This window comes from Schistocerca serialis, chromosome 4, assembly GCF_023864345.2.
Source record: "Schistocerca serialis cubense isolate TAMUIC-IGC-003099 chromosome 4, iqSchSeri2.2, whole genome shotgun sequence".
Classification (NCBI taxonomy): Eukaryota; Metazoa; Arthropoda; class Insecta; order Orthoptera; family Acrididae; genus Schistocerca; species Schistocerca serialis.
In genome coordinates, this window is record NC_064641.1 from 14,383,303 (window position 1) to 14,455,391 (window position 72,089).

Genomic DNA, 72,089 nt, shown 5'->3' on the forward strand with positions numbered 1-72,089 from the left:
GATCCGTAGAACGCCAGTTTTCTTTCTCCTGATAGTATAATGATAGTTAAAAAAACTACTTCTTATTTAAAATACGACTCAGCTGCTAAATTAATTATTGAAATGGTAAAGGAGTGCTGAATCTATAACTTCTGAATGTAAGCAATGTGAATAGATAACATTTTTAAGCGCGTCTCAATAATGAACTAACTGACCCAAACTAATAAATAAAAATACTACTAAAACTTTTCCGTCATCCAAACACATCATAAACTATGCTAGCAAACAGTGTAGCAAGTACCTGAAAATCTTCACTTCTCAAAATAATCTTAACGATAACATGTTTCCAAAACTCCACATCCTCCGTAACTTTATCTGTGTGTTCTCCAAGCTTTTCCAGACCGCTAAGTAGTGTGACCAACACCCGAATCATGCGACAGATTCTTTTGTAATGCTACAGCAACGACAATGTTACTAGCTGCCAAAGATGACATTGCTTGCACTCAGAACTTCTGTGACGTTGCATATCGACTAGTTTGAAAAATATCCAATATTCATATATGAAGTACAACACATCGAATCAAAATGGAACTTACATCACTTATGTAGAATACCAAAAATAGCCTAGAAACCATACAGAGGGCGTGATATTTTTATTCCTAGTGAGATGCACCGAAAATAAAAAATATAGAAACAGTGTTTTTGCTAAGTTGTACGATGGGCGCAAGCAGCTTCCTTAAAGTAACGACTAAGGCTGCTGTATTTAAAGATTTATTTTGCGGAAGACGAACACATTGTAGAAATTAACAAGTTTCTATGCGTGGCCGTTATCCGTTACAAGTATATAATTTTTTTTTATGAAGTGGAACGCCTTTTTCTTGCTGTAACCTATAATTATGTTCCAGATGATTTTCGCCTTCTACTTCAAGGCATCTTCGGTGTAATTAATCTGAAATATTACAGATTTGTTTTTATATTTGGTACTTACAGATTAAAAAAGAGGTGACGTCATAATTGTTACGGTAAGTTACAAAACAAGGATAATGCAATATGTTCGAATTAAATCGGGCGATGCTGAGGGAATTAGATTAGGAAACGAAACACTAAAAACGTAGTAGATAATTTTCGCTATTTGGGCAGTAAAATATTTTATTAAGGCCGAAGTAGAGAGAATATAACACCTAAAGTGACAATGCCAAGAAGAGAAATTTGTTAACATCGAATTTAAATTTAAGTGTTAGGAAGTCTTTTCTGAAGGCATTTATCTGGAGTGTATTGAAGTGAAAGGTGGACAAATAACAGTTCAGACAAGAAGATATAGGAAGATTTTCAAATGCTATAATGCTGAATCGATACAGAAATACGTATACTCCTATATTAACCTTGTATTATTCAAACTACCGTTAGCATTTAAAAAAACGTTCGTTTTACATTACCACAATTTTAAAAAGTTAAATGTGTAGCCTCCATCACGATCTAAGCTAAGAAAAAGAATCTTTGCTACAATATAGATCGTAGCAGTACAAGTATGCCACTACTGAACCATATTGTTCTTTGATACAACCAGTGAAATCAGCACTTGACCTGACGTCAGATGCAAGAATGTCTGCCCGTTATCGCGTCTTCCGCCAAGCTCATATTGAGCATACTCCATATAACTGATGCAGATCCCTATGCTTTAATGTATAAAGAAAGGCCTTTTCGTAAGTAATTAACATGTAAAAGACCTCGTATGTACTGTAAAAGCAGTAACGTCTCCTAGCAAAATACGTATTATATGTGGTAAAAAAGGAGAAAAGAATAATTGAACTGGATGATTGTAATTGCGTGGACAACGATTGTGTGAACTTTACGTAATAAAGAGAAACCATTATGTGCCATATTTTATACTTGTATAGAATAATGTACCGATTTTTTATAAGGATAATATCTGTGTCGGCGAGTACTGAAACCGCTACAGACGATACATATCAAACAAAGATGAGAATATGTCACAACGAGTAGAAATAGTAGTAACCGAGCATTAATTTCTCTGTCGTCTTCTTGGAGTTACGTGAGTAGGAAGAGCCTGTGACGCTATATTGTATGCTTGCGTAGCATTCTTTTGTCAAGATTGAGAGAAGGACGCCATTAGGTACTGATTTGTAAAGGTGTGTAATAATTTAATCTGTCTAAATGGTTTGAATAGAGTTACTTAGTGAAAACTTACTTTACGATTTGTAATGAGCTTGCCTGGTATTTTATCCCATCATTTTAAGACATTTTCAGCTATTTAAATATTATTCGTGGTGTAGAGCTGCGCTACGAACGAACTAGCCGCTGCCGCGGCGCATTCAAACTGCGTTAAATGAAACCAATCATACCGCAAAGAAGCGGACAGGTAATAGTGAACTAAAATTATTTCTTTCAGCTTTCGGGATTGCAGGGCAGAGTAGCAGATTTTATGATGTGTTTTACTGGTCGACGCGGGCTGCAATTACCAGTGCAAAAAGATAATTTACCTTCATGACATAAAAGAAATCTTGCTGTGCGCAGTTCTGGTCTGGCAAACATTATAGTAAAAACATCTCTTTCTCTGATAATAGTCTCATGCTCTCGTGTTAGTCGTGGTACTTATTGGTGTTTTACTGTTAACAAAAATCCTCTGCAAAATTTTGATGTTGAACAAACATTGGTTACTGTAACATCAGTATTGATAACGAAATAATTTTCAGTAACCTTTCCAGTAACTGTAAAGTAAGGGAGATAGTTGAACTTTATAGCGAGTTACAGTAACGAAACAACGTTCCTTTAATAAAAGCCAGATCCAGAATAATAAGAACATAATATATTTTGTTTTGTTCAAAATTAATGATCCAAAGAAAATCACAGCACAGCATCCCTAAAAAGTATTTCAGGGCTCTTTTCGTAGCAACATATTATATCACCAGAATGAGATTTTGACTCTGCAGCGGAGTGTGCGCTGATACAAAACTTCCTGGCAGATTAAAACTGTGTGCCCGACCGAGACTCGAACTCGGGACCTTTGCCTTTCGCGGGCAATTGCTCTACCACTTGCCCGCGAAAGGCAAAGGTCCCGAGTTCGAGTCTCGGTCGGGCACACAGTTTTAATCTGCCAGGAAGTTTCATATTATATCTCATATATTAGTTGTTACGCGAGGAGTAACAAAGGAGAGACAGCGAAAAAGCCTTTGAAAACGTGAAAATCATGATTATTCCGCTATGTTATACACATAATTGTGAAATGTATAGAAGAAATTCTCGCTGCCGCCTGACGATGGGCTCAAGCACAAAACTAGGTATGATGAAATAAAAAAATATATAAAAAAGAACGTGAATCTGGTTGCCCTTTGTTCTCAAACCATCATGGATAAAACAATAGACTTCCAGTTATTTAAGAATGTACACAAAGCTTACAAACATTGAAGCATTTCCCCCTTTAAGACAGATTACATTTCGTACGCTGGACAGCAGCACTGCGGCTAACGCACTCCTATCTCTGCTTGCAGGTAATACGCCAGCCAGGCGACAGGGCATGTTGGCAGCCCTGACACCGGGGCCGGAAGCCGCCGCCTTCTCGAGAGTGGCTTGTCACGGCTCGGAAGGGCCGCTGAGGTGGTGGCGCTATCGGAGCCGCCATGTTTGTCCCCGTGACACGGCAAACAGCTCCGCCACACACCGCTCCACTCCTGATGATAAGAGCCTCCGCGTCCACTCCGCTGCCTTAATGGACCGCTCTCACTCCACTATTGCCAGGTTTTAAGCTTCAGACGTGTACACTTAAGTTATACATTTGACACATTCAGGTTGGCAGGATGTAACATGAAGGAACGGCCAGACCTTCAAAATACGATCCTCTTCAACTCTTCATATTATACTAACCATGACAAATCGCACAGGAACAGATCGTACCAACATAACATATAAAACTCTTTCTTAAATGAAATGTTCAGAATGTTCTGCATTGCCGTTGATGAATGCATAAACCTGCCGTCACATCGGTTAGGAAATGAGAAACCATGAAGAAATTTACCGAGTGTACACAGAGATACCTGGCCGGTGTGGCCGAGCGGTTCTAGGCGCGAATTTGATAACTGGGTTGCGTACCTGCAGGTGCGAACTAATTCGGTGTGACAAAACGGCGACAATGGTTAACAGTGGTACTTGACAACAGCACGAGCTACAGGTCCAACCTGTAACTATAGGAATGCCGCAAATCATTAATAGGCTTCCCTTTACCAGCTGGACATTGATACTTGACAATAAAAAGCAACAAATTCCAGTAGGTTCTCTGATAACCTATCGTGAGGAACAAACGGTTAAAGGTAGTTTTGCATGTCTTCGGCCTGCCTCCTAGGGTATGTCTAGGGTGGGTGTAGCCTCGGGTGTTGCTGCAGTTATCCGGAAACCAGGCTGATCAGTATATTAAAACACGGACTCTTAAATTCGCAACATCTGTATTTCTTTTAATATTGACGCTAATCGGATGTCTTTAATATGATGTACCCTTCGTCGTGCACTGTACAGTGTTTCGCGGAGTGTAGATGCAGACGCAGGACCCGTGGGTCCCATTGCGAGTCGGCCACGTCGTGTGCGCGGAGTGTTGCTTTGCTCGGCTCGGCTCGGCTCGGCGCTGCGCGGCAAACAGGTGGGTGACGCGGTCTCCGTGCCAGCCTCCGCCTGGTACGGGCAGGGCGTGGTCGCCGCCTCTTAGCCAGCCAGCAGCAGCAGCAGAGCACCGCCGCGCACCTCTCCGCTTTCCGGAAAGGCCACTCCACGCCGTTTACGTAAACAGCCAGGCAGCCGGCCGGCGCAGGGATCGTCGTGACATTTTATTCCGCCTCTCCTGAGTTATGAGCCCCACCGGAGAACAGTGGCGACTTTACTCCTCCGAGTTAAATGTTCCTCTGCCGGGCGCAGCTTTTTCGCCTCCTGGGCGACACGTGTAGGGAATTAAATCCCCCGCATCGGGCACAAACTGGCCCTGTTCCGCGAACCCGTGCCAGGCGGTGCTCTTCGTGAGACGCTCTGCAACTGCCTGCTTTTGTCCTAGTGTCGGCAGGATTTTGCGATTACACCTTCTAACAGCCCTACCACAACAAAGGTCAAAATTTAATAACGATTGTGGTGTTGCTCACGCTGCTAAATACTGCATTTTCGGGCAACAACAAAGTTATTATGTGGAAGGTGTCATTAGAGCACAGTTAATAAAGTCACTTCATGTAATAATGAATAAACTAGGCACTCGTCTTTTCGTGTTTCCCACGCTGGTCTCGTTGTAAAATCATGGCTCAATCGTCGAAAATCTAGGTGGTGACGATTCCAAGCTCGGATGCAAAGAGGCCTAGGTTTTATTCTGCTATATTCAAAAGTTTTGTAGATGTGCTTCACAAACCATTCTTGAAGATTACACTTTTGCAGGACAATGGTGATGTAAAGAAAGTAATCAGCACTCCGAATTTAAGTTACACTTTTTTTTTATTGCTTTTGTTGCAATATCACTTAACACACAAAACATCACTTCACAATACAAAACATACTTGAAAACATCTTCCTCACTGTTGAAGTTCACATTTTATAAGCTGACTACGTTATGCCTCTTTCCAACATGACGTCCAAGACTTGACTTTCTCTTGTTCCGACTCTAACTAACTAATAATTGCTTACGCGCCCAAAAATCAACAATTACAAGAACGTCAAAGATGGTAGTGACAAAAGAAAGAATACACACAAGAATAATATCATTGCAATATAAACATATCGATGAATCAAAGTACTTCTACATTAATGAAATCAAATCTGAATGTTGTCTCAGAAATATGTTAACTACTTTACAGAAACACAGTAGAATATTGCTGGTATCGAGAGGTTCAGGTGAGGTGCCGTAATGGTTGCGTAATTCAAGTACCATTACAACCTGTACGTACAACGTGCATCTCGAATGCACCGTAAACGTACGTCGAATACATTAATACAGGGTGTTGCCGAAATATTCAGTTGATTTCAGAACAGTATATCTACTACATGTATGAAGATAGGGTAATGGTTCTTTACTTACGTGACCATTACGGCACTCCAATCCCAGTTGTCGATACCAGTAATATCGTACTGCTTTTCTGCGAAGTAACAGACATATTTTTGTGACAATATTCACATTCGGTTTTATTAATGTATAGATACTCCGATGTATCGATATATTGCAGTGATACGGTTCTAGTGTGTATTCCTTTCTGTGAGACTGTCATAATCTTTGACTTACTTGTAACCGTTTTGGCGCGAATGCGCACGGAGCAGTCTTTGTTTCACTTTGAAGATGTTGTTATTATGCTTTGTAAAAGAACAGTCATTGTGTTTGGTTAAAGTGGAAATTAAATATATGAAGATTGATACAAAAGTGTTTTCATAATGATGTGACAATTAAGAAGAAGTATACGTGAATTTACAAGAAGTTTAATAAAAATGTGGATTGTGAACACCAAGTCACAAATTATTTCTTCCATACCATTGTTCTGATCTGGGATTGTTTGATCATTAAGAATTTCTTAAAAAACGCATCTGTTAGGTCTTCAAATATTGCTAAAATACAGATCTGTACCTTCTAGCAGTCAAAGTGGAATCACCCTAGAATCAACAAGATGAGCCATAACAACTTTGACGAAATCTACGTGGGAATCCATTCAAGATAAGTGCCAAAATTAATGACTTTTTTTTACAGTGACTTCATTACTTACATTCTGACGATACCATCCACAGTCAATAACTTTGTTGTTGCCCGATAAAGCGAACGTATGCTGCGCGAGCAACATTATTAATCTAACCTACTTTGCAAGTGGCCGTAATGTTAGAATAGGAACTCAGAGAGAATTTTAACACGTGCATAGAAATACCAGCTCTTGTACGTTCAACAAAACCATCCGATTTTACAAGGCTGTGTCTTTCACACGTATGTGCATCCTCTCTTGAATTACGTTTTTACGAGTATGTTCAAGCTCAAAGTTTCCGTTTGTTGTTACGGCCTTCATTTTGTCCTACACTCCGAAGCTCTCCACGCTATTCAATGATGTGCAAGCCTCTTCATCTCGGAGTAACTACTGCAACCTACATCCTTCTGAACCTGCTTACTGTATTCGTCTCTTAGATTTCCTCTACAATTTTTACCCTCTACTCCAATACCAAATTGACAGGCACTTGGTGTCTCACAATGTATCCGATCAACCAGTCCCTCAAAATTATTCAAGCTATGCCAGAAAATTCTTTTTTTTTTGCCCCAATACGATTCAGTGCCTCGTCATTAGGTACTCGATCTGTCCACCTAATCTTCAACGTTCTTCTATAGCAGTGGCTCGCAACCTTTCTTAGCCCATTACCCGGTGATTGCAATCATATATTAGCTAGTACCCCGCCATACTACAGCGCCACTCCGCCCCACTCACCCGGCCATGTCCCCCCCCCCCCCCCCCCCCTCTCTCCACCATCATCAACTGTAGCGTCTAGCGCGTAACTAAGTTTTGGAATGAAAAAGAATTTATTGAATACTTTTATTTTTGAAATGATGAAAGATATTAATTTTTGTGGGTGTTTTTTGAAACCACAAACTAAAGAGTGAATGAGAGTACTAGTACTGCTTATATTAAACAATCTTTTTATATGAAACTTCCTGGCGGATTAAAACTGTGTGCCGGACCGAGGCTCGAACTCGGGACCTTTGCCTTTCGCGGGCAAGTGCTGGAAACGTCCCCCAGGCTGTGGCTAAGCCATGTCTCCACAATATCCTTTCTTTCACGAGTGCTAGTTCTGCAAGGTTCGCAGGAGAGCTTCTGTTAAGTTTGGAAGGTAGGAGACGAGGTACTGGCAGAAGTAAAACTATGAGGACAGGTCGAGAGTCGTGCTTGGGTAGCTCAGGTGGTAGAGCACTTGCCCGCGAAAGGCAAAGGTCCCGAGTTCGAGTCTCGGTCCGGCACACAGTTTTAATCTGCCAGGAAGTTTCATATCAGCGCACACTCCGCTGCAGAGTGAAAATCTTATTCTGTGGCTAAGCCATGTCTCCGTAATATCCTTTGTTTCAGGAGTGCTAGTACTGCAAGGTTCGCAGGAGAGCTGTAAAGTTTGGAAGGTAGGAGACGAGGTACTGGCAGAAGTAAAGCTATGAGGACGGGGCGAGAGTCGTGCTTGGGTAGCTCAGGTGGTAGACCACTTGCCCGCGAAAGGCAAAGGTCCCGAGTTCGAGTCTCGGTCCGGCACACAGTTTTAATCTGCCAGGGAGTTTCATATCAGCGCACACTCCTCTGCAGAGTGAAAATCTTATTCTGGAATCTTTTTATATTTTAGTTCTTCTCAATCTGTGCGCATCATAAATCATGCTTCTAACCCATTCAGTTCCTTGTTTATATTTTCGTTCCTGTTGTAGTCGAAAAAATGCTTTCACCACTACAAATCTTGAGTATCACGTTTTTTCTCCATCGATTACCCGATAAGTCAAACAAATCTGAGGGCTGTAAATTCAAGTAAATACTTAGGGATTACGATTACAAATAACCTAAATTGGAACGATCACATAGGCACTGTTGCGGGTAGAGCAAACCAAAGACTGCGATTCATTGGCAGAACAGTTAGAAGGTGCAACAGGTCTACCGAAGAGACTGCTTACACTACGCTTGACCACCTTATTCTGGAGAATTGCTGTGCGGTGTGGGATCCGCATCAGGTGGGACTGACGGATGACATCGAAAAAGTACAAAGAACGGCAGCTCGTTTTGTATTATCGCGAAATAGGGGAGATAGTGTCACAGACATGATACGTGAATTGGAGTGGTAATCACTAAAACAAAGACGTTTTTCGTTACGACGGGATCTTCTCATGAAATTTCAATCACCAGTTTTCTCCTCCGATTGCGAAAACATTCTGTTGGCACCCACCTACATAGGGAGAAATTACCATCACGATAAAATAAGAGAAATTAGGGCTCGCACGGAAAAATTTAAGTGCTCGTTTTTCCGCGTGCCGTTCGAGAGTGGAACGGTAGAGAGATAGCTTGAAGGTGGTCCATTGAACCCTCTGCCAGGCACTTTATTGTGAATAGCAGAGTAATGACGTAGATGTAGATGTAGATATAATGTACGGTTTCGTGTGTGTGTGTGTGTGTGTGTGTGTGTATGTGTGCGCGCTTGTGTTTGAGTGATTAAGCGATTCCCGGTGCATCGTGAGCGCAACCTTCAACTCTTCTCTGATAAGAAAGGCAACTATCCAGTGCGACGGTAAACACTTATTGCAAAACGTGGTTCCCCTGCTGTACACCTCTTCCTAGCGGCGTTTGCTTCACCTGCTGCATGCACCTCGTTCTAAAATCGTCGAATTTAAAGCTTCTGCACTGTCCTCTCCGTTGGTAAACCACTTGATTGTTGGACACTCTACTTCTGAACTGGCAGGAATTGGATGTCGTCAAGCTGCCAGTACTTTGTATCTGACCACTTGTAATGTCTCTTGCAGCGGTCTCTCCGCGATATATTCAGAAATTTTATAAATTATATAACTTAGTACATATCTCGAAATATCTCTTCTTATCTTACCGATTATCAATGCAAAGTAGTTTCAAGCCCAATTATTCCTTGGAGCGTCCACTTACTCCATGGAATAGCTTCTCTGCTATGTTTCCTCTTATGAAAAGAATGAAGGACTTCTTGCCGATTAGCCGTGAAAGAAGGAGGATGTATATGTATGTATTGTTGAGCTAGTCGCCGTCTTGATGAGATTCTGTATGAGAAGGAATTTAATACATGAACTAAACTAAAGTAAGTGTGTTCGCGTATTATTTAACTGATTGTTATTGACAGTGTCTGCTTACTACGCCGTGTTGCACGGGATCAGTGGGGAACGTCCGATTTACACTGGACGAACCTGCCGTTTTGTACGCTCAAGATATCCAGTTACTTCAAATAAATAGGCTAACACGGTCTTACCAGCAGATCTCCGGTCTTCCCCATGTGATCACCGAAAGTTAATAATTATTACAAATGTTTCCAGGAGATCGACTGACAATTTTCGTCGCACCGAGACTTCAAAATTGCTTCACTGCCTTACGGAATTTAAGTTAAGCTCAATTTAATCAGGATAGAACAGTATTGAACTGTGTGAATGTGATAAGCCTGCTTAGTGAATGAAAATTCCCTTAACATACGCATGTTTTTCACTATCCTGATCAGCGAAGCTAAATCAGGCCGGTGTGAGAGAGGTTTTTAAATTTAAGATCCCACAAAAAAATATTAAACACTGTCACAACAATAACAATGATAATAATACTGTGTCAGCACTATAGCAGCCTTTACGTGCTTACTTTTTTGTCGTGCTGTCAGTTCATATATCTGCTTCCAAGTGAGTAATAAGGCAACTTCTTGTCTATGGCTGGGAAATGGCTCTGAGCACTATGGGACTTAACATCTATGGTCATCAGTCCCCTAGAACTTAGAACTACTTAAACCTAACTAACCTAAGGACATCACACAACACCCAGTCATCACGAGGCAGAGAAAATCCCTGACCCCGCCGGGAATCGAACCCGGGAACCCGGGCGTGGGAAGCGACTATGGCTGGGACCTGAGGAAGAATTTTCATGAGATGTTTAGCTTTTGTTACACGTATGTCTCACTTTTACCGTCATCGATGTGTGGTTCAAAACACACAGTATGTGTGTCGTGTGTGGACTATGTCAGGGAGATGATCATCCATTCGTTTGGTAAGCTGTATCCTAGACTACACAGCGTCACTCACTGAGTCGGTATTAGAATCTTACAAAATTATGTAATAGTAGACGTGGTATGGTATTCTGCCTTACGGCGGCTCTTGTCGTGGGTTAAGCCTCTTCCAAAGACGTCCATCCCACGAACGTCTAAGGAAGTAATTTCATTGGTGGTTTCCCGTTTCCATCCACTGTCCTCCACATCCTGTAGGCTCGCTCACCCTGCTGCTATGGTCCCAGGTTCGAAACCTGCCTCGAGCATGGATGTGTGTGTGCTGTCCTTAGGTTAGTTAGCTTTAAGTAGTTCTAAGTCTAGGGGACTGATGACCGCAGATGTTAAGTCCCATAGTGCTTAGAGCCATTTTTGGCTCGGTGATCAAGTTTCCCGCAGGGATTGGTAACCCAACCTTCCACTGGTTTGGGTAATGACCTTTTAAAAATAATTTAGTTTTATGACTGAAACACGAATCAAACCGTTTTGGTTTTTGCTACTGAAAAAATTTCATTTTACCTCTCCGCTGTACCCCCAGGTTGGGAACCGCTGTCCTATAGCATCAGATGTCAAACGCTTCTATTCTCATCTTCCCTTAAGTACATTTCGTCCGCGTGTACCTTCCTGACACATAAGTTTAACTTCGCTTTTTCAGAAATGCTTTCTTTGCTGCAGCCAGTCTGTATTTTATATCCAGTTTACTTCCGCCATCGTCGGCTATTTTGTTGCCCAAATAGCGAAACTCATATATTTCTTTTACTGTATCTCATTCCCTAGCCTCGCCTAATTTAATTCTCCTACATTCCGTTATTGTTGTTTTACTTTGGTTTATGTTTCAACCTACAACGTTTTTTCAAGACGCTATCCACTGCATTCAACAGCTCTTCCAAATCTCTTGCAATCTCCGACAGGATTAACAATGTCATCGACAAACCTCAAAGTTTTTATTTCTTCTCCTTGAACTTTAATTTGGTCTACAAATTTTTCTTTGGTTTCCTTTACTGCTTGCTGAATGTACGTATCGAATAAGATCGGAATACGCTACAAGCCATTCTCACTCCCCTCTCAACTACCAAACCGCTTCCCTATTATGTTCAAAAAATGGCTCTGAGCACTATGGGACTTAACATCTGAGGTCATCAGTCCCCTAGAACTTAGAACTACTTAAACCTAACTAACCTAAGGACACCACACACATCCATGCCCGAGGCAGGATTCGAACCTGCCAACGTAGCGGTCGCGCGGTTCCAGACTGTAGCGCCTAGAACCGGCCGGCCCCTATTATGTCTTTCGACTCTTACAACCTCAGTCTAGTGTCTGTAACACAATCTTTCGGTTCCTCTGTTTTATCCCTGCTACCTTCAGAATTTCAAAGAGTGTATTCCAATCAACACTGTCAGAAGCTGTCCCTAAGTCTACACACTTTCACATATGGTCAGTGTGCTCCCTATCTGACACACGACAAGCATGCAGGCGATGCTCACATTCGTCGCACACTTTTGCGAGCGTGTTGATGGCGGAATGGGAGGCACATACGCGGAGTATTTCACAAACTGAAAATTTAATGTAAATTAAATGATGTACCTGAGATGAGGCCAGTTAAGCAATGCGAGAACCGTACTCTTTCTACGGCCGTACAGCCATCGTTGGGACAACACATTGTTACATCCAAGTGCCAGTACGATGGTGCTCCATCCAGTTGGAAATTGACATTTTCGGCATGTTCGGAACCGCGCGAAAAGGTAGATCTCCAGCGTGGTTCCAGTAAAAGTAAAACGCATGAAGCTTGTGAGAGTCTCTCTGCTTCACTGTGATATGTGGCTACTGTGTTCCCCGTGTCGTGACGCTTAGGCACTTCACTTTTCCACTTAAAGTGTTGAGGCTACATTCTATTTAACATTAAATGTGAAATGAAATTTTCATCTTCCATCTCCACGGCCGGAATAAATCACAGAACTCTACCGATGTTCTCATCATCATGAAGGGCTTGTAGCAACTGAATCTTGAACGGTTTGAAATATAGGCAGCGTCACAAAACACGCCACACAGAGAATGTAGAGACATTACTGTCGTGGAAAATGACACAATCGAGCACCGATTGCACAGTGATTTAAACCAACTGTCACGTCATGTCTCGGAAGACCGAGCGTCACTTTTGAATGTGGCTTGAAAAACAAACCCATAAACATGTAGTCAGTGTTTTATTCTTATTTTTAATGCAGTTGTGTAGATAAGTAGCGGAACATGCATGATGTGTCGATATTTATAATTATTTTTTCCTGTGATAACAGTAGTTCTCACTTTCTGAATCATCATCGTAGATTTGTTATTATTATTTACTTTAATTCAGATCATAAAACACATTAATGTGGCTCTGAAACTGACTGTCCCTGTGAACCTGAAAATGAGAGGCTGTTAAGGAATTTAGCTTCGTTACGCAACAGCGATTCCGAGGAACTGCGACTTGTTTCATTATATAACATTAAATCCAAGGAAAGGACGGCTGTCTCAGTATCCACTCTGTCAGCTACTTGGATGCCGGAGGTAGTGAAGCTGCCAACGTGTCGACCGCAAAGAAAGCGTTCTCTCCCGGACAACAGAACGGCGGCTAATAAAACTTTACAATAATAACAATAATAGTAATAATCGTCGCAATTGCGCCATACATAACACACACTAGGAAAAAACAGAATTTCAGAATTTCATCTTCAATCTCCATAATCATGTCATTCATTTTTAGTTGCAGAAAAAAAAAAAACACTGTTCATCGAATGTTTGCCACGAGTTCAAATGGCACTGAGCACTATGGTACTTAACATCTGTGGTCATCAGTCCCCTAGAACTTAGAACTACTTAAACCTAACTAACCTAAGAACATCACACACATCCATGCCCGAGGCAGGATTCGAACCTGCGACCGTAGCAGTCGCGCGGTTCTAGACTGAGCGCCTAGAACCGCTAGACCACCGCGGCCGGCTTGCCACGAGTACAGTACTATCAATTTTGATGTCTCGTGTGAGACATCGCAAAAGGAACCGTAGTGCTCCTGTAACAAACTACGAGAAAGATTGTGGCTAGCAATTTACTAACCGCACGTCTTTCACTGGTTTCCAGAGTCGACAGTGAAGCTGTAAAGAGTCTATTGCTACGGCGCCGTAGGGCCCTTCGCCAGTTTGGTGAGCATAGGGAATGGAGTCGCAATGGCCATGGTTATAAGCCATGTCCCTCATTCGCTGCAACTGATTTCAGGCTTAAGTCGCTGACATCAGTCTCTTGTAGAATTTGGGAAAACGGTTTATGCTGCCGGCCGCTGTGGCCGAGCGGTTGTAGGCGCTTCAGTCTGGAACCGCGCTGCTGCGACGGTCACAGGTTCGAATCCATGGCTGTGTGTGATGTCCTTAGGTTAGTTAGGTTTAGGTATTTCTAAGTTCTAGGGGACTGATGACCTCAGATGTTAAGTCCCGTTGTGCTTACAGCCATTTGAACCGTTTTATGCCAGAAAATCTCCTGTAAAGGAATCAAAGTGCCTTCCGGTAACAACGATCCTGTGAAACCCAGTTCGCTGTGTTCGTCTACGTGATTCAGATGGCACTAGATAGAGGCGTGCATGTTGATGCCACGTTCCTTAAAATCCTAATGAACGCACGCAATATCCCACCAGTTTTGTGACTGGAGTAAAGAGTTTCTTGCAAATAGAACACAGTATATCATTCTTGACGGCGTAAAACCTTCAGCCATAAATGTAAATTTGGACCTACGCTAACGGCTTGTAGAACCATTGCTTTTGACATTATGCAGGGTGATTCCGTGATAATGTTACAAACTTTCAGGGATGATAGTGAAGGGTAGATGTATCAATTCGAGATACGGGACTATGGTTCGTAAAGACTGAGTCGATAGCTATAAACGAACATTGATCTTATACCTCTAACAGTGGCATACATGTGCAGCTACTGTTGTTGCTAAGACTAGGGTAGGCAACTCTCAGAAATGGAAGTATGGACCAAAACAGGCAAAAAAAAAAAAAAAAAAATTTCTAGTAAACATGGTTCTAAAATGGATGTCGTAGAGGTAAGAGCACTTATTCCTCTTCGCTTCTATGAAAAACACCTCTTATACTGTACTGCCCACAGTTCTTAAGGTCTGCCGGCCGGAGTGGCCGTGCGGTTCTAGGCGCTACAGTCTGGAGCCGAACGGCCGCTACGGTGGCAGGTTCGAGTCCTGCCTCGGGCATGGCTGTGTGTGATGTCCTTAGGTTAGTTAGGTTTAATTAGTTCTAAGTTCTAGGCGACTGATGACCTCAGAAGTTAAGTCGCATAGTGCTCAGAGCCATTTGAACCATCTTAAGGTCTGTATTTTAGAGCTCATATTTACTGGACATTGTTTCCTTGCTTTCTTTGATACTAACTCCTCTAAAAGTATGGAAACCAAAGAGATTACAATAAAAGGGATTTGTTCCACAGTATCAAAGATGAAGAAGTACCCACAGCCCTTAAGGAATGCATTTTAGAACCCATGTGTACTAGACGCTTGACGTTTATCCCTTGTTTTGGTCCATACTACAACCTTTGAGAGTTGCCTGTCCATAATCTTAGCAACGACACTACCGGTGCGCGTATTTCACCGTCGGAGGTATTACAAGGATTTTCGCTTATAAATTTCGACTAGGTCGTTTCCGGGCCCGAGTCCCTTACTTCAAACTGATACATTTGCGCTATTTCATCATCCGTGACAGTTTCCAGCGTCATCACGGAATCACCCTGTGTACAACTGATCCAGAGGATAGCCTTGGAACATCCATTAGCCTGTTCTCGGATAATGATATTGTATACAGAGAAGTCGGAACAGTAGAAGACTGCAGCGAAACACAGTATGTTCTGCAGAGGGCCGACACTTGGAGCAGGGATCGATATCTGACTCTCCACGTAAACAAATGTAACGTATTGCGCATAAATAGGCAGAAATTTCCATTAATGTATAATTGCACGATTGCGCCTCAGTTGCTGGTAGCAGTCACGTCCATCAAATATCTAGGAGTGTGAATGAAGATCGAATTAGAGTGGAATGACCAGATACGACTGATCGCGGAAATGCAGATGTGAGACTGGGATTCATTGGACGAATCGTCAGGAAGTATAGTCAACCCACGAAGAAGATAGCTTACAAAACCTTCGTTCGACCGATCTGGAATATTTCTTTTCAATCTGCGACCCGTACCAGATAGGATTGAAAAATTAATCTACAGGATCCAAAGAAGAGCAACGCGCTTCGCCTAGGTCTGTTTAATAAGAGCGAAAGCCGCCTTGGAGGTGAACGTCAAACACCAGCGGCACACGCTGCCCAAGACTGGTTTACTGTTTACATTGCGACAGCATACGTTCCCAGGAGAGCCAACAGACAAATTACCATCTGGTGAGCAAGATGTATGAGACAGGCAAAATGCCCGCAGACTTCAAAAAGAATATAATAATTCCAATCCCGAAGAAAGCAGGGGTTGACAGATGTGAAAATTAACGAACTATCTGTTCAATAAGTCACGGCTGCAAAATACTAACGCGAATTCTTCACAGACGAATGGAAAAACTGGTAGAATCCGACCTCCGGGAAGATCATTTTCGATTCCGTAGAAATGTTCGAACACGTGAGGCAATACTAACCTTACGACTTATCTTAGAAGCTAGATTAAGAAAAGGCAAACCTACGTTCCTAGCATTTGTAGACTTAGAGAAAGCTCCTGGCAATGTTGACTCGAGTACTCTCTTTCAAATTCTGAAGGTGGCAGGGGTAAAATACAGGGAGCGAAAAGCTATTTACAAATTGTACAGAAACCAGATGGCAGTTACAAAAGTCGAGGGACATGAAAGGGAATCAGTGGTTGGGAAGGGAGTGAGACAGGGTTGTAGCCTCTCCCCGATGTTGTTCAATATGTATATTGACCAAGCAGTAAAAGGAACAAAAGAAAAATTCGGAGTAGGTATTAAAATCCATGAGAAGAAATAAAAACTTTGAGGTTCGCCAATGACATTGTAATACTGTCAGAGACAGCGAAGGACTTGGAAGAGCAGTTGAACGGAATGGACAGTGTCTTGAACGGAGGATATAAGATGAACATCAACAAAAGCAAAACGAGGATAACGGAATGTAGCCGAATTGAGTCGGGTGATGCTGAGGGTATTAGATTAGGAAATGAGACGCTTAAAGTAGTAAAGGAGAGTTGCTATTTCGGGAGCAAAATAGCTGATGATGGTCGAAGTAGAGAGGATATAAAATGTAGACTGGCAATGGCAAGGAAAGCGTTTCTGAAGAAGAGAAATTTGTTAACATCGAGTATGGATTTAAGAGTCAGGAAGTCATTTTTGAAAGTATTTGTATTGAGTGTAGCCGTGTATGGAAGTGAAACGTGGACGATAAATAGTTTAGACAAGAAGAGAATAGAAGCTTTCGAAATGTGGTGCTACAGAAGAATGCTGAAGATTAGATGGGTAGATCACATAACTAATGAGGAGGTATTGAAGAGAATAGGGGAGAAGAGGAGCTTGTGGCACAACTTGACAAGAAGAAGGGATCGGTTGGTAGGACATGTTCTGAGGCATCAAGGGATCACCCATTTAGTATTGGAGGGACGGGTGGATGGTAAAAATCGTAGAGGGAGACCAAAAGATGAATACACTAAGCATATTGAAAAGGATGTAGGTTGCAGTAGGTACTGGGAGATGAAGGAGCTTGCACAGGATAGAGTAGCATGGAGAGCTGCATCAAACCAGTCTCAGGACTGAAGACCACAACAACAATATGGCGAAACGACGGGTGCAGCGGTATGAGCCAATGCCAGGTACGACACATGAAACCAGGTGGATACAGCAGGACGCCATTCACGCCTTAGACGCGCCAATGCCATTACGCAGGGACAGGTTATCAGGGCGCGTGACGCACCCTGTGCCTGCTAGGCAACAGGACGCATGCTGACCAGAGGTGACTGAAAAGCTAATCATGTCTGGAGAACATACTAATGTACTTGTCCAGTGAATATCTACGTCCAATCTCTAGTCGTCCAAGGTGTTCCGTTTTTTCTCTGAACATGAGTGTAAATGTGGATGGAGGGAAACTACGAAACACCTAAGCTAGGATGTCCGGTCAGCGATATGAATCCCTGCTTCGCCGTTCCAACATTCAGTTCACCAACACGCTCGGTTATTTACTGTGCGTGTTAGATTGCAAGTTGCAAGTTGTAGGAAGGTATATTCTTGTCACAGTGCTGGGTAGTAATTCGTAGACGTATTAGTTCTACTGCCGAGGTCGTAATGGCGATGGCCGAGCGCACAATTCTCGTAGCCGTTCTCCCGTTTCGCACCAGTTCAGTGCGCCGGAGTTTGTAAGGAACGCGAAATTTACGGCGTTCATTCGGGAAGTAAAGAAAGACCCGCGCAGCTGTTCCGCTGCAGATGGCCGTTGGTTCCACGTGTTGAGGGAGGTTTAGGTGTAGGTACGGCAGCTGTGTATTGCAGTCCTTTTTCATTTTCCATCGGAGGCCAGTTTCACAGAGCTATTCGGACTATTTACATCTTTTTTTGTTTACTTTGTTGATGGTATGACCACTTAGGATCGTGTTTCAACTTCATTCTGTCCTCTCTGTCCGGATTTTACTCTGTTTCCAGCATTTCTTCATGCGGTCACTACCCTGCTACTTTAGTTCTTGTGTCCACGTTCTTTCGCTCTTTGTAGTTCCTCTTTCGCCTTGAAATCCTTTCAGACTTCGTATTGTTTCGAAATACGCCCCGCTTTACTATGAAGACTTCCGGGCTGTTGGACCTGTCGAGTTCTTTCGAGCTTTTTTAATCCGCATCGTGGTGGTCTCCTTGTTCCAGATGTAACCAAATATTTGTCTGGACAGTCTATTTTTGTGTGTTCTCTATAAGTTTGTAAGATATATGAGCCCCCTTTTTCTCTTGGTTTCAGAGATCCTCTCCATATTCTGTAGATCTCCTTGTCCCTCTAAGTTTCCCAAGATTCCATCCATGACTGCATAGGATTTTCCTTTCCCAAGTCTCCAACATCTCAAGCTTTTAGTTCATCAGGAGACATTTACTCTCGCCCAGACATTCTATTTCGTTCACAGTATTCTAACACCTTATTTTGACATTCTAGGGGATTGTAATGTCAACGCCAATGTTTTGTGTCGCCAGTGTGACTTATGAAGTGATGAATATCTTCCCAGAAATGACTTTTAAGCCTATACGTGAGAACTGAGAAAAGACTTGTTACTGTATTGTGAAAGACAAATAATTTCAAACAACAATATGTTTTGTTATTTTTATACCCAGTTCTCTACAAAGAATAATCATGTAACAAAAGACAATATCACTAAAAGAATGTATTCGCATTGTTTTGTCTGTGAAATTCTTTTTTCTTCTATTCTTATCTACGACAAACGTGTGGTTCCTCAAGAGGGGCAGCAGCCTTTTCAGTAGTTGCAGGGGCAACAATCTGGATGATTGACTGATCTGGCCCTGTAACACCAACCAAAACGGCCTTGCTGTTATGGTACTGCGAACGGCTGAAAGCAAGGGGAAACTACAGCCGTAATTTTTCCCGAGGGCATGCAGTTTTACTGTAAGAGAGCTGCATCAAACCAGTCTCAGGACTGAAGACCACAACAACAACAACGTTCTCTATGATGTATGAAGAGGCTGAGATCGAAGATAAGTTGAGGTCTGTTCTTTTAAATATTGTAAAAAGTGGTCGTAAGTGACCAATAGAAAAATATGACGTAGAATTTGCTGAATGGAATTCTAGCCTACGTTCTTTTATTTTTAACTTGACAACCTACTGTAAACGTTTTAAGTTTTGTGTCAAAAAGGAAAGAATACCCAGTCCAGACTGTGTTTTGTCTGCCACCATTACGTGAGCGCATGGAGCGGGGCAATTTAAAACTGCAGAAATAATCAGACATTAATTCTTTCGATTGATATTACAATATTTGAACTCGGAGGACAAGAACCCACAGGAATTTACTATTTTTCTATTCTAACAGTGAAAATAACATTCAGTAGAACAATATTAGATTTTTACGTAAATGAAATAATTTTTGTGGCTGGTGCGAAAGATAATTTTTCTCAGAGTAATTTACCACTGACTTCAAATAAAAATATTAACGACACCAGTGTTGTTCTGGGGAGAGGTTGTGGTGTGATGTATTAATAATTTGGTGCATACATTTTAATGTCACTTACTTAATTAGTGAAACAGCATTTCAACATTTATTTGTAGTGATAGTAGTAGTATTCTGCCTTACGGAAGGTCTTGTCATGGGTTAAGCCTCTTCCACTTTTGTCCGTCCATAGCCAGTCTTCATTTCTGAATATTTGTCTCCTTTGATATAGCCCAGCATTTGATATCTTCTTTTTCCTCTTCCCCTTTTCCCTCCACCACTTCTTGTATTCCTTCCTTCAGTAAACAGTCCCCCCCCCCCCCCTCAAACAATGTTCAATCCAGTTCCGTTTTCTCTTTCTGATGACTTTCAGCATGTTTCTTTCTTCTTCAACTCTTCTTAATACTTCTTCATTCCTTACTCGGTCTTTCCATTTCACTTTTTCCATTCTTCTCCATATCCACATCTCTAGTGCCTCCAGTCTTCTTTCATATTCCTTCTTCAATGTCCAGGTCTCCGCACCATGCAGTAGAACGCTCCAGATGTAACATTTGGCAAGTCTTTTCCTCAGATCTTTGTTTAGTGGTCCGCAAAGTAATTTCTGTCCCCTTCTTGAATCCTTCTTTTGCCATTGCAATTCTTTTCCTAATTTCTGTTGAGCAATATGTCTCATACATTATTACACTTCCTAAGCAACTGAAGTTATTCACTTGCTCTATTTCGCCCTATTTTCATACTGCTTTTCCTCCCCTTTCCTCCAATTACCATGCTTTTCGTTTTCTTCTTGTTAATCTTCATTCCGTATTCTTCTAATTTTGTGTTTAGATCATCTAACATTTGTTCCATCTCTTTTGCACTCTCTGCCATCACAGCCACGTCGTCTGGAAATCTTTTACACTGCAGTCTCCGACCCCCTATACAAACTCCTTTTGACTGTGTCAGACGGGACAAACTGATGGAAGTCCTAACGAAACATGGAGTTGACTGGAGAGATAGACTTTCCTTGCCATTGCCAGTCTACATTTTATATCCCCTCTATTTCTACCATCATCAGTTATTTTGCTCCCCAAATAGCAAAACTCCTTTACTACTTTAAGTGTCTCATTTCCTATTCTAATTCCCGCAGCATCACCCGACTTAATTCGACTACATTCCATGATCCTCGTTTTGCTTTTGTTGATGTTCATCTTATACCCTCCTTTCAAGACACTGTCCATTCTGTTCAACTGCTCTTCCAAGTCCTTTGCTGTCTGTGACAGAATTACAAGAATTATATCTGGTGTTAAATCTAGAAGTTCCCTACAGAGAGCTTTCCAAAAACCAGGATATTTTGAAAACTACTTTACAGTATATATTCATTAACGTCTTTCGTTATTACCACTATTTGTCTTTTTACAGAAGATAGTGAAAAGTATTAATTAAGACTAGAAAGAACCTCTATAAAGACTTCAGCGGTTTCGCATTAGTAAAGAAAGGAGTCAGATGCAGTGATACAAGTATATTCAACAACCTACCAAAACACATTGAACGTCATGTAGATAACGTGGTGGAGTTTAAGGCTGATTTAAAGAACTTTCTGTTCGGCAATCCCTTCTCCTCAATTGAAGTGTTTCTTCACACAAACTCTTAAATTTGTTGTTTCCGTTTAATTCGTGATTAGAATTACCACTGTAATACAATAATGTAAGGTTATTTCGCTGTATTGAACTTAAATTATATGTACGCCCTTGACTTCTTTCCACATCCCAGAGGTGACTAACCGTGGGAACTGTTACTGTGCCAGATCATAATTTTCCACAAACCTGTGCGCCGCACAGCGAAATCCCTTTGCGGGGATCGCCCTACTTCCAGCGGTTGCTACAGCAGCCGCGGGGGATCCCCGCAACCTGGAGATCTCTTTCCCCCCCCCCCCTCCCCCCCCCCCCCCAACTACTACGCAAGGCTCTCTCCTTCCCACCCCTCCACCCTTTCTTCCTCTCAGGCGAGAGCGCGGGGTAAAAGTCTGCGCCCGGGTATCACGGCGAAGCGCTCTCCGGGCCAGATAAAATTCTCGCGGCTCATTTCAACGCTGGTTCTGCGAGAGACCAAATTGCGCTCCCTTATTCCTGGCCCTCGGCGCAGAGGCGCGCCCTCAATAGACGCTCTCGGATATCAGAACCTGGGCGGCGGCAGCGGGATCCCCGCCAGTAATGAGCGGAACAGATACCCTCTGCCACGTACCGGCTATCGAGGCCGCCCCGGCGGCAGGGTGCGTACACTACACTACAAAACGCCTGCTACTACGTCAGTATTGTTCTTCAAGGAACAGTTCCCAGTGCAGTTACTGTATCACAGCGAACGTAAAACCTTTTCCAATCTGTGCCCAGAATGTTTCTTTTCCTGCCTGTCGGCTTTCAGGGTTCGTCTGCAGCGGTATCGAAACTGATATTTCTAGCTACAGCGAGACCGAACGAGACATCATTTGCAGCTAGGGCAGGCAACAAAAACTGATGCGAGGGGATTAAACAGTCACATACGTTTTCGCTGTCCACGCGTAATAGCAACATTCTTTCCTGCTTTTAACCATGTGTGCATCAGGTTTCTGCGTGTTGTGGAAATTACATTGTGTGATCTATACAGGGTGGTCCATTGATCGTGACCGGGCCAAATATCTCACGAAATAAGCGTCAAACGAAAAAACTACAAAGAACGAAACTCGTCTAGCTTGAAGGGGGAAACCAGATGGGGCTATGCTTGGCCCGCTAGATGGCGCTGCCATAGGTCAAACGGATATCAACTGCGTTTTTTTAAAAATAGGAACCCCTATTTTTATTATATATTCGTGTAGTACGTAAAGAAATATGAATGTTTTAGTTGGACCACATGTGATAGTCACAAACATATGGCTCACAATTTTAGACGAACAGTTGGTAACAGGTAGGTTTTTTAAATTAAAATACAGAACGTAGGTACGTTTGAACGTTTTATGTCGGTTGTTCCAATGTGATACATGTACCTTTATGAAATTATCATTTTTGAGAACGCATGCTGTTACAGTGTGATTACCTGTAAATATCACATTAATGCAATAAACGCTCAAAATGATGTCCGTCAGCCTCAATGCATTTGGCAATATGTGTAACGACATTCCTCTCAACAGCGAGTAGTTCGCCTTCCGTAATGTTCGCACATGCATTGGCAATGCGATGACGCATGTTGTCAGGCGTTGTCGGTGGATCACGATAGCAAATATCCCTCAACTTTCCCCACAAAAAGAAATCCGGGTACGTCAGATCCGGTGAACGTGCGTGCCATGGTATGGTGCTTCGACAACCAATCCACCTGTCATGAAATATGCTATTCAGTACCGCTTCAACCGCACGAGAGCTATGTGCCCGACATCCATCATGTTGGAAGTACATCGTCACTCTGTCATGCAGTGAAACAACTTTTAATAACATCGGTAGAACATTACGTAGGAAATCAGCAAACATTGCACCATTTAGATTGTCATCCATAAAATGGCGCTCATTATCCTTCCTCCCATAATGCAGCACCATACATTAACCCGCCAAGGTCGCTGATGTTCCACTTGTCGCTGCCATCGTGGATTTTCCGTTGCCCAATAGTGCATATTATGCCGGTTTACGTTACCGCTGTTGGTGAATGACGCTCCGTCGCTAAATAGAACGCGTGCAAAAAATCTGTCATCGTCCCGTAATTTCTCTTTTGCCCAGTGGCAGAACTGTACACGACGTTCAAAGTCGTCGCCATGCAATTCCTGGTGCATAGAAATATGGTACGGGTGCAATCGATGTTGATGTAGCATTCTCAACACCGACGTTTTTGAGATTTCCGATTCTCGCGCAGTTTGTCTGCTACTGATGTGCGGATTAGTCGCAACAGCAGCTAAACACCTACTTGGGCATCATCATTTGTTGCAGGTCGTGGTTGATGTATCACACGTGGCTGAACACTTCCTGTTTCCTTAAATAACGTAACTATCCGGACACTTGGATGATGTCGTCCAGGATACCGAGCAGCATACATAGAACATGCCCGTTGAGCATTTTGATCACAGTAGCCATACATCAACACGATGTCGACCTTTTCCGCAATTGGTAAACGGTTCATTTTAAGACGGGTAATGTATCACAAAGCAAATACCGTCCGCACTGGCGGAATGTTACTTTTTTTTCTTTATTGTTATTTTTAAACCTGTTACAGGCAGGCCATCAGCGGCATAATACGCTGCTCTTTGGCCACAGAGAACACAAAAGAGACATAGAAGACAACTAGAGAAAAAATACGGTGTACATAGAAACGGAGACATACACTTTTAAAATACACGGAGCCGTTCACGGGCGTAGAGTCCAAGATAAAAGTTGTTCAGACACTTGGACACACACAGAGCCGAAAATTGTCACACGCGGACGTAGTAGCACAAAACGAATAACACTAAACCACTTGAGCACAAACGACGGCACACACAGAAACACGAGGCGTTGCGGAATGTTACGCGATACCACGTACTTATACGTTTGCGACTATTAAGCGCCATCTGTCACAAACGGAGAAAAGTGATCCATCTAAAACATTCATATTTCTTTACGTACTACACGAATATGTAGTAAAAAATGGGGGTTTCTATTTAAAAAAAAAACGGAGTTGATATCCGTTTGACCTATGGCAACTCCATCTAGCGGGCCAACCATAGCGCCATCTGGTTTCCCCCTTCAAGTTAGACGAGTTTCGTTCTTTGTAGTTTTTTCGTTTGACGCTTATTTCGTGAGATATTTGGCCCGGTCGCTATCAATGGACCACCCTGTATATGAAGTTTATCGCAGAACGCTATGAGTTACCATACAGGGAGGAGATACACACCCGAACCGAATCCACGTATCATGTTAACAAACGTGTCTGAAAACCGAGATGTGTTGGGTTCGAACAGTATACCCTCGCTACTCCAAAACTTTCAAGACTGCATTAATAAAAAAGTAAAGAAAAGCTAAGATGGTGGTTTTAATGATCCATGTGTTCTACACAGTCTCGCTTCACTTGACAACGACGCCCAGAAAGTTCACACAAACATGTCAAACTGTTAGAAAAGTCCTCCTTTGGGATGTTGTTCAACTCAAGCGTCATGTTCGAACCATCTTCACTTTAGATGAAACAGCAGAGACCAATACTGCTCTTTGTCGTTTTGTGGTAGCTTCGTGTTGGTAACGCCATGTCTCGTCACTCATTATTTTTTTTTTTTTTTTCAGAAAAGAGAAGCTGCCTTTTGCATTTAATGAAGTCACGGTAGGCGCCCACACATCGTTGTTTTTGTTCGGAGTCATGGTCTGCGTAGCAAACTCTGCGTACACTTTTATCTTCTCCAAAACATTCTGGAAGAACACTTGACACTGTGGAAAAATACGTGATTTAGCGATATTGCGACATTGTGATTCGTGACACAAAATCCCTGATATAGTGCGGTCGCACGTTCACTACTGCACACTGGCTGGTCACAAGTGACTGGGCGAACGCACATCTGTTGTTTACAGATGTTAGTTCAAGCTGCCATCTTAGTTAGTGCGCTAACGTCGCAGATACGTCAGAAATAAAATTAGTCTCCGATCTGTTTGGACGGACGGTGCATTAGCATAACCTAAAGAAAACGCCCTGCAAGAAGAACTTAGAAAGAATGTATGATTTCCTAAAGAAGTGTATTATACAAAATGTACACTGCTACAGTCTGCCTTGAATGAAAAAAAATTAAATAAAGTCCCATGCTTCTTTACGGAGCGTTGGGGAACGATGCGGGAGACCCGCACCGCCTTACTAGGCAAGGTCGTAGTGCAGGTGGTTTGCCGTTGCCTTCCTCCGACCATAATGGGTATGAATGATGATAATGAAGACGACACAACAACCCCCAATAATGTCGAGGCAGGTGAAAATCCCTGACCCCGCCGGGAGTCGAACCCGGGACCCCGTGCTCGGGAAGCGAGAACGCTACCGCGAGACCACGAGCGGCGGACACAGTCTGCCTTATTGTTGTTATTATTATTATTATTATTTATTATTATTATTATTAATTCCTTTCTTGACGTAAATAATTTGAAGGATCAACATTTCTAAAACTTCGTAATTTTTTCTATTTGAGTAGCACGAACGTTTTTACTTTAAAAAATATTCCTGTCGGACTGCTGATTTTTTCCGTCTCTTTGTCTTCACCCCTCTATGGTGGCAATATTCGCTACGAAGGGCGCTTGGCTCGGATTCCACGTTAAACTACAGGTCACCTTTCCCCACTGAGGTGTGTCCGAAATGACGTCAAACTGAAAGACTTGTCACACAGAATTCCTGTTTACACATGCGAGCAGTGCATTTTAGGCAGTTTTTTTACAGTCGTCTAAGTCAGTGCTACTGTGGATCCTCATTTACACCTGAGAAATAGGATGTAATAACAGTCAAAATACGAACTCACACAGAACGAAGCTTACACTGTACACATAAACATATTGCGCAAGGCATTCCTCCGTTGGGCTAACTCAAGATTTGTGGTGGTAGGGGGCGGACGTACGGCCACAGAATTAAAAATAAAGTAATTGCCTACATTGTTTGGAGAGTACGAGAGAAGTACTGGCGGAAATGAAGCTGTGACAACGGGACTAATGTGAATCGTGCCTGATATACCTCAGTCACGTTGCTTTTCACCACTCTGTCAAACTAAAGTACGCCGAGTTAAATACAGACCACAGCTTAAAGACGAGAGTCGTTTGCTCAACATTCAATTTTTGCACATTTTTACGTAAACTGCATGCAATTGCCTCGGACTGGCCTGTAACAGGATTTACGGTATGAACAGGAGAGAACAAATGTGGCCATGAGTTCGCTTTAGTACTCATTGGTGCCTCGATCTCGTTCGGTGAAACGTTGTGCGCTGTGGCGAGCTGAGGGCGTTAGCGTATGCAGAACAGGCTCGAAGTAGCTTCCGGTTCCACGTACCTCTAGAGGGAGGAGGGCAATTTTGGGCCGCAGGTATAAACTTAAACGTGCTGCTCGCAGATGCTGTTTTGTAGCTACCGTGTGCATACTGGACGGAGCAGCGAAGAGGTCACGCAACAATATGTGAGCCGCTGCGCGCGCGCGCGTGTGTGTGTGTGTGTGTGTGTGTGAGAGAGAGAGAGAGAGAGAGAGAGAGAGAGAAAGCGATCAGTTTACCGCAAGGTAGAGCTTTCGCTCCGCGAACACCTTTATGCAAACTCAGCAACTCCTGTTGAAACATTTGTGTGCGTTGATGAGCTGTATGCAGATCAGAGAAGCACATTGCGAAATCGATCTGGCTGCAGGAGTGGCTTTAATGCATGGTCGTGCTTCCCTCACGTCTAGACACCAATTCCCTAACCCACAAGTTTCAATTCACGTACCAGACCAACTGCAAACAGCGCCTGCATAAGTATCGCAAGTAGCAATTAATGCTGATACTGCTGGATTAAACAGTTCATCTAGGATAAGCGGATGTAGGGTTTGGAGAGAGGTACAGTTGCTTAGTACGTACTCATGTAATGACGACGTGTGTTCTGAAGTTCTCTCAGTCACTTCGACGTCCAATGACATCCAAATTTCGATCTCTCTGCTCAAGAAAGCTAGCGTCAAATTAGTTGTAGTGAACAGGTGCAATAAAGCTAGTGCACAGTTTCGACTATTACGAGCTATGTATTCAGCTGCAGTGGCCATTGTAAGAATAGTTGTTCAGTTGCGAGGCTGTGTCTCGGTTTTGGGTTGCGGTTATATTTCAACATAAATTGCATGAACCCTTCCTGTGTTTCGAAGTGATTCTTGCGTGTGCTGCAGTGAATTTTTGACAACAGTGTATTACGATGTATGTTGTTAACACACAGCATGATGTTTGCAAACGAGTTCGAGGTCGAAACTGTACAGTTACGAGGATCAAAGAGACTTTATATATTCGGGTAGTTGAAGAAAAAAAATAGTCCATAAAAAAATTGTTGCTCAGAACCTACAACCAAGCAAAATGTTTGTAGTAGTCTTCGAAAATTAAAGTGCAGGCTAACTCTAAAAAATTCCAAGCATAAATTATGTGGGTTGAACATCATTATCCACACCAATTTTTAGATTAGATAGATTGGATGTACGTTTGTCTCATAGATCCATACTTAGGAGACCCTCAAGGATTTACATATTACTGTGAAACAAAAATACGTAATGCATATTTCCAAGAAAGGTATATGCTAATGTCCATCCCACATATTCCAAGTGAATTAGTCCTCATAGATGTGGGGTAAGTCAAAAAAATTTTAAACATATTTTCATGTAAGAGGTAGCAACCAACTTCTCACAAAAACTTTTAAATGTACAATATACTGAGGTGCATACGATAAATCTTAAGCTATTGTAGCCATCCATCGCCTAACAGAAAATCAGATTACGACGTTTATTTACATTGCTGACCTTACTGCACTGAGTATGTGCAGAAGCCAGATTTTACGTAACACTCACCTTATTTGATATTATATAATCTATATAAACCAATGAGATTTTTAAGAAACTCGTCATTGGAATAGAAGTGTTTGGCTGCCAATAAATCCTGTAGACGCATCTTCAGCTGAATTTTTTGTGGCTGCTGAGAAGTGTTTGACAAAGTATTTGATCAAAGTAAGCGACTTTAAATCGTTATTAAGATCGTTCTTATTTGCTGTATTAATTTCATGAACTGAGCTGTTGGTTTGAGAAAGCGATATTTATGATAAATTTCGTTAACGCTCTTCGGAAAATAAGGTCCGATAGGTCGAGACATGGAAACTTCAGTGAAGATGCAATGAAGCTGTGCACAGGTGTGTTGGGCATTGTCTCTGGTATGCCCGTCGATCGCACCACGTCACTCTTTCGCTCTTTTCAGTTCTGACGACACAGTGGGCACAGAAGGATTAGTGTCTCCCGTGAAATATGGCCGCCTGCTGCGAGATTTCGCCTGATTTCATGCAACCCCACATGCCGTACCTGTCGTGCGTTTCCGCCTTCACGACAATCCTCAGCCGCATGGTGCAGGGCCAACGAGGACGCCTCTGCAGCGTTTTCGATGGGGAATGTTTGTCACCCACCATACAGCCCGGACTTCAGCCCCCTCTGCTGTTCATCTGTCATCACATGAAACGCTGGCTACGAAGGCAACGTTTTGGCACAGACAAAAAACTGAAGACTAGCGCAGCGGCAAGCACTAGAGGCTGCCTTCTATGACGAGGCCATTGGAAAGTTGGTAAAACGCTACGACAAATGTCTAAGTTGAAGCGGCGACTATGTAGAGAAGTAGCTGAAGTGTGTAGCTAACTTTTGCAAATAATTTTTTTTTAATTTTCACTGTGGTTTGCAAAATCAAATGGTTCAAATGGCTCTGAGTACTATGGGACTTAACACCTGAGGTCATCAGTCCCCTAGATCTTAGAACTACCTAAACCTAACTAACCTAAGGACATTACACACGTCCATGCCCGAGGCAGGATTCGAACCTGCGACCGTAGCGGTTCCAGACTGTAGCGCCTACAACCGCTCGGCCAAACCGGCAGGCTGTGATTTGCATTTCGCGACCAATCGGAGCGTACTTTCTCAGTTTGGGAATCATTAGTTCGTATCACACAACGAAGCTTTCGTGACCAGTTTTCTTAGTTTCTGGTGACTCTTCCGGACTGTAAGGGCGTGGTAGACGAAAATATATTGTTCCGGACGTTTTGTCCATAGCTGCTTTGGGTAACTTTAGAGATGCTCCTGTCTCTTCTAAGTTTTGCCAGGAAGAGGTGCTACAACGCTAGGAAGATTCGCTTCTTGGCATCTGGCAAGATCAATGTATACTCATTGTTTATCTTGATTGTCTGTAACACAACATTACACCACCAGCAAAGTGTTTTTGCAATTACCATTGCCCACTTTAGAACAGATAAAAATATTTTCGTGTGTATTAATCTTCTTCGTTTTCCTATTACTAACAGTAAGCGGCTTATCTGAAGAAGCTACTCCATATAGTATCTTCTTCAGTAAATCTGTAGTCTCAGATATACCAAGTGCCTTTCATGCTATTATATTGCTATCTTAGGAAGCTTCAAGGCCTCCGTAGTTTGCAGGACATCCTGCTACAATCACTACAGTCATCCAAGTTTTAATATTTTTGTGGGATCTGAAATTTAAAAACCTCTCTCACACCGGCCTGATTTAGCTTCATTGATCAGGATAGTAAAAAAACATGCGTATATTAGGGAATTTTCATTCACTAAGCAGGCTTATCACATTCACACAGTTCAATACTGTTCTGTCCTGATTAAATTGAGCTTAACTTAAATTCTATAAGGCAGTGAAGCAATTTCGAAGTCTCGGTGCGACGAAAATTGTCAGTCGATCTCCTGAAAACATTTGTAATAATTATTAACTTTCGGTGGTCACACGGGGAAGACCGGAGATCTGCTGGTAAGACCGTGTTAGCCTATTTATTTGAAGTAACTGGATATCTTGAGCATACAAAACGGCAGGTTCGTCCAGTGTAAATCAGACGTTCCCCACTGATCCCGTGCAACACAGCGTACTAAGCAGACACTGCCAACAATAATCAGTTAAATAATACGCGAACACATTACTTTAGTTTAGTTCATGTATTAAATTCCTTCTCATACAGAATCTCATCAAGATGGCGACTAGCTCAACAATACATACATATACAACTTCGAGAAAACATAGATAGCAGAGAAGCTGTTTCATGGAGTAAATGCACGCTCCAAGGAATAATAGGGCTTGAAACTACTTTGCATTGATAATCATCGTATATTAAAGTTTAGGAATCGGTAAGATAAGAAGAGATATTTCGAGATATGTACTGAGTTATATAATTTACAAAAATTTCTGAAAATATCGCGGAGAGACCGCTGCAAGAAACATTACAAAGTACTTCGTCCAAATATAGCATTTACAAGAACGGGAAAATCAAAAGATATTCTCTGAAGACATCAGGTCCTCCAATAGTCTGCTGTTTGCTACGGGTACCAGCAATCTCAACCGAAACAGCCACCTAGCTGCTACATACAACAGTCAAGCGACAGTGCTGATATGCATAACGGGTCCTCAGCATTTTAGAGGCCTGTTGGGTAACGAACAGTGTAGCAGGTCTCTCAGTGCCTAGCACACGCTATGCACGTCGTCGCTGTTAGTTTACTGTTACAGCGGATGGAAGGCTGTTTCTGTCGAGGTGACTGGTGCGTCTAACAAGCAGACTCAGCGGAGCAGTTCTGAAGATGTCCAACGCAGCTGTGGACGAAACATCAAGGTTCAAAAATGTGGACGCGACCACAGAACGCAGCAGGTTCGCTACTAGTATCCCCAAGTGACAGAAAATCGGAAATTCAACTTCTCTTTAACGTTGCAGGCACGGAGGAGCTGCGTGAGCGAAGTTGAAATACTGCCTGGACATACTGAGTGAGTCGGTCTGTGGTTTCTGCAAATCAATAATAGTAGACAATCTTCCCCGTTTTTGTTTAACTGAGTTGGAGCTTGGTCTCTAGCGGGTTCCTCGATGTCTGCGGGCTGTTAAACTCTGACCTTCTCGCGTTTCTTCTCTTTGACACCAGGGCGGTCTTTTTTTTTTTTTTTTGCGGAGCTGCCTGTTCCCTCCGCATTCTGCAAGAGAACCGCTGCTACAGATATAAGCCGGTGTCTCGCAGCTTCGCCTCGAGATGCGAACGTGCCCGCCCGCTGTATCGGCCGATTGAAACCTCCACCCCCACCCAACCCCCGCCGGCGGTAGCGACGAATCGGCGCCGCATTCCGCAGGCAGCGGGCGGCGCCGAATCTGGGTCGCGGCTCTCGACGCAGGTATATCGCAGGTACTCACTCACGGCTCCTCTCTCTGTGCCCGCGCGCGCAATACTCGCCGAGCACAGGGCACGCGTATCCCCCTGCCTGTGTCTTTTATCCTCGGACACGCCGTATTGTATCAGCGCTGCACTGGGGAGGGGGGCAGTTGTGCTCATTCTACATCACATCCCCATCTGCTCTGCATCCGCACTCCGTAACCCACCTTAAAGCCCGTCTCACACGGAGCAAGGTTCGCCGCAAGTCTGCGAGATGGCGCGCATGCCTGCTGGCTTGCAGGGATAGGAGCCGGCTGTCTTCCGTGCCGAAGCTCTCCCACGGTGCAAGATCGGCAGCTAGCTGTGTTGTGATCGGCTGCATGTTGTATCGAACGAAGATGGCTGCTTCAGGTACAGATGTTCAGAGCAAACTGGCGTTATTAGCTGTTTTGGTGCTAAACGATGCAGAAATGCATGCTAATGAGAGAAGAAGAAAGAAAGAATGGACGAAAAACTGGATTAAGAGGAGAAACGATGGAAAATGTGTGCTCTCCATGCTTCATAAAGAGTTGAGGTTAGTTCGCATAACACCTACTTTTGTTTGAAAAGTATCACCATTTCATTACTGTTTGATTTTATAAATATACCAATAATGACTGTTATATACGACTTTATTTTATAGGATAGAAGATCGTACATCCTTTGCAAATTTCATACGAATGGATGTGTTGGTAATTCAACTCTTTCGAGTGCTTCTGCACGCAAGTGTTTATTATAATAGTTTGCGCTTTTCACTGTTCTTCCCTATAAGTACCTATCAATGCTTCAATCGCTTCCTTGGACCACTGTGGTACCATTATTAAATAATTATAAGAACTTCCTACCGCACTTCACAGCAGAAGAAAAGCGACAATCAACAAAGGCTTCCCGCCCAAGCTTTCCGCGTCTGACGTCACAAACGAAACGCCTCATGATTGGTCAACGCAGGTAGCACGCAGGGAACCTTGCAAGAAAAATAGCACCGGACCTATCCTGGAAATCTTACAAGGTTCCCAGCAAGGCAGCCCGATAGCAGACGACGGAGCCCGCAAGGCAGCCGCCGCGCGAGCCAGCAAGGGGGGGGGGGGGGGGGAGTCCACTTTATTTATCCCTCCTCTGCATCATTGGCAGGTGGTGCGTGGGAGGAACTACGATCGATATGCGAGGGTCACTCCAAAAGAAATGCACACTATTTTTGTAAAAATACAGTTTTCATTCTGCAGGTGTGAAAGTTTTACAGTGTGTTGATACATCCTTCCCGCTTGTTTTCAAACTTAGTTCAACCTGTTCCCGTGAGTGGCGCCGTCAGAGCATGTCTTCAACATGACTGCTACGCTTGACGTTCGTCAGAAGGAACGTGCTGTCATAGAATTCCTGTGCTGTGAAAACGAGACAGTGGGAAACATGCACAAGAGGTTGAAAAAGGTGTATGGAGATGCTGCTGTCGATCGCAGTACAGTTAGTCGGTGGGCAAGCAGGTTACGTGATGAAAGCGGGCACGGCAATACTGAGGATTTTCCCCGCAGCGGCAGGCCTCGTACTGCACACACTCCAGACAATGTGCAGAGAGTTAACGAATTGGTGACTGCTGACAGACGCATCACAGTGAACGAATTGGCTCTGAGCACTATGGGACTCAACTTCTGAGGTCATTAGTCCCCTAGAACTTAGAACTAGTTAAACCTAACTAACCTAAGGACATCACCCACATCCGGGCCCGAGACAGGATTCGAACCTGCGACCGTAGCGATCACGCGGTTCCAGACTGCAGCGCCTAGAACCGCACGGCCACTTCGGCCGGCGTGAACGAATTGTCACGCTACGTTGGGATAGGGGAAGGAAGTGTTTGCAGAATACTGAAAGTGTTGGCGTTAAAAAAGGTTTGTGCCAGGTGGTTTCCCAGGATGTTGACCGTGGCTCATAAAGAAACAAGAAAAACGGTATGCAGCGAACTTTTGGAACAGTACGAGAATGGTGGAGATGACTTTCTTGGAAGAACTGTGACAGGTGATGAAACATGGCTCCACCATTTTTCACCAGAGACGAAGAAGCAATCAATGGAGTGGCATCATGCAAATTCACCCAAGAAAAAAAATTCAAAACCTTCCGCTGGAAAAGTTATGGCTACGGTATTTTTCGATTCCGAAGAACTCTTGCTTGTGGAGATCATGCCAAGTGGAACCACCGTAAATTCTGATGCATATGTGACGACACTGAAGAAACTTCAGGCTCAACTCAGTCGCTGTTCGACCACATCGGCAAAAGCAGGATGTTTTACTGTTGCACGACAGTGCATGGCCACATGTCAGTCAAAAAAACCATGGAAGCGATCACAAAACTCGCATGGACAACACTGAAACACCCGCCTTAACAGTCCTGACCTGGGTCCATGTGACTATCATCTCTTTGGGAAACTGAAAGACTCTCCTCGTGGAACAAGGTTTGAAGATGATGACTCCCTTGTGCACGCTGCCAAACAGTGGCTCCAACAGGTTGGTCCAGAATTTTACCGTGCGGGTATGCAGACGCTGGTTCCAAGATGGCGTAGCGCAGTTGAGAGGGATGGAAATTATGTGGAGAAATGAAAATATTGTTCCTAAAGGATGTATCTACACACTGTAAAACTTTCAAACATGTAGAATAAAAGAGGGATTTAAAAAAAATAGTGTGCGTTTCTTTTGGAGTGGCCCTCGTAATTCGAGGTTATGGTGACTTTTTGATTTTTAGTCATCAGGCTTCCGACAGGTTCGATACGACTACCTACAAATTTCTCTCTTCTGCCACCTCTTGATCTCACATAAGCGTGTATTCCAGTGTCTGTCTCTCTCTCTACAATTTCTACCCTCTACAGCTCTCTCTAATACCATGGAAGCTAATCTCAGATGTCTCAACGCATGTCGTATCACTCAGTCCCTTCCTCTAATCAGTGTTACGATATATTAAATTCCTCTCCTATTATGTGGAGAAACCTCATCTTTCTTTATCAGTCCATCTAACTTTCAACATCCTTCAATAACACTACATCTCAAACGGTTACAGTAGCTTTTTTCTTCGGTTTTCCTACAGCCCTTGATTGACTACCATGCAAAGTTGTGCTCTAACTGTACATTCTTCCAACTGTTGTTGTTGTTGCTGTTGTTGTTGTGGTCTTCAGTCCAAAGACTGGTTTGATGCAGCTCTCCAGGCTACTCTATCCTGTGCAAGCCTCTTCATCTCCCAGTACCCACTGCACCCTACGTCCTTCTGAATCTGCTTGGTGTACTTATCTCTTGGTCTACCTCTGCGATTTTTACCCTCCACGCTGCCCTCCAGTACTAAATTGGTGATCCCTTGGTGCCTCAAAATGTGTCCTAGCAACCGATCCCTTGTTATAGTCAAGTTGTGCCACAAATTCCTCTTCTCCCCAATTCTATTCATTACCTCTTCATTGAAACCTCCTAGCAGATTAAAACTGTGTGCCGGACCAAGACTCGAACTCGGGACCTTTGCCTTTCGCGGGCAAGTGCTCTACCAACTGAGCTACCCAAGCACGACTCACGCCCCGTCCTCACAGCTTCACTTCTGCCAGTACCTCGTCTCCTACCATCCAAACTTTACAGAAGCTCTGCTGAGGGAATTAGATTAGGAAATGAGTAGCAATACCAGCAGATGAGTTTTGCCACATGGCCAGCAAAACAACAGACGAAAGCCGAAGTAGATAGAGATTGAAATAATGAAAACTGCATAAGTAACTGGCGCAGTTTTCATTATTTAAATCATGAATGGGACAGGTGCAGACTTTCCTGAAACGTCTAATATGATGCACGAAATAAAACGGAGTGGAGAGTACTACGACAATAAAAGCTTCCACTACCTTTCAGTCCGTTGAACCACTTCACAATATACGTGGTGCTCTTGACGCTCAGTACAATATGATCGGCCGAAGTCGACGCTGTTGAGAGATCTTTAGCTTTTATAACGAATCCTGTGTGGAGAGTGGAGCCCTTGTTAATTGCTGTGTCGTGAGGATCGTTGGGGTCCACAAAAGTAGCCCAGCTCTGCCGACCCAGTCATGAGCCTCTGGCCGCCATTGTTCCACAAGTTATTGTGCCCCAGGGGGGCTGTCACGGGTCTACCCGTTACTCTTATTGTCTCGAGACAACGCCGCTGCCAGCTTCCCGCCGTCTTTTAATCACCGCTATTACCGCGCATGATTGCATACCTCCAGTTTTCCACCCGGTATTTGACTCTATCCCCCCCACACCGTCAAGCCTAGCCTGTTACTCGAATCACAAAGTTGCCTGGAATTCAGGAAACATTGCTTTTGTACGTGCAGTGGGCAGGGGACAATACCCAACCAAGAAGCAATAGGCCGAAGAATACGAATCTTGGGCTGAGCAATAGCAAGTACCGTTTTCCGTTGCTCTGTCACAAGGAAATCGTACGAGGATTATTCGAAAAGTAAGGTCGGATCGGTTGCGAAATGGAAACCACAGTGAAAATACGAAGAATCTGTGAAGAGATGCGTTTAGTAGTGTCTCGTAGTATGGCCGTCGATCGCGTCGCGTCGCTCTTTTCATTTCTGAGCGCTCAGCGAGCACATACAGACGCCTAGAAAATAGTGTCTCATTACTGAACAGGGTCACTTAATGAAATTTGCTTTATCAATTTATGTTCTTACTAGTGGAGACACCCGGCATTGTCCAGGTATTTATTTATAGCTGTACATCCACACCGCTACCAAGCAGTGTTTGACCGTGTGCTTCTACATCTACATCCATACTCCGCAAGCCACCCGACAGTGTGTGGCGGAGGGTACTTTGAGTACCTCTATCGGTTCTCCCTTCTATTCCAGTCTAGCATTGTTCGTGCAAAGAAAGATTGTCGGTATGCCTCTGTGTGGGCTCTAATCTCTCTGCTTTTATCCTCGTTGTCTCTTCGCGAGATATACGTAGGAGGGAGCAATATACTGCTTGAATCCTCGGTGAAGGTATGTTCTCGAAACTTCAACAAAAGCCCGTACTGAGCTACTGAGCGTCTCTCCTGCAGAGTCTTCCACTGGAGTTTATCTATCATCTCCGTAACGCTTTCGCGATTACTAAATGATCCTGTAACGAAGCGTGCTGCTCTCCGTTGGACCTCCTCTATCTCTTCTCTCAACCCTATCTGGTACGGATCCCACACCGGTGAGCAGTATTCACGCAGTGGGCGAACAAGTGTACTGTAACCTACTTCCTTTGCTTTCCTTAGGATTCTTCCAATGAATCTCAGTCGGGTATCTGCTTTACTGACGATAAATTTTATATCGTCATTCCATTTTAAATCACTCCTAATGCGTACTCCCAGATAATTTATGGAATTAACTGCTTCCAGTTGCTGACCTGCTATATTGTAGCTAAATGACAAAGGATCTTTCTTTCTATGTATTCGCAGCACATTACACTTGTCTACATTGAGATTCAATTGCCATTCCCTGCACCATGCGTCAATTCGTTGCAGATCCTCCTGCATTTCAGTGCAGTTTTCCATTGTTACAACCTCTCGATACACCACAGCATCAACCGCAAAAAGGCTGAGTGAACTTTCGATGTTATACCCAAGGTCATTTATGTATATTGTGGTCCTACGACACTCCCCTGCGGCACACCTGAAATCACTCTTACTTCGGAAGACTTGTCTCCATTGAGAATGACATGCTGCGTTCTGTTATCTAGGAACTCCTCAATCAAATCACACAATTGGTCTGATAGTCCGTATGCTCTTACTTTGTTCATTAAACGACTGTGGGGAACTGTATCAACCGCCTTGCGGAAGTCAAGAAACATGGCATCTACCTGGGAATGTCAGAGGCATGTGTGGATGCTGTCCAAGAAATGTAATGTGAATAGAGCCAGTAGCAACGGAATAGTAAATTTAAACGTCACGCACGATGCAGCAGTTTTTGACGCATCTCACTGTTTATGACGTCGTATCTCCTGATCTACATGTGGTACCATGATATAGTTTTGCAGGTACATTCAACGACGTATGTGGATACTACGTGCGAAGTTTCCTGTGAATAGAATTAGTAGCAAAGAATTAATAAATTTAAATGTCAACCACACACATGGCTCTGAGCACTATGGGACCTAACATCTGAGGTGATCAGGCCGCTAGACTTAGAACAACTTAAACCTAACTAACGTACGGACATCACACACATCCATGCCCGAGGCAGGATTCGAACCTGCGACCGTAGCAGCAGCGCGGTTCAGGACTGAAGCGCCTAGAACCACTCGGCAACAACGCCCGGCTAAATGTCAACCATGATGCGGCAGTTTCTCATGGGTCTCATTGTTTATGCCGTCATATTTCGTGAAATATATGTCGTACAATGGTATAATTTCGCACTTACATTCAGTGGTGTATTTGCTTACTATCTGTAAAACCGTGTCGCTCACAAATGTCGCATTTTCAGTGCATGAGCAGCTGAAACGTTGAAAGCTATAAACATTTTTCCTTTCATCACTTTTTAGTGTCAGAAAGTCTTTTCTGAAAGTATTTGTATGGAGTGTAGCGATGTATGGAAGTGAAACGTGGACGATAAATAGTTTAGACAAGAAGAGAATAGAAGCTTTCGAAATGTGGTGCTACAGAAGGATGCTGAAGATTAGATGGGTAGATCACATAACTAATGAGGTGGTATTGAATAGAATTGGGGAAAAGAGGAGTTTGTAGCACAACTTGACCAGTAGAAGGGATCGGTTGGTAGGACACATTCTGAGGCATAAAGGGATCACCAATTTGGTACTGGAGGGCAGCGTGGAGGGTAAAAATCGTAGAGGGAGACCAAGAGATGAATACACCAAGCACATTCAGAAGGATGTAGGCTGCAGTAAGTACAGGGAGATGAAGAAGCTTGCACAGGATAGAGTAGCATGGAGAGCTGCATCAAACCAGTCTCTGGACTGAAGACCACAACAACAACAACTTTGTAGAAGTTGTCGGTGGGAAAAAGTTTTGTAATGGTTTGAAATTGTGTGTAAGGTTTGTTGCAAGTCGCTAAGTGCTCTGATTCGGAAATACTGGATGAATGAAGTCTGAGGATTCACGTGTCGCTTCATACGCTGCTTTTTCGCCCCCACCCCTTTGATGGGTAGGTGGTTCTTACCTCCACAACAATAGTCGCTCACAGGAAGATATGTGCCTATCAAGTTTAGTTGAAATCGGTCCAGTTGTTTAGAAGCAGATGTGGAACGCGCACACACACACACACACACACACACACACACACATACACACACAGCCGGCCCGAGTGCCCGAGCGGTTCTAGGCGCTTCAGTCTGGAACAGGGCGACCACTAGGGTCGCAGGTTCGAATCCTGCCTCGGGCTTGGATGTGTGTGATGTCCTTAGGTTAGTTAGGTTTAAGTAGTTCTAAGTTCTAGGGGACTGATGACCTCAGAAGTTAAGTACCATAGTGCTCAGAGCCATTTTGAACACACACATACACTCACTCACCTATCTTTATGATATGTATCTATTTATACACCGTGTAGGGTTTTTCTGTGTGCAGGTATTGTAAAACCTAAATCATTTTTCGCTTTGCGATGACAGGCTCTCTTGACGAAGTGCAGTCAGTGGAGAAAACATCCAAATCATCGTGGCACATCGGCAATATGACACGGAAACAAAGCAAATTAATAAAAATAAAGACTAAGTGCAGGGAAAGGGTGTAAGCCACTGCTATACCACGTGTGGGCGCTGTGAAAATAGGTTAACTTCGCATGCTAGCAGACGACGACACCGTGAGGTTGCAATTCTTGTGGGGAGTGACTCGTCTGCGGAGATGCATTTCTGCGAAGCTGGGTCTCATGCTGGGGTAAGCGGCTTTTCGCAGGTAGCACAAAGGCACCCTAAGAATTTATTTCCTATCACAGCTTGATGGGGCCTTAGGACATGTTTTACTAGGAATTAGTTTTGATGTGTTGAAAGACTGAAAAATTGGGGTCAGTCATTTCTTTATGATAATTTATTTTGCCATGACTAGTTTCAGGCCTGTTTGCACATCTTCAGACGGAGTGTGGGTGAGGTTGGAATGTGACAGTTTGGTCTTGAGTTGGCAAAGCCAACCAGTGCGAAAGCCGAAAACTTCCTGAAGTATTGTGGGCCGCCGAGAAATGGCAGGATATTCAGTCTCGGCATAAGTAAGCATTTCGCACAGACTCGATGCAGTCGTCGTCCCCCCCCCCCCCCCCCCCCCCACTACCACCAACGTCAACGTCCAAGTTTTCTCCCCGAGAAAACTTGACCACGACGTCCCGTTGCGTTCTCTGTACTGCCTGTATAAATGGCGCCGTTTGAAATGCGTTGTGGAATCTTTCGAATCTCCTTCCTCGTCCCGACCTGTTCAGTCATGTGTGAATCGACCTGTAGTCATAATCGCTGTGGAATCTGGAACGCATGAATGACAGCGATGCTGACGTAGGGAGCGGATCCGACAGTCTTCGGAGAATTCTGCTCTCCAGCAATTCGCACTAGCGCCGTTATGCTAAACCACCTGCGTTCAGGCGCGCGCGTCAATCCAAACAACACGTGTGTACCCTCAGGAGTATTCCGATTGACCCCGGGGGAAGTCCGTGTAGCGGCGGACTTTTACCGACGACCTTCTACGTCACCTGACTTTGACCGTGGTGGGGTCCCTGGGGCCACAGGACTGGTTGTCGACACGCCGCTGACGAAAACGTAGCCAGCCTTCCCCTTATTCCACAATGTGCGTCACAGCACTTTCTGTCTGGCAGCTTTTTGTCCACGCCAGAAATCGCTTATAGCGAACTCCACTTCCAAACCAGTTGCAGATGACGTTCGGACAGCGAATTCCCGTCTCAGTGATAGAGCGACCTCGCCAGCTGACAGCCGTAGTTAAAAGACTTCTGACGTGGAGGCCAAGTTCAAGGTAGAGCAGCTAGTTTTTTACTATCACGAAATAGGGGAGAGAGTCTTACGGGTACGAAGCGCGAGTTGTGTGGCAGTCATTAAAACAAAGGGGTTTTCCGTCGCGTCTAGATATTTATACGAAAATATTTGTTTGCCACCCACCTACATAGGGAGAAATCAGACCTCGTACGGAAATGTTTAAGTGTTTGTTTTTCCCGCGCGCTATTCGATGATGGAAAGGCAAAACCCCGGAGAGTGCGAACGTCGTTCGATGAACCCTCTGCCACGCATTTAGGTGAGAGTTGCAGAGTAGTCATGTAGATGTAAATAGATGTAGATGTGGTGCTGACCGAGTAGAAAGTGGAAGACACCAATAATAAAATTACCGGTAATATCAGAAATTGGGTCCGCCTTGATGCAAAACACCTTGTTATTCGTTTATTTCTTTAGTCTCCCAAACTAGTTTCGGCGACAAATATCACCATAATCAGTTTTTTTTTTTTTTTTTTTTTTTTAATCTAAAACATGCAGAAAATAGCATGGTTGTACAAACACAGTAGCACATTAATACATTTTTTACTATTCGTTTTTTGAAATATAGTTTTCTATGGATATTGATATATGGATATGGATATTTGGATATGGATATATTTCAAAAAACGAATAGTAAAAAATGTAGTAATGACCTGCTGTGTTTGTATAACCATGCTATTTTCTGCGTGCTTCAGATTAAAAAAAAAAAAAAAAAAAAAAAAACACTGATGATGGTGGAATTTGTTGCCGAAACTAGTTTGGGAGAATAAAGAAATAAACGAATAACAAGGTTTTTTGCATCAAGGCCGACTCAATTACTGATATTACTGTTTTCTATGCAAATACGGACCAAATGGAAGAGTTCCAACATAAAATTATTGATAAAATTGCCGATTTATTGACGTTTGCTTCATCCCTCCATGGTTTATGGAAAGTGCGAAAGCAGAATAACCAATTTTTTTAAGTAACGCAAATTACAACTTGCACGGGCACCAGACTGCAGTTCTAGGAGTCGAAGAACATCTGAGGAAGGGAGGGGGTCAGTATTCAGCAGGCAGTGGGACTGGATTCGAGCCTATGCCTCACGTTATTGAGTCCGTAAGCAGAGCAAGCAGTAGGGGAAACCACAGAAGAAATTCGAAACGAGAATTACAGTTCAGGGAGAAGAAGTAAAAACTTTGCTATTTGGCAATAAAAGTGCAATTCTGCTGGAGACGGCAGTGTGCTTGAAGAGCAGTTGAACGGAATGGACAGTGTCTTGAAGAGAGGTTTTAAGATGTATATCAACAAAAGAGAAATGTTGTGGAATATAGTCAAATTAAATCAGTCGATGCTGATAGAATCAGATAAATAAGTGAGGCTTTACAAGTAGTCGATGCGTTATGATAAAAAAGGCAACAAAGTAATTGTCGACGGCCAAAGTACAGAGGATATATAATATAGACTGGCAATAGCGACAACAGTAAATTTCAGGGAAAGAGAAATTCGTTAACATCGAATATAAATTTAAACCTCAGGAAGTCTGTATTTGTCTGTAGTATAACCTTGCATCTCATAATAAAGTGGTCTAAAGCATCTCTGACTAGTGATGGGTTAACGAACATGTGCATTTACAGATTATGTTATCTTACGATGTTTGAATACGTGTGCTCGCAGTGTGTAACGACGACACGAATGTATTTATTTAACAGTACTGACAACGGCATACAAATGTGTCAGCTTACATTACGTTGAATTGACGTACAGCCATAATATCAGCACTTGATAGTGGCCTTAAGGCCGAAATTGCAAATGGCTCTGGTCACTATGGGACTTAACATCGGTGGTCATCAACCCCCTAGAACTTAGAACTACTTAAACCTAACTAACCTAAGGTCATCACACACATCCATGCCCGAGGCAGGATTCGAACCTGCGACCGTAGCAGCACCGCAGTTCTAGACTGAAGCGCCTAGAACCGCTCGGCCGCACGGGCCGGCCCGAAATTGCAATAGTGCAATAAAAACTTAAACCAGTCACTGGCGTAAAGATGATGTCCTTCAAAAAATTGTTCCTGTTCCTGCTGTTGTCGTCTTCAATCCGAAGACTGGTTTGATGCAGCCCTCCATATTACTCTATCCTCCGAACAACTACTGTAGCCTACGTCTTTTTCAGTCTGCATGCTGTATTCATCTCTTGGTCTCCCTTTACGATTTTTACCCCTCACTTGCCTCCAGTACTCAACTGGTGATCCCTTGATGTTACAGACTGTATCCTATCAACCGATTCCTTGTTGTGGTCAAGTTGTACCGCAAATTTCTTGTCTCCCCAATTCTATTCAGTACTTCCTCATTAGTTACGTGATCGACCCATCTAATATTCAGTATTCTTCTGTAGTACCACATTTCGAAAGTACGAAAAGATAACGTTGAAGATTAGGTGGGTGGATCATGTAAGTATTAAAATTGTTCAAATGGCTCTAAGCACTATGGGACTTAACATCTGAGGTCATCAGTCCCCTAAATTTAGAACTACGTAAATGTAACTAACCTAAGGTCATCACACACATCCATGCCCGAGGAAGGATTCGAACCTGCGGCCGTAGCTGCAGCGCGGTTCCGGACTGAAGCGTCTGGAACCGTTCGGCCACAGCGGCCGGCATGTAAGTATTGAAGAGAAACTGAATAGAATTGGAGTGAGTAAGAGATTTGTGGTAAAACTTGGCTACAATAAGGAATACGTTGCTACCACGCTTTCTGAGGGGTCAAGAAATAATTATATTTGTATTTAAGGGAATTGTGGTGTGTTAAAATTGTCCAAGGACACCAAGGCTTGAATGCAGTATACAGATTCAAAACGATGTTGGATACAGTAGTTACGCAGAGATTAAGGGTCTTGCACAGGAAACACTAGGGTAGCGAGCTGCATCAAAGCAGTCTTCCGACTAAAGGCGAGAACAAGAAGGGAAAAAACTTTAGCGGGTGCGGTGACAAGTTGTTGTACCTGCCAGGTAGAAGATAACAACAACACTGAAGGAAGCAGCAACGATGTTGTTGTTGTTGTGGTCTTCAGTCCTGAGACTGGTTTGATGCAGCTCTCCATGCTACTCTATCCTGTGCAAGCTTTTTCATCTCCCAGTACCTACTGCAACCTACATCCTTCTGAATCTGCTTAGTGTATTCATCTCTTGGTCTCCCTCTACGATTTTTACCCTCCACGCTGCACTCCAATACTAAATTGGTGATCCCTTGATGCCTCAGAACATGTCCTACCAACCGATCCCTTCTTCTGGTCAAATTGTGCCACAAACTTCTCTTCTCCCCAATCCTATTCAATACTTCCTCATTAGTTATGTGTTCTACCCATCTAATCTTCAGCATTCTTCTGTAGCACCACATTTCGAAAGCTTCTATTCTCTTCTTGTCCAAACTATTTATCGTCCATGTTTCACTTCCATACATGGCTACACTCCATACAAACACTTTCAGAAAGGACTTCCTGACACTTAAATCTATACTCGATGTTAACAAATTTCTCTTCTTCAGAAACGCTTTCCTTGCCATTGCCAGTCTACATTTTATATCCTCTCTACTTCGACCATCATCAGTTATTTTGCTCCCCAAATAGCAAAACTCCTTTACTACTTTAAGTGTCTCATTTCCTAATCTAATTCCCTCAGCATCACCCGACTTAATTAGACTACATTCCATTATCCTTGTTTTGCTTTTGTTGATGTTCATCTTATATCCTCCTTTCAAGACACTGTCCACTCCATTCAACTGCTCTTCCAAGTCCTTTGCTGTCTCTGACAGAATTACAATGTCATCGGCGAACCTCAAAGTTTTTATTTCTTCTCCATGAATTTTAATACCTACTCCGAATTTTTCTTTTGTTTCCTTTACTGCTTGCTCAATATACAGATTGAACAACATCGGGGAGAGGCTACAACCCTGTCTTACTCCCTTCCCAACCACTGCTTCCCTTTCACGTCCCTCGACTCTTATAACTGCCATCTGGTTTCTGTACAAATTGTAAATAGCCTTTCGCTCTCTGTATTTTACCCCTGCCACCTTTAGAGTTTGAAAGAGAGTATTCCAGTCAACATTGTCAAAAGCTTTCTCTAAGTCTACAAATGCTAGAAACGTAGGTTTGCCTTTCCTTAATCTTTCTTCTAAGATAAGTCGTAAGGTCAGTATTGCCTCACGTGTTCCAGTGTTTCTACGGAATCCAAACTGATCTTCCCCGAGGTTGGCTTCTACTAGTTTTTCCATTCGTCTGTAAAGAATTCGTGTTAGTATTTTGCAGCTGTGACTTATTAAACTGATAGTTCGGTAATTTTCACATCTGTCAACACCTGCTTTCTTTGGGATTGGAATTATTATATTCTTCTTGAAGTCTGAGGGTATTTCGCCTGTTTCATACATCTTGCTCACCAGATGGTAGAGTTTTGCCAGGACTGGCTCTCCCACGGCCGTCAGTAGTTCCAATGGAATATTGTCTACTCCGGGGGCCTTGTTTCGACTCAGGTCTTTCAGTGCTCTGTCAAACTCTTCACGCAGTATCATATCTCCCATTTCATCTTCATCTACATCCTCTTCCATTTCCATAATATTGTCCTCAAGTACATCGCCCTTGTATAGACCCTCTATATACTCCTTCCACCTTTCTGCTTTCCCTTCTTTGCTTAGAACCGGGTTTCCATCTGAGCTCTTGATATTCATACAAGTCGTTCTCTTATCTCCAAAGGTCTCTTTAATTTTCTTGTAGGCGGTATCTATCTTACCTCTAGTGAGATAGGCCTCTACATCCTTAAATTTGTCCTCTAGCCATCCCTGCTTAGCCATTTTGCACTTCCTGTCGATCTCATTTTTGAGACGTTTGTATTCCTTTTTGCCTGTTTCACTTACTGCATTTTTATATTTTCTCCTTTCATCAATTAAATTCAATATTTCTTCTGTTACCCAAGGATTTCTACTAGCCCTCGTCTTTTTACCTACTTGATCCTCTGCTGCCTTCACTACTTCATCCCTCAAAGCTACCCATTCTTCTTCTACTGTATTTATTTCCCCCATTCCAGCAACGATAGGTTTCTAAAAACTAAATTTGTTTATGCATCTTCAGTTTCCGAATTTTGGAGCCGACACTAGCAATGAGATAATGTCGGTCTGTTTTCTTCGCTAATGTCGCCCCTAATGATCGTGCTGCCGACGAGACATTAAACTCAAATCTTCCCCCCATTTTTTTGTTCATGTAATAATTCAGCACTTCATCCACCAAGCAATCCATTAACCGCCCTTGTATTTTTATATCCTCCGTTCATTAGTCCACGTAAAGACCACAATCATGATAATTGTAGAGGCGTACCTTCTGCCGTTTACGACTATCAGCCAGACTCTGTCGGCGTACTCTCACCAGCGCCTGTCAAACGCCACGGAGCAATTCCAGGAAGTGGCGATACACGCCCACCTAGCGTGCAAATTTACCCACAAGGACGGCTGTCGGCATATTGCGGTACAGACATTCTGTGTGAGCCGCCCGCCCAGTAGATTGTGCCATTTCACTTTATCGCCAAACGCTCGCTGGTCGCAGACTAATTAGACGCGGAGCTGGAAATTTCCGCCGGCGTCACTGTTTGCCGAATAAACATGGCGACAAATGGCCCAGCCATTATGAGCTCACTGCCAGTTCCACCGACCGCCGAAGAAGATTATCCCGCGTCGCACTGTTCGCGCCCACCGTAAACTACTGTATCGATGCGAACGAGTAACAGAATTTGAAGGTAAAATCCTTTAAGTTGTTACACCGCACCATGTTCGTCTTTCAAATTTTTTCTAGTCGAACGACGTTTCTACCCCTCTCCTGGGATCTTCTTCAGGACCTTGTGATGTTCCCCGTATAGCTGAACACAGTCACGCCTGTGTCAGTTTGACTTACAAAAACAATTCCTAGCCCTTGTTTTGAAGGAGCGGGGTTAATATATGTAGTTCTTCCGGCTACTATTGGTAGGCCATCGCCATTGGACAGATAACGAAACAGGCAGAGGAAAAGAAGTGGCTCATCAAAATATTATTGTCGTGCCGCAGACTGGGAGTCCTTGTAATTGTTTGTATTCCTCGCGCACCGTGTCCACGTGTTTACGTCCGCGATGGCTAGAAACAACGATGATGGAAGCCTATAGCCTTGTTCTGTATTCAAATTACATTCGCTCTTACAAGTGTAAACAGCTTCTCTGACTTTCCTTCTATAAATGTTGCTTTTCTTCTTCGCTAGCACTCTTCATACCCCGGATGGGGGGGGGGGGGCGGAGGAAACCGGGATGTCTCCCCCAAGCGGAAATTTCAGGGGGGGTGCCAAATTCATCTTCTTGAAGAAAAAAACGTTGTTTCACGAAGCGCCTAGTATCCAGCGCACGTAGGTCTATCGATTATTCATATGATCTCCCAGTTGGTTTTTGAACATTTTTAACACATTCTAATTTCTGAACGATTCATAAGCTGATTTTTGAATGCGTGTATAGTGTACATGATGCCTCTGCCAGGGAATCCCCGTCGCATCTAGAAATAAAGAACTTTCCAGCAGACAAAAGGTGCGGGAGCTATGCGAGCTGAGCCGAAGAAACCCGATCGGGTGAATGTCAATCAATGTAACTTTTAATCAATGGACTGTGGATGAATCCCGACCAATAGGCATTGGATGCATTGATGAAAAATGATAGTGCATTGAGAATGTCTAGTTTCTAGCTGAAATCTAGATCTGCCAACAAAATTTAAAAGGGACAACTGACGTTTCACGTAAGTCACATGCAGCGAAAATCTGTAACGCAACCGTCTGTGTGTGGCGTGTTTATATTTATATTTTAGGACAATTAATCTATCAAAACACACCAAATGTCATAAAGAAAGCGTGTTAACCGTCTGATGATGAATTACAACGATTCGAAACCGGTAACGGTTTCCTTTGAATAAAGGAACTCAAAGTAAATTTGTGGCTGGTTGCTGTCCTAACACCATCAATATTTGTCTTCAAACAACAGTCACGGTCTCCATCGTGTCATCATATGACAAAATTGCATACAACTGATAGCTGAAATCTTTTATATACAAGTCAGAATGAAATTTTCACTCTGCAGCGGAGTGTGCGCTGATTTGAAACTTCCTGGCAGATTAAAAGTGTGTGCCGGACCGAGACTCGAACTCTGGAACGTAGGAGGCGAGGTACTGGTGGATGTAAAATTGTGAGGACGGGTCGCGAGTCGTGCTTGGGTGGCTCAGTTGGTAGAGCACTTGCCCGCGAAAGGCAAGGGTCCCGACTTCGAGTCTCCGTCCAGGAAGTTTCAGTACTGGTGTTAGTTAACACAGCCACACACCAAACAGCCCTGATCGTGACTGTGCACGTAGATTGTCGGATTAGGCGTTGATTGCGACACCTTCCGAATACTGCTGCAGTGTATCGCTGTCTCTTCAGAGGAGACCACCGTCTTTTAGACAGACAGCACGCTTCCTTCATTCTTCCCACACAGCGGCCGTGGCCTCAGCGTCACCTGGGCGGCGGCCTTGCTCGGTCTGTCCCTGACCACAAGCGGAAAGCCTGTGCCGGCGACGACCTCCATTCTTCAGGACGAAAATTAGGGAAAAAGCACAGTCTTGTACCACGAGCATTTTACGCATGAATCTGGCCTCTTCCGCCATCTGTTAGCTAACTTCGAGGATCACTACAATGACGTGGCGTCGTTTCAACAGCTATTACGTGGCGACTCTACAGTAGCCATCAGTCATAATTACTGTTTAATATATTTTTCACACTATTAGGAATAATGAGACCAAGCTATATTAATGGGTGAATTTCAACAGGAATAAGTCCACGAGACTCAGAGGGTCATAGACACGGGTTCCCAGGTAGATGCCGTGTTTCTGGACTTCCGCAAGGCGTTTGATACAGTTCCCCACAGTCGTTTAATGAACAAAGTAAGAGCATATGGACTGTCAGATCAATTGTGTGATTGCATTGAAGAGTTCCTAGATAACAGAACGAAGCATGTCATTCTCAATGGAGAGAAGTCTTCCGAAGTAAGAGTGATTTCAGGTGTGCCGCAGGGTAGTGTCTTAGGACCGTTGCTGTTCACAATATACATAAATGACCTTGTGTATAACATCGGAAGCTCACTGAGGCTTTTTGCGTATGATGCTGTGGTATATCGAGAGGTTGTAACAATGGAAAATTGCACTGAAATTCAGGAGGATCTGCAACGACTTGACGCATGGTGCAGGGAATGGCAGTTGAATCTCATTGTAGACAAGTGTAATGTGCTGCGAATACACAGAAAGAAAGATCCTTTATCATTTACCTACAATATAGCAGGTCAGCAACTGGAAGCAGTTAATTCCATAAATTATCTGGGAGTAGGCATTAGGAGTGATTTAAAATGGAATGACCATATAAAATTAATCGTCGGTAAAGCGGATGCCAGACAGAGATTCATAGGAAGAATTCTAAGGAAATGCAATCCGAAAACAAAGGAAGTAGGTTACAGTACGCTTGTTCACCCACTGCTTGAATACTGCTCAGCAGTGTGGGATCCGTACCAGATAGGGTTGACAGAAGAGATAGAGAAGATCCAACGGAAAGCACCGTGCTTCGTTACAGGATCATTTAGAAATCGCGAAAGCGTTTCGGAGAAGATAGATAAACTCCAGTGGAAGACTCTGCAGGAGAGACGCTCAGTAGCTCGGTATGGGCTTTTGTTGAAGTTTGGAGAACATACCTTCACCGAGGATTCAAGCAGTATATTGTTCCCTCCTATGTGTATCTCGCGAAGAGACCATGAGGATAAAATCAGAGAGATTAGAGCCCACACAGAGGCATACCGACAATCTTTCTTTCCACGAACAATACGAGACTGGAATAGAAGGGAGAACCGATAGAGGTACTCAAAGTACCTTCCGCCACACACCGTCTGCTGGCTTGCGGAGTATGGATGTAGATGTAGATGTAATAAAAGTATTTACCCTATATTCATCGTGTATGCAGAACTCCAACTGGAAATTTAATTGGCGATTTATTTGGGTATAATACGCAACCAGTCACTTCTTTTTATTTTTTTGATGCGATTTATTGTACCCTTAACTGTTTGTCGGGCACTGGATCATTTGGAAGTACAGGGTGTATCAAAAAACAATCATCCGATTTGGTACGTCTGTATTTCTGAAACTAATGAACATATACAGTGAATTTGGCTTTTGGTAAACGGGAAACTCAAAAAGTTGTTTTTTTCATACCTTTTTATAGGTGTTCAATATGCCCCCCTTTAGAGGCAGGGCATACGTCAATGCGGTATTCAAGTTGTTCCCACACTGCAGCGAGGGTGTCTTCTACATCTACATCTACATTTATACTCCGCAAGCCACCCAACGGTGTGTGGCGGAAGGCACTTTACGTGCCACTGTCATTACCTCCCTTTCCTGCTCCAGTCGCGTATGGTTCGCGGGAAGAACGACTGTCTGAAAGCCTCCGTGCGCGCTCGAATCTCTCTAATTTTACATTCGTGATCTCCTCGGGAGGTATAAGTAGGCGGAAGCAATATATTCGATACCTCATCCAGAAACGCACCCTCTCGAAACCTGGACAGCAAGCTACACCGCGATGCAGAGCGCCTCTCTTGCAGAGTCTGCCACTTGAGTTTATTAAACATCTCCGTAACGCTATCACGGTTACCAAATAACCCTGTGACGAAACGCGCCGCTATTCTTTGGATCTTCTCTATCTCCTCCGTCAACCCGATCTGGTACGGATCCAACACTGATGAGCAATACTCAAGTATAGGTCGAACGAGTGTTTTGTAAGCCACCTCCTTTGTTGATGGACTACATTTTCTAAGGACTCTCCCAATGAATCTCAACCTGGTACCCGCCTTACCAACAATTAATTTTATATTGTTACAGATTCCACCGCTGCTGTTATGCGATGTCTCAGTTCATTCATTTTTGTTGGTAACGGAGCCACATAAACAGAGTCTTTTACAAGCCCCCACAAGAAATAATCACACACAGTCAGGATCAGTGATCTTGGAGGCCATTAATGTAAGACTGAACCGTTTGGTCCAGTGCGACCGATCCATCCGTTCAGTAATCCTTTGGTTCAAAAATTCCCGCACTTCCAGATGGCAGTGCTTGTACCTAGTGGGAACCAATGTAAAACTCGAGAGTTTGCTCTTTCCACCAGTACTTTGTTCACGCACGTATCTAAAATAACATAATAGTTATGATATTTTTAAAATCGTATGATTCTTTTTGATACGGCCCGTTATTACAGCAACATTATCCGTATGATGCTCCTGTAACACCTCCATCTCATGACGAGCCGCCTGCGGTTCGAAAATTAGTTAATGGTGCAGAAAATAAATCGTATTTGTTACATACAGTATCCAAATAAATCGCCAAAAAAATATTTGTTCAGAAAATCAGTTGCGTACTGATGCTATAGCGAAATGCAGTACCTGTGTGAGTAGAAGTTAAGGGAATTCGGAACATAAAGGTGGGGAGCAGAAGAAAATCATCACCACAGTGACTTGTAGTCTGGAAAGAAACATGCCGGCCGTGGTGGCCAACCGGTTCTAGGCGCTTCAGTCCGGAACCGCGTGACTGCTACGGTCGCAGGTTCGAATCCTGCCTCGGGCATGCATGTGTGTGATGTTCTTAGGTTTAAGTAGTTCTAAGTTCTAGGGGACTGATGACCTCAGATGTTAAGTCCCACAGTGCTCAGAGCCATTTGAACCATTTTTTAAAGAAACATCGTGCCGTGTAGTTGAGCCGCCGAAAGCTTTACTGAAACTGGGTGACTAGCAAGAGAACCGTACGAACCTCCCCCCCCCCCCCCCCCCACCAATTTGATTCATATTGACAAGGTGTGTAGGGCACGACTAGGGTTATAAGACGCAACTCCCAACCGAGACAATCGAGTATTAAAATTTTACGCCCGCAGCAGGGCGAGTAAGCACTTAGTTTCATAAACGTGAGCTCTATGCATCGAATCACTGTGCTGGTACTTTTTTTTTTATTACCACGCAATTCTAATAACAGATTTATTATGACTGTGCAAATTATCAGTATCCAGTGGATCATTTATTGTTTCCATAATCTTCATGTTGAAAAAAGGAGAAAAACAATTTTTTTCGTAAGGAAATTGGGAAAACAGGATACACGAGAACTTTTCATCAAATCATTACAGTCACTTTACATATACACACATAAAAAAAAAAGGTTTTGCATCACACCAGTTCCCAGAACTCCTGAAGATAGACGTTCACTGTGGATATTGTATTTTGACTGTTCAGAGATGTCACTAAACCCGCTCAAAGATGTAAACAACTAAGCATGAGCAGCGACTATTGGACGGAGGGGGTCCGACAGCCGATCAGTTCCTGTCATTCCACCAGGAAGGAGGTACACGGCTCGTGTTGTCTCTAATGCAACCATGCATAGGCGGTCAATACCGCCGTTCGATCGCATCCTCAGTGTTACTTTGTGCCAGGAAGGGCTCTCAACAAGGGAAGTGTCCAGGCGTCTTGGAGTGAACCAAAGCGATATTATTCGGACATGGAGGAGATACAAAGAGACAGGAACTGTCGATGACATACCTCGCTCAGGCTGTCCGAGGGCTACTATTACAGTGGATGACCGCTATCTAGGGGTTATGGCTCGGAGGAACCCTGACAGCAACACCACCGTATGCTTTTCGTGCAGCCACAGGACGTCGTGGTACGACTCAAACTGTGCGCAATGGGCTGCGTGATGTGGAACTTCACTGCCGACGTCCACGGCGAGGTCTATGTTTGCAACCATGACACCATGCAGCGCAGTACAGTTGGGCCCAATAACATGCTGAATGGACGACTCAGGATTGGCATCACGTTCTCTTCACCGATGAGTTTCACATATGCCTTCAGCCAGACAATCGTCGGAGACGTGTTTGGAGGCAACCCGGTCAGGCTGAACGCCTTAGACACACTGTCCAGCGAATGCAGCGTGGTGGAGGTTCTCTGCTGTTTTGGGATGGTGTTATGTGGGGCCGACGTACGCCGCTGGTGGTCATGGAAGGCGCCGTACCGGCTGTACGATACGTGACTGCCATCCTCCGACCGATAGTGCAACCATATCGGCAGCACATTGGCGAGGCATTCGTCTTCACGAACGACAATTCGCGCCCCCATCGAGCACATCTTGTGAACAACTTCCTTCAGGATAGCTACATTGCTCGACTAGAGTGGCCAGCAAGTTCTCCAGACATGAACCCTATCAATCATGCCTGTGATAGACTGAAAAGGGCCGTTTATTTCCTGTACGATTGTACGTACACGTGGTCCTAAAATACTTTGAACATCTCGGATTTATTTTATGAGCAACGACGTATATGTCATAATCTACTACTAAAAAATTATATATAAAATGCTTGAAAATGGCCTAAGGCCGTAATTGTACGGTCGTACAGGAAATAAAGAGAATGGCAGCTGAAGGCTTCAAGAAATCTTTCAAAAAAATTATTTTTTGGTGTTGCGATTTTATCCGTAAGCGTAAATTTCTTAGGAAGCCTTTTTTTAAAGTTATTTGAAGTGTAGTATGGAATTCGAGGGGGTGTCCAAAAAGAACCGGAATAACATTGCCGTGGGCGGAGCTTGTGTAGTACGCATTTCTGCCGCTAGGCGTGTGTATCGCAACTCATTGCCAGTTCAGAGCCGCCCGCTTTGTCGACTTGGCTTGCTCTGTTCATCTGCACTGATTGTTTTTGCTGGCGCTGTTCTGTTCTTGTTTCGTTTTTTATGACGCCAAGTTTAATTGAACGACGTGGAGCTTGAAATTTCGTTTTCCGCTCGGTAAAACTGCTCCTGAAAATGTTTTAAAGTTGAAAACAGCTTACCAAGACACTGTGAGCAAAACTCAAGTGTTCGTGTGGTCTGCTCGATTAAAAATGGCGAGATGTCGATTGATGACAAACCTAGTTCTCGACATCCTCCAACTGCCCGAATCGATGAAAATATTTAAAAAATTCGAGAGTTCGTGTCCACACACCGTCGACAGACAATTGGTCAACTGTCGGAGACTAGTGGGTTGTTTTGCATCTCGGGTCAGCGAATTTTGACGCAACTTTTGGGAATGAAAAGGGTTGCTGCCAAGTTTGTTCCTCGTGTTCTGACTCACAATTACAAGGAACGTCGAGTTGAAACATTTCGTGTTTTGAAACAACAGCTTGAAACTGATCCAGATTTTCTGTCAAAGTTCATTACGGATGATGAGTCATGGTGCTGTGTTTACGACCCAGAAACAGCAGTCAAGCCAATGGAAGACGTCGTCATCACCCCGTGCAAAAAAATGTCGTCAAGTCAAACCAAACATCAAATCAATGATGATTTGCTTCTTCGATGCCAAGGCCGTAGCCGTAGTCCATTCAGAGTTTGTTCGCCCAAGTCAGACCGTCAAGTAAACTACTTCTCTCTCTCTCTCTCTCTCTCTCTCTCTTTTTTTTTTTTTTTTTTTTTTTTTTTTTTTTTTTTTTTTTTTGAAAGTTGTAAGAAGGTTACGCAACGATGGTCGTCAGAAAAGACCCGATTTGTGGCAGGCAGGAGACTGGTTCTTCCACCATGACAACACACCTGCACACACTGCCATCTCCGTTAGTTATTGGCTATAAATGGCATGTTTCCGCTGTCCCATGCACCTTCGTCCCCTGACCTAACCACGTGCATCTTTTTCTTGTTTCCATGCATGAAAAGGAGGCATGAAAGGACAGCGACTTGACACTATCGAAGAAGTCAAGAAAAAAGAATGAGAGAGGGAACTGCCAGCCGTTTCTAAAGATGAATACAAAAAATATTTCGAACAAAGGAAGCACCGGTGGGAGAAATACACTACTGGCCATTAAAATTGCTACACCACGAAGATGACGTGCTACAGACGCGAAATTTAACCGACAGGAAGAAGATGTGTGATATGCAAATCATTAGCTTTTCAGAGCATTCACACAAGTTTGGCGCCGGTGGTGACACCTACAACGTGCTGACATGAGGAAAGTTTCCAACCGATTTCTCATACACAAACAGCAGTTGACCGGCGTTTCCTTGTGAAACGTTGTTGTGATGCCTCGTGTAAGGAGGAGAAATGCGAACCATCACGTTTCCGACTTTGATAAAGGTCGGATTGTAGCCTATCGCGATTGCGGTTTATCGTATCGCGATATTGCTGCCCGCGTTGGTCGAGATCCAATGACTGTTAGCAGAATATGGAATCGGTGGGTTCAGGAGGGTAATACGGAACGCCGTGCTGCATCCCAACGGCCTCGTATCACTAGCAGTCGAGATGACAGGCATCTTATCCGTATGGCTGTACCGGATCGTGCAGCCACGTCTCGATCCCTGAGTCAACAGATGGAGACGTTTTCAAGACAACAACCGTATGCACGAACAGTTCGACGACGTTTGCAGCAGCATGGACTATCAGCTCGGAGACCATGGCTGCGGTTACCCTTGACGCTGCATCACAGACAGGAGCGCCTGCGATGGTGTACTCAACGACGAACCTGCGTGCACGAATGGCAAAACGTCAGTTTTTCGGATGAATCCAGGTTCTGTTTACAGCATCATGATGGTCACATCCGTGTTTGGCGACATCGCGGTGAACGCACATCGGAAGCGTGTAGTCGTCATCGCCATACTGGCGTATCACCCGGCGTGATGGTATGGGGTGCCATTGGTTACACGTCTCGGTCACCTCTTGTTCACACTGACCGCACTTTGAACAGTGGACGTTACATTTCAGATGTGTTACGACCCGTGGCTCTACCCTTCATTCGATCACTGCGAAACCCTACATTTCAGCAGGATAATGCACGACCGCATGTTGCAGGTCCTGTACGGGCCTTTCTGGATACAGAAAATGTTCGACTGTTGCCCTGGCCAGCACATTCTTCAGATCTCTCACCAATTGAAAACGTCTGGTCAATGGTGGCCGAGTAACTGGCTCGTCACAATACCCCAGTCACTACTCTTGATGAACTGTGGTATCGTGTTGAAGCTGCACGGGCAGCTGTACCTGTACACCCCATCCAAGCTCTGTTTGACTCAATGCCCAGGCGTATCAAGGCCGTTATTACCGCCAGAGGTGGTTGTTATGGGTACTGATTTCTCAGGATCTATGCACCCAAAATTGCGTGGAAATGTAATCACATGTCAGTTCTAGTATAATATATTTGTCCAATGAATACCCGTTTGTGATCTGCAATTCTTCTTGGTGTAGCAATTTTAATGGCCAGTAGTGTTTTTTTTTTTTTTTTTTTTGGCTGCCCCCTCGTAATCTGTTACAGGAAAATGATATGGATTAGATCGTTAGATTGAGTAACTAATGAACAGGTACTGGATCGAAATAAATTTTACGATACAAGTTGGCTAAAAGAAGGGTTGATAGGACACACCCAGAAGCGTCGAGAAATCGTGGGTTCGGTAGTGGAGGGAAGTAGAGCCTTGACTACAGCAAGGCGGTTCACACCTTTGTATGTTGCAGTAGTTACGCTTGTTAGATGGATCAACGCGACCTGACTGAAGTCCAAGACAACAAGTCGTGCGGATCAGATTTTCGTCGCCAGTCTCACAATTATGCGAAAAAAATTCAGTATTAGAATACAGCGACGAAAGTCCCCTCTGTCCCTTAATTCCGCCTGCGGCGCACAAATTCGGCGCTGGATGTTAGGGAAGACACCGTACCCCCGCGGCAGTGCGAGGATTCGCGACAAACCGCGACGCAGTCCCTGGAGGAGCGCGCCGTATTGCATTAGCCGGCGCCGCGACGCAGATAAGAGGCCGCTGTCGCCGCTTCTTCCGCCTGCTCGGCGACATTCCTAATAACGTGAATAGCGGGCGCTGTCAGCGGCGGCTAATGATCTCTCATGAATATTCAGCGCTATGCGCCCGCCGCCGTATTGCGAGCCCCCTGCCTCGCCGTAACCGCCGACATCGCTGACTCCGTGTCGCCGTTTCCCGTCCTCCTAAAGCGGCCACTTGCTGCTGCTGCTGCTGCTGCAATCTTCACTGCGTAAGATGAGCGGGAATCTGCTGCACTCTAGAGATGATGAAACTTCGCCGCCAACTTGTTACGAAATCGGATGTCATATTCTGGACTCTCAACTGTTAATTATTGTGTATATCGTAGGTTGTGGGTTCCACCTTTTTGCAATCACATTGTTTTTTTTTCTTTTTAGCCAAACGCGTTTAGTGCCTCTGTGCTATCATCAGTGTATTTTTGTTTATTGAAAAACTGTAAAAACTTCACATATTTTAGATTCTAACTGTGGTGATGAATTCTTCTCGGGTTATCAGTCGAGTTGTGGCTTCGTCTTGTCGTAACGTTTCGATGAGTTTGGTACCCATCATCTTCTGGCGAGAAGAATTCATCTGTGGAATACGCCGAGGAAGACTGCAATCGCATGGATTGTAACTGGTTTAACAAAGCGAGGCCTAAAGAAAGTTTTTGTTAAGAAAATGGTTCAAATGGCTCTGAGCACTATGGGACTTAACTTATGAGCTCATCAGTCCCCTAGAACTTAGAACTACTTAAACCTAACTAACCTAAGGACATCACACACATCCATGCCCGAGGCAGGATTCGAACCTGCGTCTGTAGCGGTCGCGCGTTTCCAGACTGAAGCGCCTAGAACCGCTCGACCACTCCGGCCGGCGAAGTTTTTGATCGTTTTGCTGTTTATCGTGATTTATAGTATAAACTCACGGTAATAATCAAAACGAACAAAAACTTTCTTTAGGCCTCACCTTCTTAAATCAGTTACAATCTGAAATATGTTCGCCTTTCACAGTTTTTCAATAAACAAAAACCCACTGATGATGGCACAGAGGTGTTGACACATGTTTGGGTAAAAAGAAAAAAGAACCAGTGTGAAACTTCCTCGCAGATTAAAACTGTGTGCCGGACCGAGACTCGAACACGGGACCTTTGCATTTCGCGGACACGTGCTCTACCGAAGCACGACTTACGTCCCTTCCTCACAGCTTTACTTCCGCCAGTACCTCGTCACTTGTCTTCCAAACTTTACAGAAGCTCTCCTGCAAACCTTGCAGATCTAGCAGTCCTGAAAGAAAAGATATTGTGGAGACATGGCTTAGCCACAGCCTGGGAGATGTTTCTAGCACTTGCCCGTGAAAGGCAAAGGTACCGATTTCGAGTCACGGTCCGGCACACAGTTTTAATCTGCCAGGAACTTTCATGTCAGCGCACGCTCCGCTGCAGAGTGAAAATCTCCTTCTGGAAAGAACAGTGTCTTTGCAGGAAGGCGGAACCCATAACCGATAATTTAAATGCGAAAACGGAAAGAAAGGACAAGAGCTACAGATCCAAAATGTGGACTGTGTATATTGAAGAGGTTGAAAAATCAGCCAACCAGTTGCAAATGAAGGCTTACTAACCCTTGACCTAGGTTTCGATATTTGCGAAAATATGCTCTTCAGAAGTGTTTACTTTCAATCTGCCGTAAGCTAGATGGAGTGCGTAATCTCATCCTCCCACACATCACTACTAAAATTCTCCTTCTTTGCACAAATTTTTAAATCTTCGGGAGGCGTAAGATATACAAAAGAAAAACTTCTTACTTACCTTCATTACATCGTTGTTGTTGTCGATGGCTCGAAAGTCTTGTCTAGCGGTACATTCTTGCAGCTGAAATTTCGATATTGTAGGTTTTGATGACTAAATAATTTATGAAGATTTGCCTGTATTATTCTTGAATTTTATTCTTTGTCGCATCTTTCAACATCACACCGTTTTTTTTACATTTTCCATTAAAAAAAACGAGAACAATTACATTGTTTGTCACAAACTTAGAAAACGTGTACCTCCATCAGAGATGTCCCCACCACTTCCTACATTCTGCGTTACTCATATTATTCCAAAGAGATTACAAAACAAAAGAATTTACAAACTTTCTGTACCAAATTATATCATTATTTTTTAAATCAATCTAAATTTAATAATTGCCGTTAGATTGTGCAATTAATTATATGAATTTTAAGTATGCTACAAATTTTCTAATTTCAGTTATTTTTAAAAGAAGAGTAGTTTTAACTATTAGTACATACCGATTGTAACACATTAATTTCTTTTTGATACATGTTAGCCTGAAATATAATACATCGTAAACAAAATCATATGAATTCTTTTAATGAAACAGTTGAGATAATTTTAACCTGTGCAAAAATCGATACCATATATGACATCGGTTACCTAAATAATGTTAGAGGAGGGTCATTTATTATAAGTGACAGATAACCAACGATGTTCAGTCTGCTTACATTGTAAGCGGCGTGACGAATTGATAAATATATTTGTTTAATATGATAAGGTCAGGCCCTCAGGACCTCGGCTACAACGAATCAGTGTTTCATACGCACCACACTTTCACTATCGCAGTTTCAAGGCGTGATGGTAACGAAACGGCAGACCACAGGAAGTCTAGCTTGCGGAAAATTTAATACCCCAAGAGGCACGACAACGTCTGTTTATACACTCGCTGGCAAATAAGCAGAGCTCTGGGAATGCGAGAGCTCTCGCACAAGTGCTACGACCGAACACCTAAAGCGTTCACGACAGCTGGATGTAACGCTATCTTTTACGATCAGTAATAAATACATGCCGAGCAAACGGTCGCAGCTAACCAAACAAAACACCGTGGATCTTAATCGGTGTACCAGTCGCTTGTACTACGAACAATACTGATAATGCGGCTCGGAAAAAAATTAAATTTTTAGGGATCTTGAGCGTCGAGGGCCAGTCTAATGTGGGACGTAACTACGTATGACATCCCAGTCAGTATTGATGCACTTCGATAAGTACCATGTAACATGAAGAGTTATCTGTCTAGAATCCCAGAATGAAGTAAACACATCGAAACACAATATTTAGTACTGTTGATATTGAAATGCCCATATCTTGTATCGTAAAATCACTTAAGTCGCCACGCCCGCTCCTGAGGAATCTGAGAGTGATCTGCAGTAGACTTTTCCTGTCCAATAATGTAATCTGTTTGTGAATAACAATAATAATAATAATTATTATTATTATAACAAAAAGTGCCATAAGACAAATTGCCTGTTGTGACAACCCGTGGGAAAATCGTACAAGTACCATATTTTAAGTACCTGGGAGAAATCATCCAGCCATCAGGGATCAACCTAAAGGGCAATGAGAAAATAGTATAAAAACTACAGAAAGCATATAAACTCACGTGGAACTGTTATAACAAAAGGTCCATATCCATTAACGCAAAATTGAGGCACTACAACACTGTCGTACTTCCGGAGGCACTGTATGCATCTGAAACAACACAAATATGTGGGCAAACTAAAATCAAAGAAATAGAGAAACAAGAAAGGAAAATTCTGAGGAAAATTTTTGGCCCGATACAAGAGCAAGGAATCTGGAAAAAGAGACCAACATCAGAATTATATAAACACACAGACAAGATTACGGATACAACAAGGAAAAGAAGAATGCAGTTCTACGGACATATTCACAGGATCAATGAAAACAGAATTTCAAAGCGAATTCTTAAAGTCATCAACTCAGGCAGGGGAAAAACAAAATGGATAAAAGAAGATGAAGAGGACCTCAGACAAGCACACATCACAGTAAACGATGCAGAAAATAGAACTGAATTCAGGAATATCATCAAAACACATAAATTTGACACCACAACACAGAAGAGAGCAGGATGCAAATGGACAGTGGAGCGAAAGAAACAACACAGTGAACGGATGAAGAAAATTTGGGCTCAGAAAAAATATAAACAATCACCATAAAGGAATTCAAGTTCAAACGCTCTCTTTAAATGGGAATAATCGAAAATAATAATGATAATAATAATAATAATAATAAGTATAAAAAATAGGAATAGATAATACAAATATTAAAGAAGAACTAAAAGAAAATATAGACAAAGACTAACAAAAATACTAAAAACAGAATTGACAGCAAGAAACAAGACAAAAGCTATAAATACTTATGCTTTACCAATATTGACCTACTCATTTGCAGAAGTGAAATGGAGTAACACAGACCTAGAAGCACTCAATACACTTACACGATCACAATGCCACAAATATAGAAAACGTCACATACATTCAGCAACAGAAAGATTCACATTAAGCAGAAAGGAAGGAGGAAGGGGATTTATCGACATAAAAAACCTACATTATGGACAGGTAGACAATTTAAGAAAATTCCTTATAGAACGAGCAGAAACCAGCAAAATACACAAAGCAATCACTCATATAAATACATCGGCTACACTACTGCAATTTCATAACCACTTCTACAACCCTTTAGATCATATAACATCAACAGATACGAAGAAAGTAAATTGGAAAAAGAAAACACTACATGACAAGCACCCGTATCATCTAACACAGCCACACATCGATCAAGAAGCATCCAACACATGGCTAAGAAAAGGCAATATATACAGTGAGACGGAAGGATTCATGATTGCAATACAGGATCAAATAATAAACACCAGATATTACAGCAAGCATATTATTAAAGATCCCAATACCACAACAGATAAATGCAGACTATGCAAACAACAAATAGAAACAGTAGATCACACCACAAGCGGATGTACAATACTAGCAAATACAGAATACCCCAGAAGACATGACAATGTAGCAAAAATAATACATCAGCAACTTGCCATACAACATAAACTAATAAAACAACACGTTCTCACATACAAGTATGCACCACAAAATGTACTGGAGAATGGTGAATACAAATTGTACTGGAACAGAACCATTATAACAGATAAAACAACACCACATAACAAACCTGACATCATAGTCACCGATAAAAAGAAGAAATTAACACAACTAATCGAAATATTCATACCCAATACAACAAAATACAGAAGAAAAGAGGAGAAAAAATTGAAAAATACATCCAAGTGGCTGAGGAAGTCAAGGACATGTGGCATCGGGATAAAGTTGACATTATACCGATTATACTATCAACTACAGGAGTCATACCACACAATATCCACCAGTACATCAGCGCAATACAGCTACATCCAAACATATATAACTACAGAAATCTGTAATTATTGATACATGTTCAATTACCCGAAAGTTCCTAAATGCAATGTAACATACACCGTACAGTTAAAAAGAAGTCACGCTTGGTCAAGGTCCGCGTCACTTTCCATTTCTAACCAGACATAACGTCTGAGAAAGGAAAGAAATAATAATATAACAAAAAGTGATAGTAGAAGATGCAAAATGTATTTATGGCTGTGTCAAAGTGAGATATTACGACATAGCGAGCTGTAAGTGATAGCAGTTCAGAGAGAGTGCCCCAGCTAGGGACTGTGAAATGAGGAAGGTCTGGTTAGAAAGTGGCTGCTCGGTTGTTACACTGCCAGGGCTCCTCAGACGGGAGGCCCGCGACCTCTGGAATCGGCGCCGCCCCCACTCGCCGCCCCCACACTCGCCGCCTCCCTCGCGGCCCTTTACAAATTCAGCCGCCCATTAGCGGCCGCTGCGCGCCCTGGAAACGCCACGCGGTCTGTTCCATCCGCCCCCGCTGCGCTTCTGGAGGGGACCGCGGTGCAGCTCTCGCCAGTGGCCAGTGTTGCTGGTAATGGAGCACTACCCCGCTGGAGAGGAAGTGCTGTGGAAGGTGGGCCATCAACGCCGGCGTCCGGTGGAAGCTAGAGAGCGAAATACAGCAAACTCGCTGCGAGGGATCGGCATTCCCGTCTTTCCCGGAAAGGCCTTATTTATCCCTAAGCGGTTACCGGTAGGGCAACTCTGCTGATAGAATCCATTACCTCGTTACTTCTCGATTTGTACATCTCTTCTCTTGCACCTTTGCCTATGCACCCATATCTACACTACTGGCCATTAAAATTGCTACACCAAGAAGAAATGCAGATGATAAACGGGTATTCATTGGACAAATATATTATACTAGAACTGACAAGTGATTACATTTTCACGCAATTTGGGAGCATAGATCCTGAGAAGTCAGTACCCAGAACAACCGCCTCTGGCCGTAATAACGGCCTTCATACGCCTGGGCATTGAGTCAAACAGAGCTTGGATGGCGTGTACAGGTACAGCTGCCCATGCAGCTTCAACACGATACCACAGTTCATCGAGAGTAGTGACTGGCGTATTGTGACGAGCCAGTTGCTCGGCCACCATTGACCAGACGTTTTCAGTTGGTGAGAGATCTGGAGAATGTGCTGGCCAGGGCAGCAGTCGAACATTTTCTGTATCCAGAAAGGCCCGTACAGGACCTGCAACATGCGGTCGTGCATTATCGTGCTGAAATGTAGGGTTTCGCAGGGATCGAATGAAGGGTAGAGCCACGGGTCGTAACACATCTGAAATGTAACGTCCACTGTTCAAAGTGCCGTCAATGCGATCAAGAGGGGACCGAGACACGTAACCAATCGCACCCTATACCATCACGCCGGGTGATACGCCAGTATGGCGATGACGAATACACGCTTCCAATGTGCGTTCACCGCGATGTCGCCAAACACGGATGCGACCATCGTGATGCTGTAAACAGAACCTAGATCCATCCGAAAAATGACGTTTTGCCATTCGTGCACCCAGGTTCGTCGTTGAGTACACCATCGAAGGCGCTCCTGACTGTGATGCAGCGTCAAGGGTAACCGCAGCCATGGTCTCCGAGCTGATAGTCCATGCTGCTGCAAACGCCGTCGAACTGTTCGTGCAGATGGTTCTTGTCTTGCAAACGTCCACATCTGTTGAGTCAGGGATCGAGACGTGGCTGCACGATCCGTTACAGCCATGCGGATAAGATGCCTGTCATCTCGACTGCTAGTGATACGAGGCCGTTGGGATCCAGCACGGCGTTCCGTATTACCGTCCTGAACCCACCGATTCCATATTCTGCTAACAGTCATTGGGTCTCGACGAACGCGAGCAGCAGTGTCGCGATACGATAAACCGCAATCGCGATAGGCTACAATCCGACCTTTATCAAAGTCGGAAAGGTGATGGTACGCATTTCCCCTCCTTACACGAGGCATCACAACAACGTTTCACCAGCAACGCCGGTGAACTGCTGTTTGTGTTTGAGAAATCGGTTGTAAACTTTCCTCATGTCAGCACGTTGTAGGTGTCGCCACCGGCGCCAACCTTGTGTGAATGTTCTGAAAAGCTAATTATTTGCATATCACAGCATCTTCTTCCTGTCAGCTAAATTTCGCGTCTGTAGCACGTCATCTTCGTTGTGTAGCAGTTTTGATGGCCAGGAGTGTACATATACATGGTTACTCTGTAATTCATACTTAAGTGCCTGGCAATAGGTTCATCGAACCCCGTTTAAGCTACTTCTCTGCCTTTCCATTCTCGAACGGTGAGCGTGAAATACGAACACTTAAATCTTTCCGTGTGAGCTCCGATTTCTCTTGTTTTATTATGATGATGATTTCTCCCTCTGTAGGTGAGCGCTAAGAAAATACTGTCACATTCCGAGGAGAAAGTTAGTGATTGAAATGTCATAAGAAGGTCCTGCCTCAACCAAGACCGCCCTTGTTTTAATGACTGCCACCCCAATTCGTGTATCACATTCCTATTTCGCGATAATGCGAAAAGAGCTGCCCACCTTCGACCTTTTTTGATGTCCTCCGTCAATCCTATCTGATACGGATCCCTCACGCAACGGAAATACTCCAGATGAGGGTGGATAATCGTAGTGTAAGCAGTCTCCGTAGCAAACCTGTTATATTTTCTAAGTGTTCTGCCAGTAAATCGCAGTCCTCGGTTTTCTTTTCCGACAACATTGTCTATATGATCGTTCCAGTTTAAGGTATTCGTAACTGTAATCCTTAAGCATGTATAGTTGACTTTACAGCCTTTAGATTTGTGTGATTTATCGTGTAACTGAAATTTAGTGGATTCGTTTTACTGCTCATGTGGATGACATCACACTTTTCACGATTCAGAGTCAATTGTCACTTTTTGCACCATACAGATATTTTATCTATGTCATTTTGCAATTCGTTTTCATCATTTGATGACATTACCTGACGGTAAATGACAGCGTCATCTGCTTGTGGGGAACAGTATCTACATCTACATATATACTTCGCTAGCCACCAAGCGGTGTGTGGCGGAGGGCACAATTCGTGCCAAAGTCATATTCTCCCCCCCCCCCCTCCCCCTCCTCTGTTCCATTTGCAGATCTCGCGTGGGAAAAACGACTGTCTGAACGCCTCGGTACGAGCTCTAATTTCCCTTATCTATGCATGGTGATCATTGCGCGATTTCAAAGTTGGTGGTAATAATATAAGTCTTCTGGAAATCTAGAAATATGGAAATATGGAATCAATCTTATGTCCTTTGGGGTATGTATTTGAGAAGTAAAATGATGACAGTACATGACAGAGACGACAAGAATGTGAAAACAGCAGAACGTGAAATTGAACGTTTTGCACGGCACAGATATTTGCGGAACATGCTAAGTGGTAACTGGAGGAGTGAAAACCAAATGAGATCGAGGACTGCAATGGCAAAACAGGCTTTCCAGAAAAAGAAACTCTTATTGCTCTGACGAGACGAAACTGCATTCGTCAGGCCATGACTGCGCGTTCTTTGTTTGCTCTGCGAGAAGGGCAGTCAAACTACAACACATGAAATATTATTTTACTTTAGTACAGAAAAGAATAAAAGATTTAGCTACCTTTGACACAGTTCTTTGCCACAGGACTGCTTGATAATTTACAACTGTCATTGACTATGAAGCACTCACTTGGTGCACCGATTAACAAACGGTTCTCCTGGAGTACAAAATGCAACCGTTGCTAAAGTACAAGCTCATCTTAGCTTTCAACAATGTATTTGCCGTATACGATGATGCCGACTGCTGTAGCTGAGCTCACGAACTGCAGCTCGGCTCTTGCGTTCTCGCCACTATATTGACCTCAGTGTGAGGGCGCTGCTATGCTGAGAGGGGGCATGGTCTTCTGGAGTGTCTCCCATTGGTCGCTGCGGTTTGCAGCGAGCCCTCGCTAATGTATATAGTATCGGTTCGCGTTTTCGACTTTGGTGTGGCAACTCGATCTCTCGACGATGACACAGTTATTATGTAGAAAATTGGAGTTTAAAAAAAAGGTTTGATTAAATGTTTCGTGTGGAGTGTTTTTCTGTACAGCTGTGAAGAATGTACAAAGAAATAAAGAGACAAGATAGAAACGTTGGAGGTGTGGTTTGGAAGAGAATGGAGAAAATGAAACAGGCGGATAGACAGAAAAACAGTGAAGTGCTGGAAAAGGTAACGGAACAAACAGCTCTTGTAAACTTGGCTATGAAAAAAGGAAGGGAGACAACTAGGAAAAGGAATTGTAACAACAGCTATGGAAAATGCTGTGGCAGGACAGATGGAAAACATGAGGGACAAGAATAAAAATGCTGCATGAACTAAAAGGAGGAAGAAGCAGCTGGCTTGGAAAAGGAGAATCAGATGGAGACAGCAATGGTTTCGGGAACCTGCCAGTAAGCAGAACACTTTAGTACGATGGTGGTGCTCGTGATGATGATGATATTTGAAAACAAAACATTTAGTGCTTGGTAAGCTATTTTCTATGGTCTGTAAGTTGGTGGACAGATTCGCTGTGTCGGACTCACCATATATCTGAATGTTCTCACTGTAACCGTGGGGTGGCAGACAACATACGTTACACAGTGATTACATGTTGCATGTTGGATACTACTGCAACATCTCACCCCTTGTCGCATTTTTGGGCTCAGCCTTTGGCCACAGTGCACACCACAGCTAAGTTTACAGTAGGAGGGGGGAGGGGGGGGGGGCAGGTTTTGCTCAGCTTGGAGATGATAGTCAAGGTTTGTGGTCGGCTTCCATCAGGTTGTCTGGTAACTGTGCCATGGCGGAAAGTGTTCCCTAGGATACATTCGCATCACACACCGGTAACGAGCCCAACCAAGTCTCAGTTCAGATTTCGCAAATTACACGAAATGTGTAATATTTTTTGAATGTTAGAATAATGTTTGCTGGGGATTATTGTATCAAACCTTTAATCACTGAGACAGGTATTTGTTCATTCTACAATAATAAAGTCTTTTATTTTAAAATAATTCTGAGTTGATATCTTTGTAACACTTCTGCCTGCGAACTTTTTAGAGCTATTACTGTGTGTGACGTTTGGTATTTATGTGGATTTACCTGTTCATTAGTAATTATGATGGATAATATGAAAGAGAGGGAAGACGGTGTTGAATGTGGGGAAACAAGTAAAGTTGTAACATGTTTCTTCGGAATCGTCATTATCTGCATCCAGAATAAGAAAAATTTATTTGCCTTTAATAAACATACACACTTTCTGCATGTTGGAAAACTTTAAGTTTATGTTAATACTGACGTTCCGAATTTAATTAAAAAATAATTTCAACTGATGTTACTGATCCTTGCTACGTATCTGTTGCGGACTTCGATTCCTGTTTTTCAGCTGAAATATTTTTTTAGTTTAATCTTCTTACCTACAGTTCTTTATACATAGTTGTAGCATGTTTGTAAGAAAAACAGCAGTGTAGTGAGTCAGAACGCTACACATCCACCTTTAACAGAGAGACAAAACATGACTTTACATTTAATCTAATTGGGAAATTAAATCATACTGACTTCCTCATTTAATAATTGTCTCTGAGTAATTACAAACAAAATGTAACGTTTTTTTTCTTTTTTCTTTCAGGTAAGAATGCAACACTGTGAACTAATAGCCATGGCATCATCAGGTGAGACATTTCATGCAACCTGTATGTCGCTCATTAAAAAGCATATCAACAAAATTATTTATTTCCGTAGCTATATTTACCACACCATCATTCCGTTGATTGTTGTTGTTGTGGTCTTCAGTCCTGAGACTGGTTTGATGCAGCTCTCCATGCTACTCTATCCTGTGCAAGCGCCGGCCGGAGTGGCCGAGAGAGGTTCTAGGCGCTATAGTCTGCAACCACGCAACCGCTACGGTCGCAGGTTTGAATCCTGCCTCGGGCATGGATGTGTGTGATGTCCTTAGGTTAGTTAGGTTTAAGTAGTTCTAAGTTCTAGGGGACTGATGACCTCAGCAGTTAAGTCCCATAGTGCTCAGAGCCATTTGAACTATTTGAACCTGTGCAAGCTTCTTCATCTCCCAGTACCTACTGCAACCTACAGCCTTCTGAATCTCCTTAGTGTATTCAATTCTTAGTCTCCCTCTACGATTTTTACCCTCCACGCTGCCCTCCAATACTAAATTGGCGACCCCTTGATGCCTCAGAACATGTCCTACCAACCGATCCCTTCTCCTAGTCAAGTTGTGCCACAAACTTCTCTTCTCCCCAATCCTGTTCAATACCTCCTCATTAGTTATATGATCTACCCATCTAATCTTCAGCATTCTTCTGTATCACCACATTTCGAAAGCGTCTATTCTCTTCTTGTCCGAACTAGTTATCGTCCATGTTTCACTTCCATACATGGCTACACTCCACTTTCAGAAACGACTTCCTGACACTTAAATCTGTACTCGATGTTAACAAATTTCTCTTCTTCAGAAACGCTTTCCTTGTCATTGCCAGTCTACATTTTATATCCTCTCTACTTCGGCCATCATCAGTTATTTTGCTCCCCAAATAGCAAAACTCCTTTACTACTTTAAGTGCCTCATTTCTTAATCTGATTCCCTCAGCATCACCCGACTTAATTCGACTACATTCCATTATCCTCGTTTTGCTTTTGTTGGTGTTATCCTCCTTTCAAGACACTGTCCATTCCATTCAGCTGCTCTTCCAAGTCCTTTGCTGTCTCTGACAGAATTACAATGTCATCGGCGAACCTCAAAGTTTTTATTTCTTCTCCATGGATTTTAATACCTACTCCGAACTTTTCTTTCGTTTCCTTTACTGCTTGCTCAATATACAGATTGAATAGCAACGGGGAGAGGCTACAACCCTGTCTCACTCCCTTCCCAACCACTGCTTCTTTTTCATGTCCCTCGACTCTTATAACTGCCATCTGGTTTCTGTGCAAATTGTAAATAGCCTTTGTCTCCCTGTATTTTACCCCTGCCACCTTTAAAATTTGAAAGAGAGTATTCCAGTCAACATTGTCAAAAGCTTTCTCTAAATCTACAAATCCTAGAAACGTAGGTTTGTCCTTCCTTAATCTAGTTTCTAAGATAAGTCGTAGGGTCAGTATTGCCTCACGTGTTCCAATATTTCTACGGAATCCAAACTGATCTTCCCCGAGGTCGGCTTCTACCAGTTTTTCCATTCGTCTGTAAAGAATTCGCTTAGTATTTTGCATCCGTGACTGATGGTTCGGTAATTTTCACATCTCTCTGCACCTGCTTTCTTTGGGATTTTAATTATTATATTCTTCTTGAGGTCTGAGGGTATTTCGCCTGTCTCATACATCTTGCTCAGCAGATGGTAGAGTTTTGTCAGCACTGGCTCTCTCAAGGCCGTCAGTAGTTCTAATGGAATGTTGTCTACTCTCGGGGCCTTGTTTCGATTTAGGTCTTTCAGTGCTCTGTCAGACTCTTCTCGCAGTATCGTATCTCCCATTTCATCTTCATCCTCTTCCATTTCCATAATATTATCCTCAAGTACATCGCCCTTGTATAGACCCTCTATATACTCCTTCCACCTTTCTGCTTTCCCTTCTTTGCTTAGAACTGGGTTTCCATCTGAGCTCTTGATGTTCATACAAGTGGTCCTCTTATCTCCAAAGGTCTCTTTAATTTTCCTGTGGGCAGTATCTATCTTAACGCAAGTGAGATAAGCCTCTACATCCTTACATTTGTCCTCTGGCCATCCCTGCTTAGCAATTTTGCACTTCCTGTCGATCTCATTTTTGAGACGTTTGTATTCCTTTTTGGCTGCTTCATTTACTGCATTTTTATGTTGTCTCCTTTCATCAATTAAATTCAATATTTCTTCTGTTACCCAAGGATTTCTACTAGCCCTCGTATTTTTACCTACTTGATCCTCTGCTGCCTTCACTACTTCATCCCTCAAAGCTACCCATTCTTCCTCTGCTGTATTTCTTTCCCCCATTCGTGTCAGTTGTTCCCTTATGCTCTCCCTGAAATTCTGTACAACCTCCGTTGGTAATGAAAACAAAATGAGTACAAATACAAAAAAAAAACCTTTTCATTCGAAAAAATACGATCTTAAACTATTTTTCTCGATAGCTCTTACCATTTTGCAGTCACTAGTCATAGCGTGGCACACGTTCTTTGAGCTGGGAATCGTTGTTGAATTTTTGACCACCAAGGAAGGTTTTCAGGTCCACAAGGAGATGTAAATATGTACCTAGGGGCGAGTTCAGCACTGTGCGGATGCGTGTGAAACTGTTCCCAGCTAAAGTCCTGTAAGGACTGTTGTGCCTTGTTCGCAGTGTGAGGTCTAGCATTGTCCTGAATCAAAACAAAACCGTCTTGAGTTTTCCACGATGCTTACTCTCAACTGGACGACGCACTGTTCCACCTCGCTATAAAAAGTGCACCGGTAGAATGCTGTGTCTATCTCAAAAGATTGTGCACACCAGTTTTCGAGGCGTCAAGATGTTCCAGTCTTTAGTCCATACTAATGACGCAGTATGCCTTCATTCCAGAGATTGTCGTTTCTATCGAAGGATTTTGTATGCGATCCTTGTCTCATCTTTGACTGAAAAATTATCGCCATCATTCTTGTTCAAGTGCACTGCCCAGACACAGCTTTTGTGTCGCTCTGTAAGAAATTTTGGCACGCAAGCAACACACAGTTTTCGAAAATTGGGTGTTTGGTTGGTGCCGATGGCCTAGTGTGTATGCGCCAAAAAATAAAAATGTCCGTGTACCCTCGCTCCCATCAACACCCACTTGGAAAACCAGCAACCACGCTTCCGGGTACTTCTGAACTTTCCACGGATAGAGAACAACCATACCGGTCCCTGAATACGAACTTCCGAAATACCTGTCCACATCACCTCCGCCCCAGAGGACTCAAACCGTGGGTACTGAACCATACCAGGGCCACAGACCGAGTCTTCGATTTCGCGAGCTGCTCACAGCTCCACAACATGCTGACATTTCGGCCAGTCAGACTCCACAGCAGAATGTAGTCACTGCGACTGGCCATTTCCTGCTAACGGTCAGGGTACATCTGTAAAGTGCTGCAACTTGCCGACACTTCCAGAAGTTTGTTTCCCAAAGGATACTAGGAAATGGCAGCCATTCTGCGGGAAAAACACTCGCCTTTGACGACCACCTATTCGCGCCAGGCCACTATCCTGAGGCCACATTGGTGGAACCCAGCTCGTCTTCACGCTGGAGAATAACGCAATCTCACGGACAGTGGCGAACCGGCGTTGTCGCTTAACCCTTTCGTGGGCAAAATTATTGAGCAGTTTTTTTTTACTGAACGGAGAGCAGATAGTAGTTGACAGAGAGGTATACTTATCATACGGAATATCAAATTTGCTCCAACTGTGAAAGTGAGGTCACACAACAAGGTGGGAAGTATTCTTCCCACTGCCCTTCCTTGGAGCTAAATGACAAAAACAACTTTTTCAATATATGTCATATTTATTTGATAAATTTACTTCTCTTCTTACAATGATTGTTGACAATTACTTGCCATGAAATTTTCTGAAACATTGGTCTATGCAAAATGGTATTTGACAATATGTACAAACACAGCGAGTGCTGTTTTCCGCAGCTTTGGTACTACAATGACGGCACGTCCAGTAGGTTACTCCTAAAATGGGTTGATGCTCCCCTACAGCCACATGACGAAAATCTTCGGGTATTTTACCCCTTTTTGCCAGAAAGACAGGTTTTTGTCCACGCCTTTTTTGGGATGAGAAGCCAGCGATCAATTGTCTGGCTAGATGGATCCTGTATGTGAGCTGATCATGCTGTCCACTTTCTCTTTTTCTTATTTTCCACAGGATAAAACTGTTCACTGCAACAACATCCACCACGAAATAAAATATTCTGTGCCACCATTTTACAGAACGTCTGCCAATAGCACACCTTTCTCGTAATTGATCAAACGTATCGACACCACCCATTATTTTGTTGTATTCTGCCACAACTTCAGGACAAGAAATCTCTGTACTAGTGCCATCCTTGTTTTTCCTTTTCACTGTGGCTGTTTCTCATGGGTCATGAATTGAGGACAGGAAAGTGACTGGACGGTTATCCATCCATTTTACTGCAGAAATGGCTCCTTTTGTTTCAAACTGGAATTCTCCTCGTTCCAATTTTACGTTTTCCTTCATAAATTTGGGTAAATCAAAAGTATTGACGTTATACTACAGCTTTGAGGAAAAAAATCACAAAATGTCACGCAAACAGCACTGAAAGGCTCCTCTACAGAGCAACACTCAGCTGTACAATGCCTCTGCGCGAAGGTAC